Raw genomic sequence first — 72089 nt, 5'->3', positions numbered from 1 at the left:
AAGTCCCGCTATTAGTTATTGATCGGAGAAGAGTCTCGATCATGTCCGCATAGTTCTCGAACCGTAGGGTGACACACTTAGGGTTTGATGTCGTTTTAAGTAGATATGGAATATGGAATGGAGTTCGAACGTTGTTCGGAGTCTCGGATGGGATCCAGGATATCACGAGGAGTTCCGGAATGGTCTAAAGAATAAGATTCATACATAGGAAGTCACTTTCCAAGTTTGGAAATAATCTGGTGCATTTATGGAAGACGCCAGAATATTCTAGAAGCTTCTGGAATAAATCACTATGGAAGGTGGAGTCCCGGATGGATTCCACCAACCCTAGCCGGCCAACCAAGAGGGAAGGTGGAGTCCATGGTGAACTCCACCACCTTGGCCGGCCAAAGGAGAAGGAAGGGGAGCAATCCCACTCCACCTAGGTTTCCCCCTTATGGCAGTTTTCGAAGTTGGACTTCAAACTGGTTTTGGGGCAACCCTAGGGGTTCCACCTATATAAAGAGAGGGAGAGAGGGGCTGGCTAGCCACCGCAGCAGCCGCACCACCCAAGGGCACCATGGCCGGCGCCCCAAGTACCCCCTCTCCCAAACCCTAGCTACTCCCTCCTCCTTCTTCTCCTGCGGTGCTTACAGCGAAGCGCTGCCGGGGATCTCCACCACCACCGTCACCACCCTGTCGTGTTGGCGGGATTCCGAGGAGGATCTACTATACCCGCTGCCCGCTGGAACGGGGATAAGGACGCCGTCATCAACACCGTACGTGTGATCGAGTGCGGATGTGCTGCCCGATTGTGGCACCGTCAAGATCTTCTACACGCTTTTGCAAGCGGCAAGTGATCGACTACATCAACCACGAGATCTATCTCGTTAACGCTTAGAGATCTTCAAGGGTATGATGATCTTCACCTCGTTGCTACCAACTACTAGATTAAATCTTGGCTCGTTATTCAATCTTGCGGTAGGATTTTTTTATTTTCTATGCTACGAATCCCTACAGTAGAGCCCAGTTATTGGAATCTTGGCACAAAATTCTAACGAAAGTTAAATTGACCGAACACTAATATAAATCTTAGCTAGCCAAAAATTGGCAAAACCGATCTAGTTTTATTATTGAAGATAGCATAACTTTGCTTCGAAGATAGCATAAATCACTTATAGCCAAAACCCATAACTTGACAAGCAAACATAAAACAAAGGTCAATAATAAAACAAAGTTAGGGGGAGCAACCACCAACATGGGCACCCCCTACAAAGCCCTGTCAGGTTCAATGGAACTACTGGCTCCACCATTCATGGCCGCCGTCGCTAGCTCCCACGCCTCCAGCTTGGAGACCTTCACGGCACATGTCCCTTTGTTGAACACGTACAGTCGGCTGCTACTCGTCGCCACGTGCTCCGGGTACACGCGGGCCGTCATGCAAGTCCTCCCGCCATCGCCGAAACTCTCCACCACCGTGTGATCGATCTGCATTTGATCGTACATGCCGTGTTAATCATCTCAGCTCATTTGGTACCGTTCAATGTACGAAACATGTTTTGTTTGCCTTGGTATTTTTCTACCCCCTCCGTCCCAATAGAGGTGGTGCACTTGTTTCGCGTATCTAAACTTTGACCGCTATTTGATAAGTTAAATATTTCTCAGTTGTTGCAAAAAATTATACCATTTGAAATTTTATTCAAATAAAAATTCAATGGTCTAACATGCATATAACATATAGTTAATATTGGTTGATCAAATCAATAGTGTGCGCCGTTTAAATTGGGACAGATGGAGTAGGGGTTCAACTCACCAGTGTTCTGAGCGACAAGAACTTGTCCTTCTCCACGTCCACCTCCAGAAATGCTCCGTAGGATGTCTTGTGTACCCCTTCTTTCGTAGATGACCTGTGCATTTTTCAGGTTTGCAAAAAAAATGTTCAGCGATCGTGACATTTCTTTACCTAGATGTCTGCAAAAACTAGCATCTGTAACAGTGTAATATCTCTTCTTCAAAGAAAAGGTTCAATGATGCTTACTTTGTGAGGTCGGTGCACATGAGGACCTTGTACGTGTCAAGGTGCCTGAACACCCTGAAGAACACAGCCGTGTGCTCCTCTAGGTCGGCGGAGGCCATGACGAGCAGCCCGAACGGGCCGACTCCACCGTGCACGGACGCGCCCTTCTCCAACGAAATCTAGCAGCCATTTCGGGTCCAACGACTCGGCCTCCTCGAGGTTTGGGATCTGACGCGAACACACGCGTGACGCGTGTGGGGTAGAAGGCGGGCGGAGCTGAGGAATTGACCTGCCATCGCGCGGAGCACAAGTTACGCGCGCGCGCGACTCGGCGGGCGTTGCAAACTTGCACACCGAACGCGAACGCATTGGAAATTAATTAATCCGCCTCCCATACGCCTCCCATACGCGCCTCCCATACGCGTGTGCGCGTTAGCTGGAACACACGCACGCACAAGGAGCATGTACGGAATTAATTAATCCCAAATCCCATGCTACTACTGCCAGTTGCCAGCAGGCAGCGAATTAATCCCATCGATGATCGAAAACAATGCATTACCCGCTCGTGCGCGTCCGTCGAGTCCAGTGGGAGGGCTGCATTTGCTATGTCAACCACGGCAATCCAAAAAAAAAAAACAAATTCCTTTTGGCCCGAAAGCCTTTTTCTTTCGCTACGACCATCCAATAATTTCAATCCTGCTATGCTTTCTCGCGCGCACTACGTACAACCCTAGCTGCTCTCAATAGTTACAAAACAAATCATCACCAATCACACATCTAGATTTTTGTGTCTACATACATCTAGATTTTCGCAAAGTTAATACATGTTCCGTGACAAGGAGGGAGTACATGTCCAATCCCACTCACTGGGCATTCACACACACACAGAAACTCATCAACAATTTTTCAAAAGAAATGCTCACACCACAACCTCTGCAGACATTTAACCATATACTACACTTCAACTAAAGATTACAAATGAAGCAATTTTTACATCACCTCCTACAATCTCTGAATTTCCACTCAGCATTACAATACTTGAAACAGTATTTACATAAACACATCACCAGCAGCAACGCCACCGGCAGCACGTCCACGACGGAACCAAGCCTGCCTGTGCTCGTGGACGACTTTGACGCCAAGCAGCCAAAACCCTCGCCGCGTGCACCAGAAATTACCACAAACCTGCAGTCACAGCCAACAAAAAAAAAAAAATACTACATCAGCGCCCCGCCCTTACTTGGTTCTATCCTCATACTGTGTGCTAAATAACTACCATATCATCCTTGGCTCAATGGCCCTGGCCACGGAATAACCATACAGATCGAGCCATGGTTTCACATGCATGACACAAATACCTCACAAGGGAAGAAGCACAAGCTCACCTAAACCATGGAAACGAACAAGAGACCACCGCTGCCACTGGCAGAGAATCATAGCCAAGACTATCTAGGCAGTAAAGTCAGACTAAAAGTAGGCGATCAAATGGTAAACCAAACAGAGCAACACCAACGGGTACATACTAAGCATAATCTGGCAAGTTAAAGGACCAAGAGTTTAACCTTGCTCAGGATCAGATCAAGAATACCAGAGGTGGAGTCTGCTCTGTAACAGTGGCAAGTAACAAATGGCAATTCAACTCCACTAACTCACGGTGATAAGCAAGCACATGCAGTGTTCACATATAACAATTGGCAATTCACCTCCATCAACAACATGCGAATCAAGCTAAGACTACCAAACTACATAAACGGATGTAACATGATAGAATTAACTTTCTACTACTGCAATTGGTTGCAACAATTTAAAGTCCTACTAGCTCTACTATGTTATGACAGAAAAAAAAAAAAAAACGCATTCAAACCTTCCAGTGTTAATTTTCTGAACACCAGACTTGTGTCAAGGTGCTAAATACAATCGCTGTTAAGTTCAAAGACAGAGAATGGAGATAGATACAACTCCCTTTCCTGCCGCGCGGACCGGGGCGCTTCCCAGCTCCAGCCACTACACGCTCCCTCTCCTTGCTCTGAACGGCGGCGCGGACTCGGAACCAAAGCTCGATGAGCACCCTGCACATGGCATCTTGCGTCAACGGAGCAATGGATGTAATTGCTAACTGTTGGTCATGAGCAGCGCACAGATTAGGGTACCTTATGGTCTCGGAGCAGACCTTCCAGGTTGTGTCAGCGTCGGAGACAAGGCCTATCTCTTTCACCGGCGCTGCGTCGTCGCGGCCACTGCCATGTAGACGCGAGCGGCACCCTTGACAAAGATGAACAACTGCAAGTTAACATAACAAGGCTCAGTAGCAGAAAGATAATTGACAGGAGCAGCAAAGTAATCAAATGACACCATGAACCATTCAAGATTGAAATCATGGAAAGAAAAAAAGGGTAATCTGGAGGGCTGGTGGACATCAGCATGTTTGGATCAATATGTGTAGAGAGAGAACTGAATTTCATACTGTACTAGGAGTTGCCTAGAGTACTAGCATCGCATCCATATGAGTAGCCGTTCCTCCTGCACACATCATTGCTAGCAATGCTACTAGTTCATATGAAACAAACAAAAATCCCTATTCTTTATCTTGCTAGCTGTTTGCACGCAACATTGTACGTATTCTTCCATTCGCTCTGTTATATGGCTAGTTCGTACGGGTACAGCTAGTGAAAAAGTTCAGAATTTTACAAATACGAGGTTGGTTCTGGAACTGAAAATGCCTCTACCGGCTGAACCACCCACGATCTGAAGATGAGGGATGTGAGGCCTCACCGGCAGCACGGCGGCGGCGGGTGCGGGCGTGTTCCTGGTGACAGCGTCGGTGGGGACGGAGCACAGGAGCTTCGCCGGCCTGCTGCTGCTGTGCGGCCTCATGGAGGATCTCGCGGCTACAAGCGCTAGGAACTTGGTGGCGTGGTGGACAACGTCCTGAATAGTCCTCCGTGCCTGCCGTCTGCTGGTGGCCGGGGCGGCCTCGCAGGCGTGCGGCGCCGTCCAAGCGCACGACGCCGTCCGGCGAGCTCGAAGGAGCGCGGTGCATCGTGGTGACGATGCACGAGCGTGCCGGCGAGCAAGCTCGCCCGGACGCCGCCATATGGTTCTCGTCGGGAGCAGAAGGAGCGGGGAGGGGAAACTCCCAGCGCACCAGGAATGACGGCTAGGGTTTCTCTTCGGCATGGGTCAATGGAAACTCCCAGCACATAATGGGCCGTCGGGCTCGGGCTGTAAGTTAGCACTATTTTTTCATGGGTAGAATAGGAACGTGGCTGCGGCCCGTCAAGTCAGCCTATGGTATCTTGGCGGCCACAAAGAACGCACGTTTTTCTATGGCACCTGACAAAACACTCGCTGCCTAGCTACAGGGGACGTGCGCATCCACAGGAACATGCCACTACTGCACCTTCTTCGATCTACGGGGAGGCGGATTCATGGCGACATTCAATGATCGAATGTAACATGGCGCGTTGTGTTTGGGGTTTGACGGATGAAGACATCAGGCTCTTCTCTACGTTTGAGTCGATAAAACAGGAGGATTTGACTAAAATGCTCGTCACCCTATGGGCGATCTGGCATGCGTGGCGAAAAGCGATCCATGAAGATGTTTTTCAAAGCCCCATAGAGATGGTGCAGTTTGTCAATCACTTTTTGCAGGACCTATCGGCGAGTAAAGGACAACAGCCGATGTTGGCGCGGCGTGGTACTGGGGGACAACCGAACCCGTGTCACTGGATCCCACCACCTGATGGGTGAATGAAGGTGAATACTGATGCAGCGGTGGCCAAATCCTCCGCGAAAGGTGCAGTGGGGGTTGTGTGTAGATCCCCAGATGGTACTTACCTCGGAGCTTCGGCCATGGTGTTTGAAGGCATCACCCATCCGGGCTGCTTGGAGGCAATGGCATGCCGAGAGGGTCACAATTTGGCAGCTGACCTCCAATTAGACCGAGTGTACATGGGTATTTTCGGTCTTTCTCTCCTGAAGGAAGAGAGTGTAACAAAGAAGCTTATGTGCTGGCAAGGTTTGCATCAACCTTGCTAGCAGGCTGTCATGTTTGGTTCCTTGCCCCTCCAGAGGGTTAAAACTTGCTTGTAAACGTTTGTAGTACTTAAATAAAGGGCAGGAACTAGTCTAAAAAAAACCCGTGAAACTATTTGTTCACATCTCCACCGTGTGTCCTAATATTTTCCACTAATGCATATAACATCCACATATATACATATAGTCAATGCACTCATTGCTTTTTTCATCTCTCTTTCCTTTTTTCCATGGTGCTATTATATGAACAAGTACTTTGACTCCACCGTGTGTCCTGATAATTTCGACTAATGCATATAACATATAGTCAATGCGCTCATTGCTTTTTCCTCTCTATTTCCTTTCTTTTTCACGGTGCTATTATATGAACTAGTAGTTTGACTTGTTGCAGTATGAAATCAACTAACCGACAGTCAAATGCGAGTAGATATGCTGCGGTGTGACCAACGATGCTCTCTATTGACACACACACACACAAGCATGCACGCACGTATGTGATATGCCAAGGCCTTCATGGAATACACTATCTAGCTTTTTAGTTTAGCAATCGTTAGTCCGACTAGCCTTGTGGGAACTTTGGTGTGCTCAGTTTTGGCAGGCCCAACAAGATGTTCAAACAGTTCAAGTCATCTCCTTCACCTCCGGAAAACCACAACTCCCACTCCATGATTCATCTCTGGTGCCTAGTAACCAGTGGTTGAGCCATCTCCCGGCTACCCTGGGTAGCTGCATGTGCTCAACAAGCAAATCTACGCAATAGCGAAATGGTGAGGCTTGGAGTTATAAACGAAATTTGTTTGGGCTTAAATCCACTAATGCAGATGTGTTCCTGTTGCCTAGACTTCAATGAGTGGCTAGCTCCGCCACTGGCAATAACCACTACCACCCCCACGAACTTGCATCGGATATCCTCCCGTCTCCTCTTTTTTGAACAAGGAGATTATCATAAACAAGATTTTAGACAAAGCTGATTTTAAAGTGTGTGGTTCACTTTTATATACTCCATCCGATTCATAATAAGTTAGTGGTTTTAGTTCAATTTAGTCTAAATTGAAGTAAAGCCCCAACACTTTATATGAATCGGAGGGAGTACCATTTATTTATTTCAATATGCGGCCTGTTTTGAAAACATCTATACATGTTATGGAAACATCTACAGTATTTCTTCCTATGGAAAAAATATAGTTAAATGTATGATGATAAATAGCCACGTGCGTGAAGCAAAGTAAATGTTGATAGATATTGCATGCATGGGTTAGCTAGCTAGTAGCTACACGTGAATTTGAGACGTGCCCACAAAAGCTAAATTCATGGGTATATGTTGCTTTGGTTGGACTTGGACATGAACTAGCTTATCTACGTACGTGTTCTGCTAGATGGACAAGGTACGTAAAACTAGTTGTACAAGTTAAAGGCCGACGGAAAACAAATATGGAGGCTCGTTGGGATAATCAAAACCATTGAGCCGATTCTCTCCACGTGATTGATGACCAACGGTTCATTACCAAAAATATGACGAAAACCAATACGAAACTAACACCGGCTTAGATTCGCCACCTAGGAAGTTTGGCTGACCGTCTACCAATAAATATGTGTTAGATACATCTATTGTTTATTTTTATTTTATTGGTGTTCTAGGTTAGACTATAATACATATATGTCTTTGTTTTCATATATATGCTTCATCCTATTGGAAATATTAATGAAAATTCACAAACCTCTGTTTCTGGATATAAGGTGTATATATAGTTTTTCAAGAAAAAAATCTAAAATATAGGGTATATTGCTTTGCACCACTTGTGTGGACAACTTTGTTAGGATTTGATTATATTTTCTTATCTTATGCAAACTCCTCTATTTTCTCAAATCAATTTTCCAGGGGTAATTTTTCCTTCATATGCGTTTATTTAATTTTCGTGTCAAAAACTATATGGATCATATCTATAAACGGAGAGAGTATGTGGGAAAAAGAGACGGATTCAGAGTTTCCTATATGTTACGCTTTCGGTCAAACCCCTTCGAAATTTTGGTCGATACATGTCTAAAACCTTAATGGAGAGTGGATTTGGTGATCAGGGGGATACGTGAGCACCCGATTATCACCGTTGGATTTGATCCACCACCGTTGGATTCTGCTGCTCACTAACGGACACTAATGGCCACTCACTAACGGCCACCTCGCCGGCCTCCACCTCCACCTCGCCGGCCTCCACCTCGTGCATCTGAGGTTGCACCAGTGTCTCCCCGGCCAAGCGCATCGCCGTGCACCTTCCCTGCGTCTCTCCGCCCTTCGACTCGACGCGCTGGACCGCGTCGATGCGTGTACAGTGCTAACGTCGTTAGACACGTGTCGAGCAGAGAAGGGGTGATCACGTATCCCCCTAATCACCAGGCTTCATCCGAACCTTAATGATATATACAAAGGATTTTGTACAACTCGGAGATTCTATCTTACATGCTCCAGCCACACACCAACCAGAATCCTGTAATATAGCTATTGCATGCTCTCGGAATGCCTTTATGAGTATCACCGGACAGGTCCTAATGAGACTTTGAATTCAAGCATAGTTTGAAATCGTGCGAGGAAGGGCAGAAAACCTCAATATTATGAATTGAGTCATAATATTGGTATATATGTTTGGTCGATCATTTCCCGGTTCAGAGAGATGACAAGGTAAAGTCCCTTTACATCAGATTTGCACTCCTCCTACTGTATCTTGCTCTCGTATTCTCCCGCTGGAGATATATGCAGGAATCCAAGTTCCTGGGTACCACCAAAGGAAGGAACTATAAAGATAAATGTTGATGCAGCCTTCTGTCCAAATTTCGGGGCTTCAGAAATTGGAGTTGTAGCACGGAACAATCAAGGTATCGTCATTGCCGCGATCAGTCCACCCATCGAAACATGCCAGGATGTGGTGGACGCTGAAGCTGCATCCATTCTTCCGGGTCTTAGACATGGATTAGAGCTGCATGTAGAGAGTCTGGTCTTGGAATCTGATTCTCAGGTGGCTGTTGAAGCAGCTAGGAACAAGACTCCAAACAAGTCACGACAGTGGAGCATTTTCAAGGATATTGAGGAAGCCAAGTGTGGTATTCCTATTTGTCTTCTGTCTTTCACTAGGAGGAAGCTCAATGGTCTGGCTCATGGCTTAGCCCAACTAGCTAGTCGGTCTGGTAATCACTGGGTTGGTGTAGTGCCTGATCTTATTGTTGAACTTGCTAAGTTGCTATGCAAGATGTTGTAAACACTGTTATTGAGTAATGAGGAGCTTTCCCCCCTCAAAAAAATAAAATAAAAATATTAGTATATATGAGTGGTGGAAAGAGGAAAACCAATACACAACTTTGACCGTGACACTTACTTCACAGACAAGACTCCCCATGGGAAGATTCTAGACTTATGCTACAAAACATGGCCTCCTTTTAGGTTGGTCATGTCATGATAACATAGTGTAACATAAAGAAAGATGAAACTCAAATGGAATCGACAATATCAATGAAAATCTAGGGGACGTTTGTGATGAAGGGCGAAAAATCCTTCCCCTTTTGCGTCCGGTCCTAAATATGGGTATCTCTGACGATGATGGGAACACCCTGCCATTGTTGGCACCAAGGAGGTAGTGCATGGTGGGAGTCTCCACCATGAGCAACCACATTGTGATGTCCTCATCAGAGAATTAGACCATGCATGGTGCCACCACATATGCGATCTTAGGATGGAACCACGTGATGATCGTGTCGGCCTACAACTGGCTCTGTCTCGTTGATGAGCCACATATCCATCAGTGTTAGATCGTTGATGAGCCACATGGCAACTGACTGCAGTTGAAGATGAATGGATGACTAAGATTTAATTTGGCTCCTAGCTAGTATGCACCAATTTCTCGCTTGCAAATACTAGTTTGTATGACACCATGATCGGTGGAGATGCACCAACATTCTGGCAACACTAAAATTTCAAAATATTTGGCTAATGTCAGCAACCCACTCTCGTCGTGTTCTAACAAACGGGGAAACATATATTCCCTTTGTCCAACAAATACAAAGGATATTGTAACTTTATCTAAATTTAAATGTATCTATTTACATATACATCTAAATTTAGACAAAGTTGAGAAATCTTTTGTTGGATGGAGGGAGTACAAAAGATTTTATGTAAAAGAAAAATTATGATACATGGGCACACCCTATAAGAATCTTACTCTCATGGGCGGGGCCCCACGTCGATGCATGCATGCACTCTACGCTGAGATGAGTTAGCTCATCTTGGGGTGAAGTATATGATCTGCTCCGGTGCCTACGTACAAATATCGACCGATATTGTGCCGTTTGGCTGTTGCTGGTTCGCCGCCGTCGCGTCTCTTTGCAATGGTGCCGACCACCCGATATTAGCGTCATCGTGGGTAGACTCGTGACGCCACCTCCATGAAATACGGTAGTACGTCCACGGTTTGTCCTCGATAGCTAGGAGGTCCTACCATAACACATACGCGCATTTTTTCGATAAAGAGAATATATTAATTCAAAGATACCAATACCCTAATGATAGTATGGATGTACGCAGCCAAAAAAAAGAAAAAAAAAACTAAGAAAAAAAAGTCGCTACGGTAATCCAGCCCTAGCAGCAACATTACAACCACCACCAATGCAAAACCTAAATTTCAGGCTCCCCAAAAGCGACACATCTAAGAAGGGAACGGTGCACAAACGCCATCATCGCCCGATATCTTAGGTCACCCTGAAATAGTCTTCGCTCTCAAAACAATGCTTCCAACAAAAGCCATTGCCAGACACAACCAATTAAGACCAGACCTTGGATTTTCACCATGAAAAGTAAGACTCTGAACTTCGTCCATGTTGTCGCCTCCACTTGCATAATGTAGATGCGAAACCCGGAAACATGAAGCAAGCAAGCTCCTCAACAGTGCAGAGACTGGAATCACCATTGCTAGTCCTCCAATCCAACCATCATGATATTCTCTGCTTCTGACTTCAGCATGGACTAAAATGTCATCTGATTGAAACACATAGCAGAGCTTCGCGCCGCTCCCTCCAAACCCAAACGATCGGAATAAAATCATGAGTGCGCACGACCGGATACCTCTCAGTCCAGTAAACTCCAGGCATAAGGTGCACTGTTACATTCGCCGGCGGAGCCTTCCGAAACTCAATACTCTAGCCAGATCAAGAAGGACATGCCTCAGGCAGATCTTCATCTTCGCACAAGAGAAACCCTAGGACAACCACCTTTATTCAAAAGTCGCGCCAACAGCCCCCGCGCCATCGGCCGACAGCAGAGGAGCAAATGAAGTGTCGCGACCGAGGAATGGGCAACCTGCTCGGCTAAACAGGCAGCCAAATCAGCCCCAATCGGCCCAAATGGCCCAGATCGGGCCCAGATCCCACCACCGCCGCCGTCGGCCACTGCCAGCCACCACATCCATCTGCGCCGCCCAACGCATCCCTCCGCTGCAGATCGTCGAAGCCCGTCGACACCTCGCCCCACCGCCTTGATGCGAAGCCGTGCGCGCCCTCCCCTGCCCTCCACCTTTGGCGAGAATGGTGCCGTCACTGCCGCCGGCGAGGGCAATGACAGCGGCCAGGCTGGGCCAGAGAGGGATTGCCTAGAGACGGCGGCGCGGATCCTCTAGGATCACCCGGACGGGGGCGACCCAAGAGGTTGGGAGGTTAGGTTAGGGGAACCACCACGTCATGCATACAGGAGGAGGCGAAAATCCAACATGTACGCGCATGCTAGCTTCACGTCGAGAACTAAAAGATACTTTTCGCCGGAACTGACGTACTAGATAGCTCGGTGGGAGGCACGCCAGCTTCTGCCCAGCCAGATCATATTCAGACTCGTCACACACTAACATAATTGTTTGTGTTTGCTGATGTTTTAGATTACACAAGTAGCCATCATTGTTAAGTTAATTGACTTGTGATTCCATCGTCTGATCCCACGCTCGTGCAAACCACCTCCCTCTCCTGATCCCTTTTGCACCGCCTTCATCGCCGTCTGGCTCTAGTGACTCCTTGCATCGCATACCACCACTTCGACCCGACCTTGGCTCAGTTTGAAACTTCTTTGCTTTAGCTGGACGCAACCGGTGAGATTCAGTGTTACCAATACGTTTCATTGGCCATGCGTTCTCTAGTCCACGCCAACCGCCATCACGACATGGCCATGCCTTGGCCGTTTGGTATATAGCCATACCTCGATCACCAATCAAATTGATCTACCCCGCCTTCTCTAATTTGTAGTTCAGCCATTGTTCACGACGTCCAAACCCATTGACGCCCTTGACCATGCTCGAATCCTTGACTATCTCAATGTGTTTTTCGAAAAATAAAATGCACGGACATATATTGTATATCCTACAAGAGAGAAAGAGAAACAAGAGAGGGTTATATACTATGTGGTTTGCTTTTACCATGTAAACAGTAAAAAATCAGAGCATCTCTAGCATATATTGCCCGATCCGCAAATTATTTGCGGGTTTGGGCCAAAAAATGACTTGAACATATGCGCCATACCAGCCCACATCGAAAAACTTTATGCGGGAACCTTAAATGCACCCCGCGAAACGCTATATATGTCGTGTTGGATGGTGTGAATATTGTATTCCACATCGCTTTCTCTACCGCCACCGACGCTTGATTGTTCGATTCTGGTCGATTTTGGCCGCCATTCTTAAATCACCGCCACCACTCTCTCCTCTCCGCATGCTCCACCCTCCCACCATGGCGCCACCAAGTTAGTTGCGTGGATCACGGATTTTGTTGCCGCGCGGCTCGGTGTTGGCGAGGCGCGCACTGGAGACCTCGCCCGAGCGGCAGATGCGCATCTACGACCAAGCGCGCCGCCGTGGAGCTTTGTCACCTGGAACGACATCCTCCCTCGCCCACATGATGGCGAGGCGGGGCCTTCACGGGTGCTTGTCCCGGTGGCGCACAAGTCTCCTTCGCTTCCACGCATCGAGCTCGACAACAACACTGAGTAGGACGAGGACGACACGGCGCGGGAGCAGCGGACCTCCCCATAACCCGGCGCAACACCCTCATGATGGTTGTCACCGGCGTTTGGGAGAAGGCTAAGCGCCTCCGCGAAGCGGCGGAAGAGGAGGAGCGACAGTGTGCAGGCCCCCGGAGGCGTCCATTTGATTAGAGATGGCGAGGCACGGCTAGATCATCGTCAACGACTCCGTGTGAAGCTCTACCGCCACCACCGCTGCCCCAAGTCTCAATGAAGTTAGTTAGTACCCGGGCTAGCTTAATCTAGTGTGTAGGAACTAGTTTATAGTTAGTTCCTATTTTGGATCTTTTGAGATAGTTTGTAAATTAAAGTGAAATGGAAGAACAAGCTTGTATATATGACGCGAACTACTTCCAGCTCGAATTTGCAATTCATGTTTGACGTATCTGTTCGCGACCATTTTGGAGATACAAAGGTATGATACGGGATACTGGTTCGCTCGAGTTTGCGGTATGTGCTAGAGATGCTCTAAGCTTGTATGTGTATAGTATATGTCAATACGGGGCCTAAAGACATGTTAATAGTAGTAGTACGTATATATGCATGGCCGTATAGAAAAAAATAGGGCAATGAGACTGTTGGTTCTACATTCCGCTATTAGAGCACGCGCGCTGCAAAAAAACGCCTGGTATGCAGCGCGCGGGAGGAAAATAGGCGCTCCAGCAGGCGCGGTAAATGGCGCGGCGCTGCAAATTTTTTTGGACGCGCGGTGTTTTGCGCAATCCGGAGCGCCATATGTGACGCGTCGGCTACAGCGCGCGGCAACGCTCTGCGCACGCGCGAAAAGCCAACGCCAGGAAATCCCCCCCCCCCCCCCCCCCCCCGCCCGCGCCCTCATTTCCCCACCGACCGCCGCCGCGAAATCCAGCCGCCGCCGATCGATTCCGCCGCCGGCCCCGCTACTGCGCGCCGCCGCGGCGTAGATCCGCCTCGCCCGCGCCCCCTCCCGGCAGCGGCGGCCGCTCTGCCGCGCTGTGACGCCCGCGCCGTCGGCGACGGGCAGTAGTCGGCACTCCTCCTCCGCCTCCTCCTTCCCGGCGCCGTCGCGTTCTCCTCCGCGCCGCCGTCGCCATGTCGTCGTCGTCTTCGAGCTTGCTAACAACATGGCGCGACCATGGTGCTCACCGATTTGCTCGCAAGGTATGCACCTCCACCGGCCGGCCTCTATTAGCATATGTTTTTTACTCGCCAATTAGCTACAATAGTTAGTTGTAGTTAAGTAAGAGGTAAGAAGCAAACCCAATTCCACGATGCACAAGCGGCGGCTAGAAAAGATGTAGAGAGAGCATTTGGGATTTTGGGATTTCGCAAGCCCAATTTGCCATTGTTAGAGGACCGGCTAGATTTTGGGACCATGAATGTCTTTGGTATATCATGACCGCGTGTGTCATCATGGATAACATGATTATAGAGGATGATCGCGGGAAAGATGTCGATCATACCCACTACGACTTGATGGGGGTTCCCGTGCAAGTGAGGAGGTCCGCACATAGGATTGCTCGGTTCATTGCCTCATACCATGTCATTCGGTGCAACGACACACATGATGAGCTTCAAAAAGATCTCATGGAAGAATGGTGGAATTGGAATGGACAACAGTAGTTGCATACTTATTGTATTTGTTTGAAAACTATGTGTTGTATTGTCTCAAAACTATGTTGTATTGTTGTATGTTGGACGTGTTGTATTTGATTTGAACAATGTATTGTATTTGGATGGTACATTTTATTCGTGAATTTTATATGGTTGTTTGATCTTGTTCGATGCATAGTTGTGTTTGTTTGCCGTTTGCGTCGCGCCGCGCGCTGCAAAATAGAGCCTCCGGCGGAGGTGCTTTTTTGCGCGCCAACGCGCGCTGCAAAATGGAGCATCCGGCGGGGAAAAAATCGCTCCATCGCGCGCCAACGATTTACAGCGCGGCGGCAGCGTCGTATAGCGCGCCGAATTATAGCACGCCTTTTGGAGATGCTCTTTGGTTTCGGAACCATATATAGCGCGGGAAAACGAAATCTCGGAACATAGCACGCCACGCATATTTGATTTTGGATTTTGGCCGAACCTACAATTTAGGCCCAAAACCGGGAGCGAAATATTTTAGCCAGTCCTAGCTCCTCCCTATTTTCCCTATAGCCCAAGCGGGAATTTTGCGTTAATTCGGTTTTTGCAACCCTAGTCCCAGCGCCGCCTAGCTACATCTCCTGATCTCCTTTGCTGCCGCCTCGGTCGTGGGACGATTCCGGCCACCGCTCACCACCACCCCGGCTCCCCCTCCTCCCACTCTCTCGATTCCATTGCGTGGAACCACCGAATCGCCATCCCAACACAAACCCTAGCCATAAGATCCCTGCTATATGGAGGAACATGAGGATAAAGCTCCGATCTTGGCGTCCGCGGCGGTGCGGCGGCGGGTGGTAGTGATGTGACACGGCGATTCATGCGACCGGCTGTTCGCCCCGGCGACTAAGGTATTGATTATACTAACCCAAATCCAAAATTACCTATACCCATGCATCTGGTTTCGTATTTACCCATACCTAGAATAATTGTGTATGGTCCAATGGATATGGGCAAATCCTTGGATAAGATCGAGGAAGCGGCGGAGGTTGAAGAAGTACGCAAAAGGAAAAAAAAAAAAAGGATTGATTTGGTGGCTGTCGCAGGCTCTCAGCTGCTGGTACGATGCTGCCCGCTGCTGGATCTCTGGCCGGCGGTCGGTACGCCCTGCTTCCACCCGGCTGCGGGTGGCGGCTTCCTTTGGCGCCCCTATTCCCTTGCCGAGCGCCGCTCGTGGCTGGTGTCTGGTTGGGACGAGCGAGTCCTACTTTAGATAAGAGAGAGATAGAGGATTTTAGGGAGTTATTTTTCTTCCCTTCTGTTTCCTAACGGGTGAGAGATTGAATGAAGTGGACAACCTGGGTATTACCCTCTCCATACCCAAATAGAAATTAGTAATTATATTGTCACCTGTACCCTACCCAAACCATCTGTGTATGGATTTGTATATGCGCATTGGGTAAACAACGCGTTACCTCACAGCGGCCAGATGGCCGTCCTCTTCCTCTGCGTACTTGACCAGCGTTGGCGCGGATACATAGCTGGACTGATTTTTTTCATTGGTAATGTACGTGGCTTGTTGTCTCTGAAATAAATAAAAACATTTTCTCCTTGATGCGAATTTGTTGGGTGTCTAGTAGCAATTGGTCGGTTTCTATAAAGTATTTATAATTACTTGGGTTTTGAGGATTCAAGAACTGCAGAAATAATAATGCTGAATTGATGATGTTGACTAACATATTAGCTAATATGCTTTCTCTGAATAAGCTAATTAGTACTTGTTATGGCTAATATGGTGTCAACCTTCAGTGGAGATTCTTGCCAACTGATCAAATTTAATTTCCTTATGGAATGTTTTCATAAAAATACAAGTTGATGAAAGTAATGCACACCCTGATGTACTCTATGCACATGGGGTTGTTACTGTGGCTCTTTGTTTCATGAACGTACTCTATGCGCAATAGTCTCTATGAAAGTGGCGTTGTACTTGCGGTAGATCAGGCTTTCTTAGAAAATTCTATATCATGATTAATTTCATTAGACTTTTACCCTTTTGTTTCTCTTTGCTTATGTGCAATAAAAATATGGGTTTGGTATCCAGGAAGTGATGCTACGCCCATGATTGAGTAACGGCTTTAGACCCTACAAGAATAAGAACGGTTTAAGAAAGTGCAGGTAATTAATCAATTGATTGTAGTCCCATTACAAGAAGTGCACAGCTCTGAGTGAATACATGATGACCAAATATGAGGCCATTGTAGTGGAGAGTGAAGATCAGTTATTGGGAGTCCCATGCGTCTATGCATGGTTGTACCTCAACTTTTATTTGTTCAGTGTTGTACGTGAGCACTTCTTTCCTTCAGCTACCGTACAAATTATGTCCCTTTTATCTAAATGTTTGTCCGGTTTTCTTCAATGTTTAGTAGCGCACATTGTTTTGTTTAGAAAAATGATAGTAATAAAGGTTCTAGTTTACTAGTGTGTTTTGTTGTTTTCTATTTTAAATTCAGTTAAATTGTGTATGCAAGCAGTATCTGTTCAGCTCATAAAGATCTTGTCTCTTTGCAGGATCCCACCAATTCAAGGATCAGCAATCATGACCAGGAGATAGAGCAAGCATACATTGATCTTCTGGATTTGTCGAACCAAACTCTTTGGTTCATGTTAGAGCTGCAGTAGGTTCCGTTCATTTCTCTCTATTTTTGCGGCAATGCTACTATGTAGTAGTCCATAATGTATGTTCCAGGTTTTCTTACTTTATGCATAACTTCCTGTAGGCTTTACTGGAGTGAAATCAGGCTGCAATGGATGCAAATGTTACTACTACTGTCCAATCTTTCTCACTCAAATGAAGAGATTGATAAGTGGTTGGTAGTTGAGAAAGTGCAGACAAGTAGCCATTTGCAACGTCAGAAACGGTGATGATAGTACCTAGGATATTATGCATGCTACAGTGTCTAGTATAGCAGCACATCTGAGCATTATTCTATCATGCACTTGTATGCTTATCATATCATGGAAGTTCAATTTGTTGTGCTTTTGTTCGATCATCTAAGCTGCAGTATACTAATTTCCTAAATGTCCTTGAGCTATTGAATTATTTGTTCATTTGTTCATATTTTTATTGGGTTTCATCTTCACAAGGCCCCTATTTTTTTTCCTTTCCTGATTTTCTACTTACTCTTGATTTTTGGTCATGAAACACGTACTCCATATCATATTCTGATGTTGATTACAATTTCTTTTTATATTGAATTGTTTGGTCACAGACTTGGGCGACAAGGAATTGTCATGCAGGAAATATGTTTCTCTTTATTTTTTCACACTTGGTTAGTAGAACTATTTCACCTTGAAGCTACTGAAATTGAAATTTTAGACTAGCAAGTAGTAGGCACTTGGCAATGTTGTTATGTTTGATTGAGTCAGGATTTGAGATATCATTAGTAGACTTTTTTGTAGTTACTTTGTTTTTGTTCATTACATCATAGGTCGTTTAAGTCATCCTGCTGAAAAATAATTAAAGTACTAGTTTGCAATGCATCTTGGTAGGTAGCTCGATGTTTGATTAGCCTTGGTAATTTGCACTTAGTTTATTAAAGAGGTTGTATTTACATTGTTTCACATGTCCTCCAGCATGTACATCTCCCCATCTTGATTATTAAGGATTGTGATACTTATCTTATTTCACTTCCAGTTAGGGCTGTCAACGAGCCAAACTCAAGCGAATATAGGTCAGCTCGGCTTGAGCTCGCTTTACATCACGAGCTAATTTTTTCAGTTGAGCTTGCTCGCGAGCTAAAAGGTCATTTCGAGCTCGATTAGTCAAAGGCTCGATGAGCTCTCAATGCTCGTTAACAATTTGTTTTTATCTCAATTAAAAACTCACATGTGCATTTGATGGCTTGCCAAATGCTACACGTTGATGCTATATAGACCTCATTTTATAGCCCGGGGGCGCGACCCCTGCTTGTTGTCGGTGAGCGAGGTGGTACTAAACGATACACCCGTGTTTGGTGTGGGCTTCGGCTGGGAGGGACATACTGCGACAATGGACTGTACCAGGCTGCTAAAGCCCAAAAATTTCTCTCGTCTCAAGAGGACATGCTTGCTAGTAATCTATTTTTCTAGAAAAGAAGGATTGGCTCGTGAGCTACCATATAATGGAACGATTGATTCTTGCCATGGACTGAAGCTCACTGGGCTCACATAAACAAGGACGGCAGGCCTAAGATAGAATAACACAATAATTTCCTTCAACCATCATGTCAAAGTTTACCTATATATCGTGTCCCTACCGAGCTATACCGAACGTTCGAGCTTGAGCTCATGAAGCTCGCGAGCCTCAGGACATGCTTGAGTTTGGCTTGTTTAGCTTTCGAGCCGATCTGGAGTCAAGCTGATAGCGAATCGAACTCAAACGGTTTGTCGAGCTCGAACTTTTTTGACAACCCTACTTACAGTTATCAGATATTTTTATATGAACACTCAAATTATCGTTTTCTTAATGAACATGCTCTGTGCCCGTGTAATGCTTAGAGTAGCGTGTATGTGTGTTTACTGTGTTGAGCAATAGTTTCTTGTGCCATGGAGGATTATCTTTCTTGGCTTATTGTTGTGCAGGTCATGGACGGGGCGAGCTTGTTCAAACAGTGGGTGTTGATTCTGCAGCTCTGGCCCTGATTACAGAGACCGTGTGAGCCGGTGGTTGGCGCGGATGGCTGGTACATCACGATGGTGGTAGGGAAGAATACATGGTCATACCCATGGGCTTGAAAAAAGGTGCATTTTTTAACATTCCAACAAAATGACTGGATGTTTATAACATGAAGATTACGAGGAATAAAAAAATGACATAAATGTTTGTTCTTTCTATTTTTGTTTATACTGTGATGACTTTGTAAGATGCTACAACGAAGTACAACATAGTATTTTCTGTTGCTTGTTTTTCGGCTGATTTCGTGCAGATGATCTGCTTATTTTGGCTTAGGATAAGTTGATTAAATTGTATGCCTAGGCCATCTGGCTGGCTCACTGGTATGCTTACTCCATATTGCTGCGGTCATTGGCACTGTATTTAGTGCTTATTAGGTAAGCTACTAGCTTTAGTGGTTCTGGATATTCTGCCAAGGTTGTGTTACCTTATTGACCTTCTCTAGTTGAGTCTAGGTGCTAGGTTTCGTGATCTGTGCTTACTTGGTATTTGGTTGGAACACTCTTGAACCAAACTAACAGGCCATGACATCAAACATGAAAGTACTTCCTAGAGTGCGATTAGAAGTAGTTTGGTTTTGTCGCTAGATACTGAGGTTCAAATTTGGTGGTGTGGATCAGCAGGGAAGTGTAGTCAGTTGTGCATATATGTTAGTGTCTTGGTTGGGCTTTGGGCTGGGTGGCGGTTTGAGGTTTTGTGGATTGAATGTTGTAGAAAGATGTGTTTTTCTAGTAAACCTGATCTTTTATTTAATGTGGGCTTAAGCGAGGCGCTTTTGTTCTTATTCGAAGATGGGTTTTGGCACATTGTTGTTTTGTGAGTGATTGAACACACAGTAAGAATCTTCCTACGTAATATGAATTCCGTTTGCCTTATTGATACTTGTGATCCTGCTTTTTATATTGAAAAGACAGATTTAAGCTATTGTTGAATTGGTACCCGACTTGGAGATAGTTTGTAGCTACTTTGAATATGAATTTTGGAACCATACCAGTTCCTTCAACTCAAGTTCTAAATAAATGAATTTGCACCGCCTATGCAATTAGGTGATGCAAATATTCTGACAACCTTTTCTTAATTTTGTAATTCAGGTAGATTCTTATTTGTTTGGTACGTTAGGTCTGACGGAGAGGGGAGTGTGACGCATGTGGCTTCATGTACTACAATTTTGGTTACTTGTAATAATATTCGGTAGTCGATGACATTGTTGGGATACTCCAAAGAGGCTAGAGGACCGTAAGAGTGTTGCAATTGTTTGGTTTTCATTTCTGATCGAGTTGCATAATTGAATATCCCATGAGTTTATTTCATATTATTGTTCATTATTGTCTATTGTGATCTTAATGTCCAAATAAGCAGGCTCGTCATGCCGAATTTTCCTTGCTAAATAGCTCACATTGCTATTGTGATCTTAATTGATTGATTAAGCAGCATTGCTAGTACAACTATGTATGTTAACCTCAATTGTTAAACATTTTTCCTAATCATTTTCATTTTGTATTTAATTATCTATTGTGGTATAACTATGTAAGTTGAATATATGCCATTTTCAAAAGCATGTTTTTTGTACTCTATTTCTGTCGTATTGTCTCTTACAAGTTAAATTGACAATGTTATTTGTGTGTAGACCAATGGCTATGGGATATTCGGTCTGGCGTGACCTGGTCCAGCTCTGGTCGTGAGGAGGAAGACGATCTGGACATCATGGATCCTAACCACCATGACACCCCGCAAAAGGTATCTCTCCTGCTTCCAACCACCACTCCAAGATGGTGTTTTTCCTATTCTGGTGTGCTGCTCTAGTCCAGCTTCTCATGATAGTAATTGTTCTTCGACCTAGTCCTTATGTTTTTCAGATCCAAGTGAAACTAAATTGGTCAAAAATGTGGTGGTTTTCTTTGGCATCTGGGAGATCCTTGGGTCGAGTACTTGATAGAGGAGAGCCACGATGCATCCCAGGAAGTAAAGGGCCTAGCCATGGAAGCCATGTCTCTAAAGGTAATATTTTCCCTCCTTTGCACTATCTAACTAGTTTGGACCAGATCCATTTTGTTTTCTAATCTGCCGGTGTTGCTTGGCAGGGATGGCCAAGGCGTTCATGATGAACCTCAACAACCATGTATGGTACTAGAGGTATGATACGAAGGCAGATCAAACAACAAATGTGTTCCTTATTCTGTTGTACAAAGAGAGCACAACCTTCTGTACCGCCCACAACAACTAACTAAGCTGATATTAACATTCTTGTTTTTTATATGAGCAATTGTGTTGGTTAAAATGAAGAAATATGTTGATGCCATCCGTTATGATGCCAATGCTGATCTTGAGGTGATGCCTTTGGTTCCCTATTACCTCCCGTTTTTTCTCTCTAGCTCAAGTTCATGCACGGCGCATGCATGATGAAGGTGTCCAGAGGCAGAGATTTTGATGTAGAATTGGTAAGTTTGATCATTTCACCTCTAGCTATGGAAACCTTTTATCCTTGTTTAGTGCAACATTATTATTTCAGTAAGATCGTACCTTATATGTATCCCTTTTAATTCCATGTGTATTCACATCATCTGGTTCAATACCTGCTATATGGATCAATATTGCACGTAGACTTTTTTTTTCTGCTACGACCAAACTGAGTTGTCTATGGTTGTTTCAAGTTCTTCTGCGGCCTTCTCCGAGGGATCATGAAAACTGAGAAGAATGCAACACCTTCTATATTGGTTCATTTTGCTTCTATGCTTCCCTTTGTTGTCCTAGGAGTATGGATTGGAATTGCATTGACGGAAGATTATTCCCATGTTAACATAGGGGAATATATGATTTCAAGCATGCAGTATCTTATTGTCTATGATTAATGCATTTATCAGTTTTTTATGCATAATGGTAAATTAAAGAAATACTAGTCTTCCATTGTATGAGAAAATTTACGTGTGCCAATTTTCTTCATAATGGTCATCATATTATGTAGAATTGTTATTCTGTATATCAGTTTCCTCTTTTTGTTGATTTCTTTTGAATCGATATGTTAGTTGTTACTTCTGTGCTTATAAACCGCATCCCTCAGCTGTCCATGTTGTGTTCATGTCTTATTTAAGTCATATGTATTAAATAAGGAAAATTGACTTTTCTTTTGTCATGTTTTCCAAGATATCATGATTTGTGTGTTCTTACCTGTAGACATCATGCTCTCTTTTGTCTCTAATACCTTACCACACATTTAAATGTGTATTTGAGAAAAACTTGAAGATACCGACCCTGAAATCTAGAACTCGTGAGTTTCAATAGAAGATCAACATGTCTATAATTGTTCCAATCCTCTATTTCATATATACTGCCTTAGTGGTTTATGTACTTGGTATGTCAATGTTTAATATGCATTACATGATTAAGTTCGGATCGCTTGATACTGTTAGCAATATTGTTCGGCTATTTTGTGTGAAAGTATTCTCAAGCCTGAGTGACTCTTGTTTTGTTCATTAGTCGTATGACAATAGGAAAAATGCCCGAGCTTCCTGGGGAAAAGGTTGGTATGTCGTGTGGTCGATTTTATTATTGCAATTCATTTGGTGAACCAAGTGGTAATTCATCGCAAATCCAACTGACATTGTTTTTGTTTCATTAATATTTCTTGTTGAAAGTTCATGATCATTCCTTAACATTGTTTTGTTTTCATACTAGCACTAGTCTTGTCAAGCACAGGTGTAGTTATCATGGAAATGATTTACTCTACTCAGGTGTGTGGGAACCACCCGTCTAGCCTTTCCGGTTTCTTGCAAGCTTATCGTTACCCCCATTTTTTCATTTCAGTCCGTCCTCTAGTGTCATACTCCCTTTGTTCTAAATTACTATGCACACTACTTTTTACCGATTTTTCCATATTACTCTATGCGATGGTGTCCTGGAGCCACAGTTTGTGAAATTACCCGTCCACTTCTGTTGGTCGTTTCACCTCCTTCCTAGTTATACTCATGGGTTCTCATTGTCTCCCCATATTCTTTCCGATCCAATCTGCAACTGTCTGCCTTCTCTTAATTTGTTTGTGGCCGGCTGTGGGAAGAGAGGCATCAGTCTTAAGGGGAAGCGGAGTGGAAAGAGGTTGGAGCGGAGTGTGTGGCTAGACAAGGCGATGGGGAGCGTGCGGCTGGATGTGGGATGGATTGGTGCGCAGCCGGCCACGGTGAGGAGGAGCGTGATGGTTTGCACCATGGATCATTGAGTGTCCATCCTCGCCGACACGAAGCACGACAGCATATGAGATTGATATGAGGTGCTCGTGGGCTGCGCCATGTATCAGTCTGTGGCAAGCCTCGCCGACGAGGAGTGTGACGGCTGTGCCAGGAATCAATACACGGCCAGCCAAAGTGACGAGTAGCGTGAACTTGCTTCCACGGCGCAGCATGCGGTGGAGCTGATGAAAGGTGCATGGCGCGACAACGAACTGGTTGTGGGCATCGGAATGCAACTCGACCACAATGGAAAGATGGTCATGAGCGTCGTCAAGCAGTTGGACCAATACGGCAAGCCAGGCATAAGTGTGCGGCCAACCATAGCGTTAGCAGGAAGGAGTGCTGCTAGTTGTGCACGCAGTAGTACTAGTTGTGCATGAAAATTGTTCAATGCCATGACACTTAGCTTAGGGAGAAACTGGTACACCAACTGCGTGAAGGTTCTCTCTGGTTGCTCTCCTTGTATTCCCGCTTTGGCTTAGACGCATGCTAAACTGGAATAGAGGGATTATATCTTCATGGTTTTGTTTGTTTCGTTCCTTTTCTGCTTGCTGATATTATGTTTTCTACTCCCTCCGTTCCTAAAAAAACTTCTCAACTTTGTCTAGATACGGATGTACCTATAAGAACGGAGGGAGTATTAACTGTTAATTTATCCAGGTGATTTGTTGTATTTAAGCGATGATAATGAAAATATATTTTGCATTAGTTAATTGTCCAAGTCATTTGTTGTATTTAATCGATGATAAAAAAAATATAGTTTGCATTAGTTAGATGAGATGTTCTAGTTTATAGAAGATAGAGATCCTGAACTTTTATGTTGGAATAGGTTGTAATAATTTCTTGATAAATATATTACAACATATTTTAAAAAACCAATGTGATAGCATGAGGTAATTAATAGTTAAAACTTTGGATTAGTTAGATGTATATCAAGGTCTGGAGCATTTGATATTATTATTTTTATTGGTCGATATCTTGACCTGTGATGCATCCCATGGATCTAACTGTCTCAAGCATGGTCATCTGAAATATCATGTTAGGGTTGTTAGGTTGTTACAACTATATATGTAACATGATATGCCTATCAAGTACTTCCTATGGTCCAAATATGTTGATGTAGATTTCTCTAGATACACATCTATCTAGACTGTTAGTGTGTAGATACATGTGAATCTAGACAAATCTGCGGCAACTAATTTAGAATGGAGGGAGTATGTAGTATGACAGATGCGTTTGTAACGAAGTATGATGTAATAACAAGAAATAGTGTACATTAGAGTAGTCCTGCTGACTTGTACTAATTGTTCATAAATAATCACATTTTAATTTTGATGTAGATCGACATACATAGAACTTTTAACTTTTGTGTGCTAAATTTCTCTCCTTTCGATGAGCTGGCATGTATTTGGACTTGTACAATGGCATTTCCCCATTGTCTTCACAAGAGATCACACATCGTCTTAATTTTGTGCTTTATGGTGCAGCTTGTCCGTTAGCGATGCTTTAGTGCAACTTGGTCAGAACACAACACTACATGATATAGTAAATATTTTGTAGGTGTTAGCAAGTGTATGCAATGATACTTGTTTAATTTGGTAGCTAGCCTTCATCTTTGGTGCTATGCTGGCCATTTTGACTTGTAGCTAGCCTACATCTTTGGTGCTCATTCAAGGTATACAAGCAGGTCTATATCTGGTTGCTGCTGCAACTGTTAGTAATGATAATAGATCAAGGTTATTCCTTGAGCAACTAGACAAGAAAACTATGAGGTATGTTACTATGATGCCACATTTTCATCTCACATAGTCAGTTTTAGTTTTGTAATGTATATCGAGTTGTTGCTATGACCTACTACCTGGCCACAGCATAACTATGCCACTATTGTGCTTGGTGCTTCTTCCGCTTATTCATGTATACATACTCTCTTTGGATCGACCATTAATTAGATTCACTAGATGGTTGGAACTATTCAGCATATCGTGTAACACACATCGAACAATATATATTTCTTGCATCTGGGCCATGTGGTGAAGCACATATTCACATTTCCACATCAACATTTTTCTATGGTTTAATATCTTGCATCTGGCCACGTGGTGAAGAACATTTTCTCATTTCATATTTTATATATAGTATACTGGATGGTTATGCAGTCTCTCTTGGAATTTACTGACCTGATGGTTGTCATCATGACAAAGTTGTATCCTTCTGTTTGCAAATGTTAACATTACCACTGTGGTTCACTGGTATTTATCTCCTAGCAGGCTTTCAAACAGAAGTTTTATTGTGGTATATTAAGAGTAGAACTCTATTTTTTAAATGCCATCATGTACTCATCCAACTTCCTAACCCCTGGAACCTGTTGTGGACCATCTACATTCTATGCCATAACAACTCTAGTCTGGATTAAAAATGTTCTTGTAACACTTCGAGACCTCATTTAATGAGTACTCTATTATATTTATTCATTCATATGTGATGAATGATCAGTGAATTTCCCGGATTTTTTTGCTTGCACTTGTACTTGTCCTGAGTATGGAGGGCGCCTTAGAGCTTAAAAGGGGCCATTGAAAGAGCCATACATAATGAAGGTATGGCTAATGGGAACCCGCTAATCATATATATTTCCTTCATTATTGCCCCTTCATCATCTGGAGCTTACTAGCTTACTATGTAACTTCCCCAAAATCTCCGACAATTTATTTTTTATTTGTATTCCACTTGTCTTGCATACCTCAGCAATGAGGACCTGCCCCTAGGACATCAGTGATGCTAAGGATGCCCTAGCTCCATTTCTTGTTGGTGAAACATCTCTAGAGCTACTGCATGGAAGTATATAAAAATGAGGGGGCGACCACTCGCAGTAATCATTTACTTCGTGTGCTTGATTTTATATCTATACTTGGCTAAAGAATATACTTTTGCAATCATCTCTTGAGTTTGTATATTTAGGAGAGAGCTAAGTAGATGATATAGAAAATCTTTTTTCTTTATCTTGGTAGTAGTAGCACAACAAGTTTAGTATGGATTACTTCTACTGGGCCTGGAGTTGGTCAAGGTAGAACTTTTTAATATCCACTGAACAAGAAGCTACATGGGGTTAGTATATCTCTAGTTAAATTTCTTAGCCATACTGATTTTTCATTTTTGGGTATGCCAATCTGAATAATGTTTCTCTAGCATGCAACATATATGATAGGTACTTTTCTTGTATCCTTAGATTTGTTAAATACTAAGTTCCTTCATACTACTTGATTCAGTTGGATTGAATACCTCAACTGAAAGTTGAGTTTATACCTGAAATGTGTTGTTACTAGCATCTAGAGCCTTTGTCTAGTCACCCTAGAACATGGCCAATTATGATTAGGAAATATGTTTATTTGATTTATTCAAATGTATGAATGTTAATTCTATATACCCAGAAGTTGCTATGCATTGTTCGCTGTAGCAGAGTGGAATGGATCATTTGTAGTTCATTATGTTGAACCAAAACTATGCTTGTATACGAAAATTAGGTCGTTGCCTTGTCGTGCATATCATGAATGCCTATATTATACTTGCTTTGAACCTCTGATCCTGGTATTGATCCCGGCTCTGATAGGTTGGAAAAACACCTATGGATGATGCATGACTGGTTGTCGATGACCAAAATTGCTGGCGGGTACTGTTTCCTCATTCTTCTTTCTCTTGGCTGGTTGTTCTCTGCTTCATGGCCTATGTTTTTGTGACTCTATTTTCCAGTCATGATTTTCTGCTTGTGTCACCCTTGGAAGGTTATGTTATTGGATTCATTAGGTGCTTCTCCTACATGAGGTGACTCAGTGGTTGATGATGCCATGATGGATCCATACCATGGATGAGAAGATAGTGATCATCGTGTAACCTGATGGTGTCAATGCATGCTTGCTGTGCAAGAATCGTGCTGGCTATCTTTATGTATTTACATTGATAACATCGTCTTCTTCTGACAAGTGTAAAGAACATGTAATTATTATCCATGGTGTTGTCATATGTGCATTATTTTTAGAATGATCTCCGATGTACCATTTTATTACAGAATTTAGTGCGTTGTATCAGTACAAGTTTCATATGGTTAATCCAATAAAAAAGTTTCATGTAGTTGAATGGATTGACCCATTGAGATCATGGTTTCCGTCTGCTTTCAGGAGAATGCACGTACTAGAAATCCAGTCGTAATTTCTGGCTCCATTTACATTTTTTTGCTAACTAAAGGCAACAAACAAGAAATGCACTGGTCAGCAACGACCAATTTTTTTTTGCTGATTGAGGCGATCTTGTCAATTCAGTTGATTGATCTAGAAAAGAAACAAAAGAAGAGAGGATAAATCATGTGGGAGCTGCATGTATTTCACGGCGAGGACGTAACGTATGCACATTGAGCTCAGCCGCTCAGCCTGACGTAGTCGTGACGGTGAGGCAAATGCATGAATGCAACACATAGTTTTTCCATGGTTGCGTTGAATCATTCATGGCACATATCTTTGGCGCTGTGCATGCGTCAACATTAATTGCAACCGATTCGGTAGTTTCCACAGAATTCCATAGATTAGGGGATTTGATTACAATTAGTAATTCATGGCACCGATTTTTGGCGCTTTGGCATGCGTTAACATTGCAACTGATTCAGTAGTTTCCATAGAATTCCATAAATTACGGGATTTGATTACAATTAGTAATTAATGCGAGAGAAAAAATTGCAGGAGTTTCATTTTCACCTACCCATCCATGTCACCGATCCACGTCAACGGCGCATCACGGCCGTGCATCCTCTCCCATGCTCCCCTCATCCCCTTCCTGACTTCTCGTGATACAATTCCTCCTCTCAGAATCCAAAAAAATGCGGGAAGGATGAAATTGGCGCCAAGTTTTAGAGATTTGAACGAAAACTCGACCTCAAGTTTTTGCCTATAAATATAACGGATGGTGCGGCGCACAACCCAAGGGCACCCAAGGCCGGCGCCCCAAGTACCCCCTCTCCCAAACCCTAGCTACTCCCTCCTCCTTCTCTTGCGGTGCTTACGGCGAAGCGCTGCCGGAGATCTCCACCACCACCGTCACCACGCTGTCGTGTTGGCGGGATTCCGAGGAGGATCTACTATATCTGCTGCCCGCTGGAACGGGGAGAAGGACACCGTCATCAACACCGTACGTGTGATCGAGTGTGGATGTGTTGCCCGATTGTGGCACCGTCAAGATCTTCTACACGCTTTTGCAAGAGGCAAGTGATCGACTACATCAACCACGAGATCTATCTCGTTAACGCTTAGAGATCTTCAAGGGTATGATGATCTTCACCTCGTTGCTACCAACTACTAGATTAAATCTTGACTTGTTATTCATTCTTGCGGTAGGAATTTTTTTATTTTCTATGCTACGAATCCCTACAGTAGAGCCCAGTTATTGGAATCTTGGCACAAAATTCTAACGAAAGTTAAATTGACCGAACACTAATCTAAATCTTAGCTAGCCAAAAATTGGCAAAACCGATCTAGTTTTATTATTGAAGATAGCATAACTTTGCTTCGAAGATAGCATAAATCACTTATAGCCAAAACCCATAACTTGACAAGCAAACATAAAACAAAGGTCAATGATAAAACAAAGTTAGGGGGAGCAAGCACCAACATGGGCACCCCCTACAAAGCCTTGGTGTCCGGTTCAATGGAACCACTGGCTCCACCATTCATGGCCGCCGTCGCTAGCTCCCACGCCTCCAGCTTGGAGACCTTCACGGCACATGTCCCTTTGTTGAACACGTACAGTCGGCTGCTACTCGTTGCCACGTGCTCCGGGTACACACGGGCCGTCATGCAAGTCCTCCCACCGTCGCCGAAGCTCTCCACCACCGTGTGATCGATCTGCATTTGACCGTACATGCCGTGTTAATCATCTCAGCTCATTTGGTACCGTGTCAATGTACGAAACATGTTTTGTTTGCCTTGGTATTTTTCCTACCCCCTCCGTCCCAATAGAGGTGATGCACTTGTTTTGCGTATCCAAACTTTGACCAGTAATTTGATAAGTAAAATATTTGTCAGTTGTTACAAAAAATATACCATTAGAAGTTTCATTCAAATACAATTCAATGGTCTAACATGCATAACATATAATTAATATTTAGTTGACCAAATCAATAGTGTGCGCCTTTTAAATTGGGATAGATTGGAGTAGGGGTTCAACTCACCAGTGTTCTGAGCGACAAGAACTTGTCCTTCTCCACGTCCACGTCCAGAAATGCTCCGTAGGATGTCTTGTGTACCCCTTCTTTCGTAGATGACCTGTGCATTTTTCAGGTTTGCAAAAAAATGTTCAGCGATCGTGACATTTCTTTACCTAGATGTTTGCAAAAACTAGCACGTGTAACACTGTAATATCTCTTCATCAAAGAAAAGGTTCAATGATGCTTACTTTGTGAGGTCGGTGCACATGAGGACCTTGTACGTGTCAAGGTGCCTGAACACCCTGAAGAACACAGCCGTGTGCTCCTCCAGGTCGGCGGAGGCCATGACGAGCAGCCCGAACGGGCCGACTCCACCGTGCACGGACGCACCCTTCTCCGCGCAGAGCCCCCGCGGATCCAGCAGCCATTTCGGGTCCAATGTCTCGGCATCCTCGAGGTTTGGGATCTCAAAGACGACCTCCACGTCAGCCTGGGAGCTGACGATGCCGGCGATCTCCTTCGTGCCGCCGGCCTCCACCTCCGTCGCCCACTGCAGGCCGACCCGCTTCCTCCGAAGCGTTTCTATCTCCTCCACTGGCCACTGCACAAGCCGCTTCCCGTCGGAGTCCAACCACATCGCCCTTGGGAATGCCTGGAGGCCGGCCCAGCCTCTGGCAACGCCACCGCCGTCCGTCTCGTCGACCCACGCCCACAACACGCGCCGCTTCTTGCGTGCGTCGTAGAAGGACTTGGAGGCATAGAGGTGGCCGTGGTCGAACCGGCGCCAGTGCCTGCAGTCGACGCCAAGCTCGGGCTCCGCCGCCACGAAGGTGTCCGCCTCGTCGTCGTACCGCCCCACCATGTAGTGGTCCTCCCTACCCAGGTCACTGAGCTTGAGCACGTGTGTCACCCCCGGGCCGCTCGGCGTCGACACGTCGAGCCCGTCGGTGCCTCGCTCCGCCACGGGGAACAGGTCGGGGCACTCGAGCTCAGGGATGTCCGGCGAGCTGACGTGCAGCGGCACAGCATTGCGCTCCCAGCGAAGGAAGTCGGTGCTCCGGAAGACGAGTATCGAGCCGAGGCCGCCGACCTCTGCTCCGACGCCGACTCGCCACAGGCCGTCGCGGCCACGCCACGCCTCCGTCGGGTCGCGGAAGTTGTTGCGGGTGACGTCGGCGGGGATCGGGATGACCGGGTTGCAGCTGGGCTTCTCCCACTCGCGGAGGAGCGGGTCGGAGGGGTCCTTTGCGAAGGCCACGTTCTGGACCTGCGCCCTGTTGGTGTCGAGGCCGGTGTAGAGGATGGCTGGCCGGCCGTCAGGGAGGACGGTGGCGGAGCCTGAGTAGCAACCGTTGACGTCGAACGGTGCTGTGGGATTGATTGCATTCTCGAGGGCGGCCCAGTTCACGAGGTCACCGGAGACGGAGTGGCCCCACGAAAGCTTGCCGTTGCCCCATGTGGCGTCGCGGGGATTGTACTGGTAGAAGAAGTGGTAGATGCCATTGTGGTACATTGGCCCTGCCGTTAATAACCAAGATACTAGCTTATTAGCTGATTAATATAAAAAGAATTTTTTCACATAAAACTAGTCACAATGCATAGTATTATATATAAATGCATAGTATCATATATAAAGATTTTGTTTTTGCATAATGCATGGTATCATGTACTAGTATGATAGTACTATATATTACTATTTGCATAATGCATGGTATCATGTACTACTATTATTTATGTTTTTATATTAATCGATTTGTAAAAAAATTAATGTAAATCTATGCACGACATGTGTTTGACATTAAAATTTCACTTTCTAGTACTACGTGCTATTAAAAGTATTTTCCTATAATTTTACTATCATCTCTCTTATATTTAATTGCACTGTAACGTTACTTTTTTTATATCCATAAAATACATGATACTATCTATGATACTTTTATTATGAGTAGTCTAACATCATCTACTTAAGTGCTGCTGTAAAACAATTGATAGTGTAAACGGAGAAAAGGGCCGGAGAAGAAAGAGAGAACAAACGTACCATTGGGATCATTTTGCCAATTCTTCGCGGGTTGGAAGTGGTAGGCGGTTCGGCCATTGCGCGGGTGCTCGATTCCATTCATGGCGCGAATCAGAGAGGAAAACGAAGCTATTGTTGGATGGATTGCAAATTGCACAGTACTCAGCGCAAGTTATAGCCGCTCACTTCTCCAAGCTTAATGCAAGTCAATGAGACTTGCATCCATCCATATGGACAATAATTTAGTTCTTAAATTTGATTTGAAGATTCGCAGAAGATACCAAACATAAAGTACTTGCTATCGAAGTACACGACTTTGCATCCATATAGCTTAAGATATTAGTTTAGCGATCGCTGAAAAGATCAAGCAATGTGCTCGCTGTCTTGGCGTCAAAAATATAAATTCAAGTCAACAAGACGTGCGCCTTCGAAAATCTTTTTTTATATTTCTGCTAGACGCGCTTACCACTGGCTGACTAGGACGAGTGCTAATCAGATAAGATGCTTAGTTAAGAAGTTGTTCACTTAGATGCCACACAACAACCTACCATCCGAACTTTGCCATCGGAAGATTTCTCTCCACCTGTTTAGATACAATCTCTTACGCTAGTACCATCCAAACTTAGGTATAATCTCTCCACCTGTTTAGAATCATCTCCTCTATGGTTGTCGTCCTTTTTTTTTGTTTTTCGATGTGTTGTCTGTGAGGGTGAGCATGGCTTTGTTGTGTTGGTGGGCATGTCCCTTTTTGTATCGTTTTTTGACCCAGTTTCCCATTAATTAGCTAGACACCTTATGCATAATTAATGGATAAACTAAAGCTTTTGCCTTGGTTTCAAAAAAATTGAAATCTTCTGGCGAGGTTGAGAGGCATAGAAAACCTGAGACAAAATCTAGATAAACACGGATCGATATGCGCAGGTTTAGGGCTCAACGATATTGAGGATGAAAAGCACTAGTCTTGGTCTTCATCTATATTGATATGGTGGAAACAAGTACAATGATTTTACAATGGAGGACTCGCCGGGTTTTACACACAACTGGACAAGCTTGATCCTGATGTAGAATAGACTAGGCAACTATCCCCTTGTTGATTCTCGAACGTGTAGGTCTTCTGGTGCTCATGAATATGTCCCCTCTCTCGTCGCCGATCGTCTCCTTTTGTAGTCTTCGTCTAGGTGTCCTTCCCTGATGCAAACCGATTGTCACCATTCTCCTTATTATAGTGGGTTGTGTCGTGTCCTTCCTTCCGAGTTGGTCTTGTAATTCTTCTTTGATCCAAACCAACCAAATTATGCTAATTATTATGAGTGGTTGTTTCTCGGTCAACTTAGAACTAGGTATTTATCCGAGCATATTCATATATATGCCCAATAAAGATGTTCCTGTGCCTTTGTAAGTTGCAATATGAGATGAGCGGGAAGCATGAGAAGATAGGGGTGAGTGTACATGCATATTTGTGAGGCAAGCGTGTGCGTTGAATTGTTTACTTCAAAAAAAAAAAGACGATGAAGATAAGTAAATAGGAGAGATGGGCATGGAAACGTAGAACATATGTACTTTCTATATTTCTTTTGCACAGAATAAACACGACGCGGACTGTTGGCTGACATGTGTTAATCAGCAAACACTCTTGGACTACTCTTCTTTCTTATGGGCTTTCTTATACTACTTACACTATCCTGACAAGTACTTACAATCCTGACATACACAACTAAAGAAATTCCCAAAAATACACCCCCAAAAGACCATAATTTGGCCACGAAAATCCAATCGGCCGCATAATTGGCCATCCACCGAAGGAACTACTAATCACAATTTCCTCCTAATATGCTTGGCGTAGGTGCATGGAGGAGGCAGCGGTGATGAGCCCGTCGCCCGGGAGGTTCACTTTGGCCGGCGCCAGCTCCCACGCGTCCAGCTTGGACACCTTGACGGCGCCGGTGCCGTTGTTGAACATGAAGAGGCGGCTGTTGGCCGTCGCCACGTGCTCCGGGTAGGCCCGCGCCGTGATGACCGTCCGGCCGCCGCCGCCGTAGCTCTCCACCACCGAGTGGTCAACCTGTTGCAAGGATAGAACACATATTAGCACTCCATTTTCCAGTGCAAATAAGCATCGGAATAATCTACTGTATGAAACGAGGAGCTCACCAGTGTCCTGAGTGATATGCTCCTCTCCTTCTCGATGTCAATGTCCACGAACCCTCCATACGGCGGCTTGTACACGTCGGCTCTCGTGGTCGATCTGCACAAGTTAATTCACAGGATGATTGTTAGTGTGAGTATGATTTTTCTGTCGCTGCAAATGCTTAGGTTCAGAAGTGAGAGAGCTCTGTTTTGGCTGTACCTTCTGAGGTCGGTGCACATGAGAACCTTGTACTTGCCATCGTGCCTGAACACTCTGAAGAAGACGGAGGTGTGCTCCTGCAGGTCGCCGGACGCCAGGACGATCAGCCCGAACGGGCCGACGCCGCCGAGCACCGACGCGCCCTTCTCACCGCACAGCATCTGCGGGTCAAGCAGCTGGTTGGGGTCGAGGTTTTCGGCGCCCTCTAGGGATGGGACCTCGAAGACCACCTCCACATCGGCCTGCATGCCGGCGACGCCGATGATCTCGTTCATGCCACCGGCGTTCATCTCTGCTCCAAGCAACCCGACCCGCGTCTTCCTCAGCGTCTCGATCTCCTCGATCGGCCACTGCAGCAGCTGCTTCCCGTCGTCGGAGAGCCAGATCCTCCTCGGGACGGTCTGCACGCCGGCCCAGCCCCTGGCGAGGTAGTCGGCCTCGGGGTCAGACTCGTTGGCCCAGCTCCAGAGCACGCGCCGGTTCTTGCTCGCGTCATAGAAGGACTTGGACGCGTAGACGTGGCCGTAGTCAAAGCGGTGCCATGTCCGGCAGTCATTGTCCGCCCCCACCGGCGAGAAGGTGTCGGCGGCGTCGTCGTACCGCCCCAGCACGTAGTAGTCGCTGAGCGTGACCATCACGCTCTGCTTCAGCACATAACTCGCCGCCGCACCGTTCGAGGGGGTGTAGTCGAGCCCGTTCTGATCGCCGGGCCCTGCCACGGGGAAAAGGTCCGGGCACTCCACCATGCCAGCGTCGCCTGACGAGTATAGCGGCTCGGCGTTGCGCTCCCATTGCCGGAAGTCCTTGCTGCGGTAGACGAGCGTGGACCCCGTGCCGTCCTTGAGCCCCGCGGAGACGGCGACGCGCCAGAGGCCGTCACGGCCAATCCACGCCGTGGAGGGGTCTCGGAAGTTGTCATGTACGACGTCGTCGGGGAGCGCGATGACGGGGTTGTAGCTGGGCTTGACCCACTCGCGGAGGAGCGGGTCGGAGGCATTCTTGGGGAAAGCAACGTTCTGGACCTGGTTGTTGTTGGCGTCGATGCCAGTGTAGAGGAAGACCGGGGTGCCGTCGGCGAGGAAGGTGGCGGAGCCGGACCAGCAGCCGTTGATGTCGAAGGAGGAGTCCGGGTCCATGGCGTTCTCGAGGGCGGACCAGTTTATGAGGTCGACGGAGACGGAGTGACCCCAGGAGAGGTTGCCGTTGCCCCAGGTGGCCAGGTACGGGTTGTGCTGGTAGAAGAAGTGGTAGACACCCTTGTAATACATCGGCCCTGTACATTATTCAAAGGAAAAAAAAATTAAAGAATGTGAGTTGAGTTCCTCTCGCTGTCGATGTCCGTACGGCGGATTGTGCCCAAAAATTGAATGAGCACGGATACGCCGGGAAGGAAGGCCCGCTTCTCCGCGTGTGCGCGCGATGTTGCGATTCGACTAGGCGATGTTCGCAGTTGACTAGGCGCTTTGGTCAAGGAACGAGATTGTTTTTTTTTGTTTTTTTTTGGAAAACACTTGCTTTCCCCCGCGGGATGAGAACCCCCACCGCCCGCCTCCGCCAAATTCCACCGCTGCGCCCTCGCCACGCCGTTCCTCTCCCTCTGCAACTATGCCGCCCCGCCCCTGGGGTTCCTCCGCCACGCCGTTCAAAGGAGAAAAAAAAAAGTGCGCCAGTTGAGCTGAGCACGGGTACGACGGATCTCCGGGAATCGCGGAAAAGAAGAGCGCTACTCGCTACCAGCTGGCGCCGGACGGAACGAAGCCTAATCTGCCCAGACATGCGCGAGGTCAAGGAACGAGACTCTGGCACGACAAGGAGGGCCCCACATTCTTAACAGCGCTTGGACGAGTTGAGCGCACACTGACAGCGACAACTCCCCGCCGCCCCAACCCCTAATTCTAACCCACGGCGTGCAGCGCCGCGCCGTATCCAGGCCTCCATGCGCTTACTTTCCAGCGCCGCCGCGGAAATCGCCGCCGTCCCCGCTTCTCCTGCATCGGAAGCTCCAAGCTGGCGCGGCCATGGATCCTCGAACTGCATCCACCCGGAACTACGGGGCCAGGGGGGCGAGGGACAGGAGAGACCTCCGTCGGGGACTTCCATTGATACGAGAGTCAATCGCCCAAAAGCCCAAAAGCCCTAAATGGGAATACAAGATTTGCCCGTGTCAACCAATTAATCCAAAAAGCCCATCATTACCCTCCGCCTTAACCCAACCAAAAAAAACAATTTCACTCCATTTTTTCCTTTTCTTTTCTTTCCGGCCCACGCCCATTTCCTTTAGCTACCAACATCATCAAATTTCAAACGTATTACTAGAAAAACAACTCAAGCTCGGTAAAAGAACAAAAGATTTACTCGCTCCCCTCCTCCTACGTTCCATAACATGGATGTCTCACCGTTGTCAAAAAAATAAAAATGCGTGTACCCAGACATGCTTTACTGCGTACTTTCTGGACATTCACATCACACAAACAGCAATAAAAGTCCTCACACCACAGCAGCCTCCGCAGACATTTCATTTCAGCATACACATTTCGACGCACAATGCAACTCAAGATTACTAATCAAGCAAAGTGTTACAGCACTGTACTACAAGCTCTGACTTTCCGCTCACCACATTACAAGACTTGAAACACTAGTTTACATCAACACAGCACCAGCCTGCCGCCAACGGCCGGTCCACGACGGAACCAAGCGGACCTGTCGCCGTGGACGACTTTGACACAAAGCCGCCGCTGAAACCCTCGCCTGCATCAGACATTACCACAAACCTGCAGTCACATATTAAAAAAAACAAATACATCATTTGTGTCTATGCACGACTCAAACTGCACCAGACACTTGCTTTTCAAGTTTACAGCTATTCTAATCAAAAGTATCTCAACATAGATATATATAAGTAACCTATTTATTCAATTCTGCATTTTCAACTGCAGCTCACCCACGCCTACAATCAACATACATGCAAAACTAGCGTGCTTCTCACTTCACAACACCAATGGGTATGCAGTGAATATTGCGTCTACTCATCATGTAAAGACAACATCAAGGAAATACTAAGCACAGTCAGGCAAGTCAAAGGACAAAGAGTTTAACCTTGTTGACGATCAGATCAAGGATACCAGAGGTGGAGTCTGCTCTATACAGTGGTGCTGTCCTGCATATAATCAAGCAATAGGTCAGACGAAAAACCACTTGTTTTTGCTTAGTTTGTCATTACACAGCTTTTGAAACTGTACCGAGACAATTTGCAAGCACATGCAGTGTTCACACATATCAATTGGCAATTCAGCTCCAGCAAGAACATACCAATCAAGCTAAAACCAACAAAGGGCATAAACGAATGTAACATGAAATAATTAACTTGCTACTAAAGCAAACTTTGAAAATAAATTCACCAACATCAAGCAACCGGGTCAGGAAACTACTATTCCATTTAGTTACCTGATCAAGTGAAAGATAAGAATAGTTTGCAAAGGCCAAAAATTTCACGATTAATATGCTCATCTGAAGCATACCATTGCAACTCAAATTCATTTATAAGCCAGATTACCCAATTCCATTGAACCCCAGTTAAATTGATGATCAACTTGGTTAAAAAATCATGCATTGATAAACAACTTGGTTAAAAAATCATGCATTGATAAACAACTTTGATCCCTAGTTGCTTTAGAATAACTTAATCAACCCCTTTGAGGCTCCGGAACTGCTAACACTAATTCCATTGAACCCCAGTTAAATTGATGATCATGTATTAGGGTTAGTCCAATACCTTTAACATGTCATATCATTATTCTTGTATGCGCATTGCATCGATGCCATGTGTTGATTGTTATTCTACATTTCTGGTGTTTGCTTCTTCGCGATCGATAGAGCAAGTGCCCGAGACAATGAAGTCTGACAATGACGTAGAACAATAATTGTCCATCGATGAACAAGTCAAGCATGGGATCTCCGAAGATCCATATTGGTTTGTCAGGGACAAAGGCAAGCTCTAACCTGGTTCATATATGGTTTCAAAATGCTTTACTTCTGGGTTCCTACATATTGCATATGATTCCAATATGTTTTATCGGCAGATATAGTTATTCTATGTGTGTTGCATTTACCATCCTTGTAGCCTAAATACTATGATCCACTGCTCCCAGCAAGACTAGGTTTGAGCTCGTGTGCATCGCTAGAGCCGTTGTATCGAATATGCTTAGCCATGCTTAGTTGACTAATTCTGATCCATCCGGTTGATGAATCAAAGCTGCGATTGAACTTAGTATGGCAGGATGACGTGGTAAAATCAGTGATGATAATTAAACTTTCTTAAAGGTTTGGATGGGCCGCCACATGGGGATGTGGTGGTTTGACTCGTTCGCGCCGATACTAGGACCCGAGTTCTCGCCTCCAGAACAATAGACTGAGCGTACAACCACACGGGGCCATGGGAACCCCTTGGCCCAAACTTGCTAGCTTACCCATGAGTCAATTTGTTTGCGAGTTCAATTTCCCATACGCATGGGGAAAAGGTGGAAAAGGTTTTCAAAGTGCATCATACAGGGCGTAGCTAGGGTGAAGGATGTTGGAGGCATTGAACTGGATCTCCTGCGCACAATGACCGGGACCACCTTGGAGAATGGCTACCTACGATGACGGAGTTCCCTAGTTAGTTTGGCTCATGGAATAGGCGAAGCAAGGGAAAGGTTTTGGTCGGCCACCCTATGCCGGCACACCAAGGAAGTGTGTTAATCATGTGGCGTTAAGAGTCGGTTGGCGCGTATGGGTAAAGTTGTACACCCCTGCAGGGTTAAATCTTTTCAAAAAGCCGTGTCCACGGTTACGGACGACTTGGGAAAGGACGTGTTGATCTAGACAACTTTAACCTAATCGTAAAACTTGGAAACAATGTGTGATAAGGATCCCTTCTCAGGGTATCGAGGGAGTGATCCTAGTTGATAGGTTTAGCGAATGATGAAGATTCGGTGGATTCAATATGATGATCAGTAGAGCTAGAATATCGCTCTCTTATCATCTTTTAAAAATAATCTAAGTAGACGAGCTTCTGCTCCCTCTTGTTTTACAAAGGAAAACTGGCTTTCTGCATAATAAGCTCCACATAAAGCCTCGCATACCAGCTTTGCTAAAAGGTTGTAATAAGTCTTGCTGAGTCCTTGTACTCAGCTTTGCATGCTTTGTTTCAGACGAAGTCGCTCCAACAAATGGTGGTTTCTAGGTCGACATCAACGAGTAGCTTGGGATTTCCAGGTGGCAGCCTGTAATCTATGGGCTGGGACGTCCCGTTATGCTCCTGGCCTCTTAGGCCTTTTGCTATCTTGCTATTTAGAATAGCATAAGTTCACTTCCGTTGATTGGTGAAATGTCAGGTCAGTGACCTCTAACCTCTGCTTGTAATGCTTTGGTTTTTTTTGTGTTTAGTTATGAGCTTGTATTACTCTTTGAGTTCTTCCTGTAGGCCCTAAAGATCTAGGTTAGGTTTATGCCAGATGAAGATCTGGGTTTGTCTAGCCCCGACCTCCGGGTTCCCGACAAAAAAAGACAATGAAGATATGTAAATAGGAGAGATGGGCATGGAAACGTAGAACATATGTACTTTCTATATTTCTTTTCACAGAATAAACACGACCCGGACTGTTCGCTGACATGTGTTAATCAGCGAACTCTCTTCGACTACTCTTCTTTCTTATGGGCTTTCTTATACTACTTACACTATCCTGACAGATACTTACTATCCTGACATACACAACTAAAGAATTCCCCAAAATACACCCCCAAAAGACCATAATTTGGCCACGGAAATCCAATCGGCCGCATAATAAGGCCACCCGCCGAACCGAACGAACTACTAATCACACTCTCCTCCTAATACGCTTGGCGTAGGTGCATGGAGGAGGCAGCGGTGATGAACCCGTCGCCGGGGAGGTTCACTTTGGCCGGCGCCAGCTCCCACGCGTCGAGCTTGGACACCTTGACGGCACCGGTGCCGTTGTTGAACATGAAGAGGCGGCTGTTGGCCGTCGCCACGTGCTCCGGGTAGGCCCGCGCCGTGATGACCGTCCGGCCACCGCCGCCGTAGCTCTCCACCACCGAGTGGTCAACCTGTTGCAAGGATAGAACACATATTGGCACTCCATTTTCCAGTGCAAATAAGCATCGGAATAATCTACTGTATGGAGCGAGGAGCTCACCAATGTTCTGAGCGATATGCTCCTCTCCTTCTCGATGTCGATGTCCACAAACCCTCCGTACGGCGGCTTGTACACGTCGGCTCTCGTAGTCGATCTGCCAAAGTTAATTTGCAGGATGATTGTTAGTGTGAGTATGATTTTGATGTCACTACGCATGCCTATGTTCGGAACTGAGAGAGCTCTGTTTTTATGTACCTTCTGAGGTCGGTGCACATGAGAACCTTGTACTTGCCCTCGTGCCTGAACACTCTGAAGAAGACGGAGGTGTGCTCCTGCAGGTCGCCGGACGCCAGGACGATCAGCCCGAACGGGCCGACGCCGCCGAGCACCGACGCGCCCTTCTCACCGCACAGCATCTGCGGGTCAAGCAGCTGGTTGGGGTCGAGGTTTTCGGCGCCCTCTAGGGATGGGACCTCGAAGACCACCTCCACATCCGCCTGCATGCCGGCGACGCCGATGATCTCGTTCATGCCACCAGCATTCATCTCTGCTCCAAGCAACCCGACCCGCGTCTTCCTCAGCGTCTCGATCTCCTCGATCGGCCACTGCAGCAGCTGCTTCCCGTCGTCGGAGAGCCAGATCCTCCTCGGGACGGTCTGCACGCCGGCCCAGCCCCTGGCGAGGTAGTCGGCCTCGGGGTCCGACTCGTTGGCCCAGCTCCAGAGCACGCGTCGGTTCTTTCCAGCGTCGTAGAAGGACTTGGACGCGTAGACGTGGCCGTAGTCGAAGCGGTGCCATGTCCGGCAGTCGTTGTCCGCCCCCACCGGCGAGAAGGTGTCGGCGGCGTCGTCGTACCGCCCCAGCACGTAGTAGTCGCTGAGCGTGACCATCACGCTCTGCTTCAGCACGTAACTCGCCGCCGCACCGTTGGAGGGGGTGTAGTCGAGCCCGTTCTGGTCGCCGGGCCCCGCCACGGGGAAGAGGTCCGGGCACTCCACCATGCCGGCGTCGCCAGACGAGTATAGCGGCTCGGCGTTGCGCTCCCATTGCCGGAAGTCCTTGCTGCGGTACACCAGCGTGGACCCCGTGCCATCCTTGAGCCCCGCGGAGACGGCGACGCGCCAGAGGCCGTCACGGCCAATCCACGCCGTGGAGGGGTCTCGGAAGTTGTCATGTACGACGTCGTCGGGGAGTGCGATGACGGGGTTGTAGCTGGGCTTGACCCACTCGCGGAGGAGCGGGTCGGAGGCGTTCTTGGGGTAGGCCACGTTCTGGACCTGGTTGTTGTTGGCGTCGATGCCGGTGTAGAGGAAGACCGGGGTGCCGTCGGCGAGGAAGGTGGCGGAGCCGGACCAGCAGCCGTTGATGTCGAAGGAGGAGTCCGGGTCCATGGCGTTGTCGAGGGCGGACCAGTTTATGAGGTCGACGGAGACGGAGTGACCCCAGGAGAGGTTGCCGTTGCCCCAGGTGGCCAGGTACGGGTTGTGCTGGTAGAAGAAGTGGTAGACACCCTTGTAATACATCGGCCCTGTACATCCAAAGGAAAAAAAAAAATGACTGTCAGTTGAGTTCCTCTCGTTGTCGATGTCCGTACGGCGGATTGTGCCCAAAAATTGAATGAGCACGGATACGCAGGGACGGAAGGCGAAGGAAGACGCGATTCGACTAGGCGATGTTCGCATTGACGGAAAAGAAGTGCCGTACGTGGCTGCGCGCTTTGGTCAAGGAACCAGACTCTGACGCGCCCATGAGTGAATCGAGACTGCTTTTTTTCTTTTCTTTTTGGTCGCGTCCTTTTTTTCTTCTCCCATTTTCTCTTCGATTCCCCACCGCCCGGCTGATGGTCGCTGCTTCTTCCGCCAAATTCCACCGCCCCGCCCCGCCCCGCCCCTGGGGTCCCTCCGCCACGCCCTTCAAAGGAGGAAAAAAAAGTGCGCCAGTTGAGCTGAGCACGGGTACGACGGATCTCCGGGAATCGCGGAAAAGAAGAGCGCTACTCGCTACCAGCTGGCGCCGGACGGAACGAAGCCTAATCTGCCCAGACATTCTTAACAGCGCTTGGACGAGTTGAGCGCACACTGACAGCGACAACTCCCCGCCGCCCCAACCCCTAATTCTAACCCACGGCGTGCAGCGCCGCCCCGTATCCAGGCCTCCATGCGCTTCCTTTCCAGCGCCGCCGCGGAAATCGCCGCCGTCCCCGCTTCTCCTGCATCGGAAGCTCCAAGCTGGCGCGGCGGTTCCAGAGGACATGGATCCTCGAACTGCATCCACCCGGAACTACGGGGCCAGGGGGGCGAGGGACAGGAGAGACCTCCGTCGGGGACTTCCATTGATACGACAGTCAATCGCCCAAAAGCCCAAAAGCCCTAAATGGGAATACATGATTTGCCCGTGTCAACCAATTAATCCAAAAAGCCCATCATTACCCTCCGCCTTAACCCAAACAAAAAAACAATTTCACTCGATTTTTTCCTTTTCTTTTCTTTCCGGCCCACGCCATTTCCTTTAGCTACCAAGATCAAATTTCAAACGTACTACAAAAACAACTCAAGCTCAGTAAAAGAACAAGAGTTACTCACTCCTCCTACGTTCCATAACATGGATGTCTCACCGTTGTTAAAAAAAATAAAAATGCATATACCCAGACATGCTTTACTGTGTATACTTTCTGGACATTCACATCACACAAACAGCAATAAAAGTCCTCACACCACAGCAGCCTCCGCAGACATTTCATTTCAGCATACACATTTCGACGCACAATGCAACTCAAGATTACTAATCAAGCAAAGTGTTACAGCACTGTACTACAAGCTCTGACTTTCCGCTCAGCACATTACAAGACTTGAAACACTAGTTTACATCAACACAGCACCAGCCTGCCGCCAACCACCGGAACCAAGCGGACCTGTCGCCGTGGACGACTTTGACACAAAGCCACCGAAATCCTAAGGATACACAGAACCATTATCCCTGCAAGGGAAATATATATGTGCCGTGAATATTGCGTCCACAATGGGTAAACCAAACAGAGCAACACCAATGGGTATGCAGTGAATATTGCGTCAACTCATCATGTAAAGACAACATCAAGGAAATACTAAGCACAGTCAGGCAAGTGAAAGGACAAAGAGTTTAACCTTGTTGACGATCAGATCAAGGATGCCAGAGGTGGAGTCTGCTCTATACAGTGGTGCTGTCCTGCATATATTCAAGCAATAGGTCAGAGCAAAAAGCACTTGTTTTGCTTAGTTTGTCATTACACACCTTTTGAAACTGTACCGAGACAATACGCAAGCACATGCAGTGTTCACACATATCAATTGGCAATTCAGCTCCAGCAACAACATACGAATCAAGCTAAAACCAACAAAGGGCATAAACGGATGTAACATGAAATAATTAACTTGCTACTAAAGCAAACTTTGAAAATAAATTCACCAACATCAAGCAACCGGGTCAGGAAACTACTATTCCATTTAGTTACCTGATCAAGTGAAAGATAAGAATAGTTTTGCAAAGACCAAAATTTTCACGATTAATATGCTCATCTGAAGCATACCATTGCAACTCAAATTCCTTTATAAGCCAGATTACCCAATTAAAAGGAATTGGCCACAAATCAAATCAGATTGCTTGCTTCAGGTATATGCTTCGACTGAATTGGTTGCAACAAGTTAAATTCCCAGTAGTTCTACTATGTTATCAGAGTGAAGAAAACGCATTCAAACCTTCCAGTGTTAATTTTCTGAACACCAGATTTGTGTCGAGATGCCAAATACAATCTCTGTTAATACAACTCCCTTTCCTGCCTCGGACCAGCGGCGCTGCCCAGCTCCAGCCACTACACGCTCTGGAAGACACCCTCTCCTCGGACTCGGAACCAGAGCTTGATGAGCTCCCTGCACATCGCATTTTGCGTCGACAAAGTAATGGATGTAATTGCTAACCAATGGCCATGAGCAGCGCACAGATCAGGGTACCTTATGGTCTGGGAGCAAACCTTCCAGGTTCTGTCAGCATCGGAGACAAGGTCTATCTCTTTCACCGGCGCTGCGTCGTCGCAGCCGCGGCCATGTAGAACACGAGCGGCACCCTTGTCAGAGATGAACAACTGCAAGTTAACATAACAAGGCTCAGAAGCAGCAGAATAATTTACATGAGCAGCAAAGTAATCAAATGGCACCATGAACCATTCAAGATTCAACGCAGAGAAAAAAAACGGTAATCTGGAGGGTTGGTGGACATCAGCATGTTTGGATCAATATGTGTACAGGTAGAACTGAATTTCATACTGTACTAGGAGTTGTCTAGAGTACTAGCATCGCATCCATATCAGTAGCTGTTCCTCTTGCTTGCACACATCATTGATAGCTATGCTACTAGTTCATATATGAAACAAGCAAAAATCCATATTCTTCCTGTTGCTAGCCTGCTACTAGTTCATATGAAACAAACAAAAATCCCTATTCGTCCTCTTGCTAGCTGTTTGCACGCAACACCGTACGTATTCTTCCATTAACTCTGTTATATGGCTAGATCATACGGGTACAGCTAGTGAAAAAGTTCAGGAGGGCTGGTGGACATCAGCACGTTTGGATCAATATGTGTAGAGAGAGAACTGAATTTCATACTGTACTAGGAGTTGCCTAGAGTACTAGCATCGCATCCATATGAGTAGCCGTTCCTCCTGCACACATCATTGCTAGCTCTGCTACTAGTTCATATGAAACAAACAAAAATCCCTATTCTTTATCTTGCTAGCTGTTTGCACGCAACATTGTACGTATTCTTCCATTCGCTCTGTTATATGGCTAGTTCGTACGGGTACAGCTAGTGAAAAAGTTCAGAATTTTACAAATACGAGGTTGGTTCTGGAACTGAAAATGCCTCTACCGGCTGAACCACCCACGATCTGAAGATGAGGGATGTGAGGCCTCACCGGTAGCACGGCGGCGGCGGGTGCGGGCGTGCGGCCTTGTTCCTGGTGACAGCGTCGGTGGGGACGGAGCACAGGAGCTGCGCCGGCCTGCTGCTGCTGTGCGGCCTCATGGAGGATCTCGCGGCTACAAGCGCTAGGAACTTGGTGGCGTGGTGGACAACGTCCTGAATGACTCTCCGTGCCTGCCGTCTGCTGGTGGCCGGGGCGGCCTTGCAGGCGTGCGGCGCCGTCCAAGCGCACGACGCCGTCCGGCGAGCTCGAAGGAGCGCGGTGCATCGTGGTGACGATGCACGAGCGTGCCGGCGAGCAAGCTGGCCGGGACGCCGCCATATGGTTCTCGTCGGGAGCAGAAGGAGCGGGGAGGGGAAACTCCCAGCGCACCAGGAATGACGGCTAGGGTTTCTCTTCGGCATGGTTGAATGGAAACTCCCAGCGCACCAGGCACATAATGGGCCGTCGGGCTCGGGCTGCAAGTTAGCACTGTTTTTTCATGGGTAGAATAGGAACGTGGCTGCGGCCCGTCAAGTCAGCCTATGGTATCTTGGCGGCCACAAAGAACACACGTGAGGACTGGCTGGACGGCCAAGCGGCAACTTCGAGCTCGACCAGTGAAGGCAAGGCATGGAAGAAACTGCGGAAGATACATGTCCCATCGAAGATGCACGTTTTTCTATGGCACCTGACAAAACACTCGCTGCCTAGCTACAGGGGACGTGCGCATCCACATGAACATGCCACTACTCCAGCTTCTTCGATCTACGGGGAGGCGGATTCATGGCGACATTCAATGATCGAATGTAACATGGCGCGTTGTGTTTGGGGTTTGACAGATGAAGACATCAGGCTCTTCTCTATGTTTGAGTCGATAAAACAGGAGGATTTGACTAAAATGCTCGTCACCCTATGGGCGATCTGGCATGCGTGGCGAAAATCGATCCATGAAGATGATTTTCAAAGCCCCATAGAGATGGTGCAGTTTGTCAATCACTTTTTGCAGGACCTATCGGCCGATGTTGGCGCGGTGTGGTACTGGGGGACAACCGAAACCGTGTCACTGGATCCCATCACCTGATGGGTGAATGAAGGTGAATACTGATGCAGCGGTGGCCAAATCCTCCGCGAAAGGTGCAGTGGGGGTTGTGTGTAGATCCCCAGATGGTACTTACCTCGGAGCTTCGGCCATGGTGTTTGAAGGCGTCCCCCATCCGGGCTGCTTGGAGGCAATGGCATGCCGAGAGGGTCACGATTTGGCAGCTAACCTCCAATTAGACCGAGTGTACATGGGTATTTTCGGTCTTTCTCTCATGAAGGAAGAGAGTGTAACAAAGAAGCTCATGTGCTGGCAAGGTTTGCATCAACCTTGCTAGCAGGCTGTCATTGCCCCTCCAGAGGGTTAAAACTTGCTTGTAAACGTTTGTAGTACTTAAATAAAGGGCAGGAACTAGTATAAAAAAACCCGTGAAACTATTTGTTCACATCTCCACCGTGTGTCCTAATATTTTCCACTAATGCATATAACATCCACATATATACATATAGTCAATGCACTCATTGCTTTTTTCATCTCTCTTTCCCTTTTTCCATGGTGCTATTATATGAACAAGTACTTTGACTCCACCGTGTGTCCTGATAATTTCCACTAATGCATATAACATATAGTCAATGCGCTCATTGCTTTTTCCTCTCTATTTCCTTTTTTTTCACGGTGCTATTATATGAATAAGTAGTTTGACTTGTTGCAGTATGAAATCAACTAACCGACAGTCAAATGCGAGTAGATATGCTGCGGTGTGACCAACGATGCTCTCTATTGACACACACACACACACAAGCATGCACGCACGTATGTGATATGCCAAGGCCTTCATGGAATACACTAGCTAGCTTTTTAGTTTAGCAATCGTTAGTCCGACTAGCCTTGTGGGAACTTTGGTGTGCTCAGTTTCGGCAGGCCCAACAAGATGTTCAAACAGTTTAAGTCATCTCCTTCACTTCCGGAAAACCACAACTCCCACTCCATGATTCGTCTCTGGTGCCTAGTAGCCAGTGGTTGAGCCATCTCCCGGCTACCCTGGGTAGCTGCATGTGCTCAACAAGCAAATCTACACAGTAGCGAAATGGTGATGGCTTGGAGTTATAAACGAAATTTGTTTGGGCTTAAATCCACTAATGCAGATGTGTTCATGTTGCCTAGACTTCAATGAGTGGCTAGCTCCGCCACTGGCAATAACCACTACCACCCCCACGAACTTGCATCGGATATCCTCCCGTCTCCTCTTTTTTGAGCAAGGAGATTATCATAAACAAGATTTTAGACGAAGCTGATTTTAAAGTGTGTGGTTCACTTTTATATACTCCATCCGATTCATAATAAGTTAGTGGTTTTAGTTCAATTTAGTCTAAATTTGAACTAAAGCCCCAACACTTTATATGAATCGGAGGGAGTACCATTTATTTATTTTAATATGCAGCCTGTTTTGAAAACATCTATACATGTTATGGAAACATCTACAATATTTCTTACTATGGAAAAAATATAGTTAAATGTATGATGATAAATAGCCACGTGCGTGAAGCAAAGTAAATGTTGATAGATATTGCATACATGGGTTAGCTAGCTAGTAGCTACACGTGAATTTGAGACGTGCCCACAAAAGCTAAATTCATGGGTCGATATGTTGCTTTGGTTGGACTTGGTCACTTGGACATGAACTAGCTTATCTACGTACGTGTTCTGCTAGATGGACAAGGTACGTAAAAACTAGTTGTACAAGTTAAAGGCCGACGGAAAACAAATATGGAGGCTCGTTGGGATAATCAAAACCATTGAGCCGATTCTCTCCACGTGATTGATGACCAACGGTTCATTGACCAAAAATATGACGAAAACCAATACGAAACTAACACCGGCTTAGATTCGCCACCTAGGAAGTTTGGCTGACCGTCTACCAATAAATATGTGTTAGATACATCTATTGTTTATTTTTATTTTATTGGTGTTCTAGGTTAGACTATAATACATATATGTCTTTGTTTTCATATATATGCTTCATCCTATTGGAAATATTAATGAAAATTCACAAACCTCCGTTTCTGGATATAAGGTGTATATATAGTTTTTCGAGAAAAAATATAAAATATAGGGTATATTGCTTTGCACCACTTGTGTGGACAACTTTGTTAGGATTTGATTATATTTTCTTATCTTATGCAAACTCCTCTATTTTCTCAAATCAATTTTTCAGGGGTAATTTTTTTCCTTCATATGCGTTTCTTTAATTTTCGTGTCAAAAACTATATGGATCATATCTATAAAATGGAGGGAGTATGTGGGAAAAAGAGACGGATTCAGAGTTTCCTATATGTTACGCTTTCGGTCAAACCCCTTCGAAATTTTGGTCGATACATGTCTAAAACCTTAATGGAGAGTGGATTTGGTGATCAGGGGGATACGTGAGCACCCGATTATCACCATTGGATTCTGCTGCTCACTAACGGCCACTAATGGCCACTCACTAACGGCCACCTCGCCGGCCTCCACCTCCACCTCGCCGGCCTCCACCTCGTGCATCTGAGGTCGCGCCAGTGTCTCCCCGGCCAAGCGCGTCGCCGTGCACCTTCCCCGCGTCTCTCCGCCCTTCGACTCGACGCGCTGGACCGCGTCGATGCGTGTACAGTGCTAACGTCGTTAGACACGTGTCGAGCAGAGAAGGGGTGATCACGTATCCCCCTAATCACCAGGCTTCATCCGAACCTTAATGATATATACAAAGGATTTTGTACAACTCGGAGATTCTATCTTAGATGCTCCAGCCACACACCAACCAGAATCCTGCAATATAGCTATTGCATGCTCTCGGAATGCCTTTATGAGTATCACCCGACAGGTCCTAATGAGACTTTGAATTCAAGCATAGTTTAAAATCGTGCGAGGAAGGGCAGAAAACCTCAATATTATGAATTGAGTCATAATATTGGTATATATGTTTGGTCGATCATTTCCCGGTTCAGAGAGATGACAAGGTAAAGCCCCTTTACATCAGATTTGCACTCCTCCTACTGTATCTTGCTCGTATTCTCCCGCTGGAGATATATGCAGGAATCCAAGTTCCTGGGTACCACCGAAGGAAGGAACTATAAAGATAAATGTTGATGCAGCCTTCTGTCCAAATTTCGGGGCTTCAGAAATTGGAGTTGTAGCACGGAACAATCAAGGTATCGTCATTGCCGCTATCAGTCCACCCATCGAAACATGCCAGGATGTGGTGGACGCTGAAGCTGCATCCATTCTTGCGGGTCTTAGACTTGGATTAGAGCTGCATGTAGAGAGTCTGGTCCTGGAATCTGATTCTCATGTGGCTGTTGAAGCAGCTAGGAACAAGACTCCAAACAAGTCACGATAGTGGAGCATTTTCAAGGATATTGAGGAAGCCAAGTGTGGTATTCCTATTTGTCTTCTGTCTTTCACTAGGAGGAAGCTCAATGGTCTGGCTCATGGCTTAGCCCAACTAGCTAGTCGGTCTGGTATTGGTATTCCTATTTGTCTTCTGTCTTTCACTAGGAGGAAGCTCAACGGTCTGGCTCATGGCTTAGCCCAACTAGCTAGTCGGTCTGGTATTTGTAATCACTGGGTTGGTGTAGTGCCTGATCTTATTGTTGAACTTGCTATGCAAGATGTTGTAAACACAGTTATTGAGTAATGAGGAGCTTTCCCCCCTCAAAAAAATAAAATAAAAATATTAGTATATATGAGTGGTGTAAAGAGGAAAACCAATACACAACTTTGACTGTGACACTTACTTCACAGACAAGACTCCCCATGGGAAGATTCTAGACTTATGCTACAAAACATGGCCTCCTTTTAGGTTGGTCATGTCATGATAACATAGTATAACATAAAGAAAGATGAAACTCAAATGGAATCGACAATATCAATGAAAATCTAGGGGACGTTTGTGATGAAGGGCGAAAAATCCTTCCCCTTTTGCGTCCGGTCCTAAATATGGGTATCTCGGACGATGATGGGAACACCCTGCCATTGTTGGCGCCAAGGAGGTAGTGCATGGTGGGAGTCTCCACCATGAGCAACCACATTGTGATGTCCTCATCAGAGAATTAGACCATGCATGGTGCCACCACATATGCGATCTCAGGATGGAACCACGTGATGATGTGTCGGCCTACAACTGGCTCTGTCTCGGTTAATCCATCAGTGTTAGATCGTTGATGAGCCACATGGCAACTGACTGCAGTTGAAGATGAATGGATGACTAAGATTTAATTTGGCTCCTAGCTAGTATGCACCAATTTCTCGCTTGCAAATACTAGTTTGTATGACACCATGATCGGTGGAGGTGCACCAACATTCTGGCAATACTAAAATTTCAAAATATTTGGCTAATGTCAGCAACCCACTCTCGTCGTGTTCTAATAAACAGGGAAACATATATTCCCTTTGTCCAACAAATACAAAGGATATTGTAAGTTTATCTAAATTTAGATATATCTATTTACATATACATCTAAATTTAGACAAAGTTGAGAAATCTTTTGTTGGATGGAGGGAGTACAAAAGATTTTATGTAAAAGAAAAATTATGATACATGGGCGCACCCTATAAGAATCTTACTCTCATGGGCGGGGCCCCACGTTGATGCATGCATGCACTCTACGCTCAGATGAGTTAGCTCATCTTGGGGTGAAGTGTATATGATCTGCTCCGGTGCCTACGTACAAATATCGATCGATATTGTGCCGTTTGGCTTTGCTGGTTTGCCGACGTCGCGTCTCTTTGCAATGGTGCCGACCACCCGATATTAGCGTCATCGTGGGTAGACTCGTCACGCCACCTCCATGAAATACGGTAGTACGTCCACGGTTTGTCCTCGATAGCTAGGAGGTCCTACCATAACACATACGCGCATTTTTTCGATAAAGAGAATATATTAATTCAAAGATACCAATACCCTAATGATAGTATGGATGTACGCAGCCAAAAAAAAGAAAAAAAAACTAAGAAAAAAAGTCTCGCTGCGGTAATCCAGCCCTAGCAGCAACAGTACAACCACCACCAATGCAAAACCTAAATTTCAGGCTCCCAAAAGCGACAATCTAAGAAGGAAACGGTGCACAAACGCCATCATCGCCCGATATCTTAGGTCACCCTGAAATAGTCTTCTCTCTCAAAACAATGCTTCCAACAAAAGCCATTGCCAGACACAACCAATTAAGATCAGACCTTGGATTTTCACCATGAAAAGTAAGACTCTGAACTTCATCCATGTTGTCGCCTCCACTTGCATATTGTAGCTGTGAAACCCGGAAACATGAAGCAAGCAAGCTCCTCAACAGTGCAGAGACTGGAATCACCATTGCTAGTCCTCCAATCCAACCATCATGATATTCTCTGCTTCTGACTTCAGCATGGACTAAAATGTCATCTGATTGAAACACATAGCAGAGCTTCGCGCCGCTCCCTCCAAACCCAAACGGTCGGAATAAAATCATGAGTGCGCACGACCGGATACCTCCCGACCCGAGAAACTCCGTGCATAAGGTGCATCGTTACATCTCACCGGCGGAGCCTTCCGAAACTCAACACTCTGGCCAGATCAAGAAGGACATGCCTCAGGCAAATCTTCATCTTCGCACAAGAGAAACCCTAGGACAACCACCTTTATTCAAAAGTCACGCCAACAGCTCCCGCGCCATCGGCCGACAACAGAGGAGCAAATGAAGTGTCGCGACCGAGGAATGGGCAACCTGCTCGGCTAAACAGGCAGCCAAATCGGCCCCGATCGGCCCAAACGGCCCAGATCGGGCCCAGATCCCACCGTCGCCGCCGTCGGCCACTGCCAGCCACCACATCCATCCGCGCCGCCCAACGCATCCCTCCGTTGCAGATCGCCGAAGCCCATCGACACCTCGCCCCACCGCCTTGATGCAAAGCCGTGCGCGCCCTCCCCTGCCCTCCACCTTTGGCGAGAATGGTGCCGCCACTGCCGCCGGCGAGGGCAATGACAACGGCCAGGCTGGGCCGGAGAGGGATTGGGTGGGGCGACCCAAGAGGTTATGGGGAGGTTAGGTTAGGGGAACCACCACGTCATGCATACAGGAGGAGGCGAAAATCCAACATGTACGCGCATGCTAGCTTCACGTCGAGAACTAAAACATACTTTTCACCGGAACTGACGTACTAGATAGCTCGGTGGGAGGCACGCCAGCTTCTGCCCAGCCAGATCATATTCAGACTCGTCACACACTAACATAATTGTTTGTTTTTGCTGATGTTTTAGATTACACAAGTAGCCATCATTGTTAAGTTAATTGACTTGTGATTCCATCGTCGTCTTCTGCGGTCTTGTTGAAAAAAAGACAAAGTTAACCAATTTGTCTGTTTTTTAGAACTAATTATTCTGTATTTCTGATTGGATATGCATAACAATAGTTATATTTTGGACCATGTAATTAATCAATTGAGTATTTGCCACGTGTGCATTTCATATCGTTAGAGCAAGTTCAATAGTGTAGACAGTTGCTGGCTATAAGCTAAGTGCCATGTCATCTATAGCCAACTTAGAACCATTGTGTACAATAGTGAGCTACAAACATATGCTACTTTATCAATATGTGGCCCACTTTTCACTCTCATAAGGTGCATAGGAGCACGTGCTAGAGCTAGCTCTTGGCCATAGTGGGTAGTATCATATAGTAGTATCATATAGTAGTATCATGTGTATATGATACTTTTCTATGATACAAGATCCATAATGCATGCTATCATAGACTAATATCATAGTTTTGCTATATTAATTGATTTGTAGAATCCTAATACAAATTTGTGTACAAGATATATTTGATACTAACTTTTCTCGTGATGTGCGCTATGATACAGTATCTACCTATGATAATCTAATCTCCTCTCCCATCCATAATTACCTGCCACATCAGCATTTTTGGTGGGGCTATGATGCATGATACTAGCTATGATACTAGCACTATGGCTAGCCTAAGAGCCCACTCTTCTTCTCTCTCTTACTCTCTCTCTTTCAACTAGACAAGAAAATATTAGTTTCGCCTTTATAGCTAGCTGACTAGAACTTATTGTACTTGTTCTTAGGGTCGCTATCAATCAGTCGTTGTGCTTGCGCCTATTCATAGTAAACTAGGTGGGTAACAAACTTATCCAAATATTTGTATACAAAAAGGATATAAATACAAAATACCAGATCAATATTAGCCGTAATGTTCACGGTTTCGCCTCCGAACGAGGCGCCGAGTATCTGCCATCGAACCAAGTAGGGCCCTCCATTTCAATCAGTAGGGCTTGGCTGTGGCCCACGAGACACTAGCTGGACAAACCGCAACACTACTTCACCACCGGCATGCTAGCTAGGACGCACACATGCTGGACACTCGGGTCATATCATCAAATATTCACAAAACATGCAAGCACGGAATGTTCACAAAATAAACTATGGTATGCTTATAAACTTATGATAGGACTATAACTCATGTGTTGCAAATCGCCGGATCCATTTGAAGACGTAGAGACATTGTTTGGGCTTAGTTTTCCGACCAAAACCCCACGCTCGTGCAAACCACCTCCCTCTCCTGATCCCCTTTGCACCGCCTTCATCGCCGTCTGGCTCTAGTGACTCCTTTGCATCGCATACCACCACTTCGACCCGACCTTGGCTCAGTTTGAAACTTCTTTGATTTAGCTGGACGCAACCGGTGAGATTCAGTGTTACCAATACGTTTCATTGGCCATGCGTTCTCTAATCCATGCCAACCGCCATCACGACATGGCCATGCCTTGGCCGTTTGGTATATAGCCATACCCCGATCACCAATCAAATTGATCGACCCCGCCTTCTCTAATTTGTAGTTCGGCCATTGTTCACGACGTCCAAACCCGATGACGACCTCGACCATGCTCGAATCCTTGACTATCTGAAGGTGTTTTTCGAAAAATAAAATGCACGGACATATATTGTATATCCTACAAGAGAGAAAGAGAAACAAGAGAGGGTTATATACTATGTGGTTTGCTTTTACCATGTAAACAGTAAAAAATCAGAGCATCTCTAGCATATATTGCCCGACCCGCAAATTATTTGCGGGTTTGGGCAAAAAAATGACTTGAACATATGCGCCATACCAGCCCACATCGAAAAACTTTATGCGGTTACCCTAAATCCACCCCGCGAAACGCTATATATGTCGTGTTGGATGGTGTGAATATTGTATTCCACATCGCTTTCTCTACCGCCACCGACGCTTGATTGTTCGATTCTGGTCGATTTTGGCCGCCATTCTTAAATCACCGCCACCACTCTCTCCTCTCCGCATGCTCTACCCTCCCACCATGGCGCCACCAAGTTAGTTGCGTGGATCACATATTTTGTTGCCGCGCAGCTCGGTGTTGGCGAGGCGCGCACTGGAGACCTCGCCCGAGCGGCAGATGCGCATCTACGACCAAGCACGCCGCCGTGGAGCTTTGTCACCTAGAACGACATCCTCCCGTGCCCACATGATGGCGAGGCGGGGCCGTCACGGGTGCTTGTTCCGGTGGCGCACAAGTCTCCTTCGCTTCCACCCATCGAGCTCGACAACAACACTAAGTAGGACGAGGACGACACTGCGCGGGAGCAGCGGACCTCCCCATAACCCGGCGCAACACCCTCATGATGGTTGTCACCGGCGTTTGGGAGAAGGCTAAGCGCTTCCGCGAAGCGGCGGAAGAGGAGCGACAGGTGTGCAGGCCCCCGGAGGCGTCCATTTGATTAGAGATGGTGAGGCACGGCTAGATCATCGTCAACGACTCCGTGTGAAGCTCTACCGCCATCACCGCTGCCCCAAGTCTCAATGAAGTTAGTTAGTACCCGGGCTAGCTTGATCTAGTGTGTAGGAACTAGTTTATAGTTAGTTCCTATTTTGGATCTTTTGAGATAGTTTGTAAATTAAAGTGAAATGGAAGAACAAGCTTGTATATATGACGTGAACTACTTCCAGCTCGAATTTGTAATTCATGTTTGACGTATCTGTTCGCAACCATTTTGGAGATATAAAGGTATGATACGGGGTACTGGTTCGCTCGAGTTTGCGGTATGTGCTAGAGATGCTCTAAGCATGCATGTGTATAGTATATGTCAATACGTGTCTAAAGACATGTCAATAGTAGTAGTACGTATATATGCATGGCCGTATAGAAAAAAAAAACCGCAATGAGACTGTTGGTTCTACATTCCGCTATTAAACGAGTTGGTTTCGGAACATATATAGCACGGGAAAACGAAATCTTGGAACATAGCACGTCAATTTAGGCCCAAAACCGCGAGCGAAATATTTTAGCCAGTCCTAGCTCCTCCCTATTTTTCCCTATAGCCCAAGCGGGAATTTTGCGTTAATTCGGTTTTTGCAACCCTAGTCCCAGCGCCGCCTAGCTACATCTCCTGATCTCCTTTGCTGCCGCCTCAGTCGTGGGACGATTCCGGCCACCGCTCACCACCACCCCGGCTCCCCCTCCTCCCACTCTCTCGATTCCACTGCGTGGAACCACCGAATCGCCATCCCAACACAAACCCTAGCCATAAGATCCCTGCTATACGGAGGAACATGAGGATAAAGCTCCGATCTTGGCGTCCGCGGCGGCGCAGCGGCGGGTGGTGGTGATGTGACACGGCGATTCAGGCGACCGGCTGTTCGCCCCGGCGACTAAGGTATTGATTATACTAACCCAAACCCAAAATTACCTATACCCATGCATCTGGTTTCGTATTTACCCATACCTAGAATAATTGTGTATGGTCCAATGGATATGGGCAAATCCTTGGATAAGATCGAGGAAGCGGCGGAGGTTGAAGAAGTACGCAAAAGGAAAAAAAAGGATTGATTTGGTGGCTGTCGCAGGCTCTCAGCTACTGGTGCGATGCTGCCCGCTGCTGGATCTCTGGCCGGCGGTCAGTACGCCCTGCGTCCACCCGGCTGCGGGTGGCGGCTTCCTTTGGCGCCCCTATTCCCTTGCCGAGCGGCCCTCGTGGCTGGTGTCTGGTTGGGACGAGCGAGTCCTACTTTAGATAAGAGAGAGAGAGGATTTTAGGGAGTTGTTTTTCTTCCCTTCTGTTTCCTAACGGGTGAGAGATTGAATGAAGTGGACAACTTGGGTATTACCCTTTCCATACCCAACTAGAAATGAGTAATTATATTGTCACCCGCACCCTACCCAAACCATCTGTGTATGGATTTGTATATGCGCATTGGGTAAACAACGCGTTACCTCACAGCGGCCAGATGGCTGTCCTCTTCCTCTGCGGTACTTGACCAGATTTGGCGCGGATACATAGCTGGACTGATTTTTTTCATTGGTAATGTACCTGAGGCTTGTTGTCTCTAAAATAAATAAAAACATTTTCTCCTTGATGCGAATTTGTTGGGTGTCTAGTAGCAATTGGCCGGTTTCTATAAAGTATTTATAACTACTTGGGTTTTGAGGATTCAAGAACTGCAGAAATAATAATGCTGAATTGATGATGTTGATTAACATATTAGCTAATATGCTTTCTCTGAATCAGCTAATTAGTACTTGTTATGGCTAATATGGTGTCAACCTTCAGTGGAGATTCTTGCCAACTGATCAAATTTAATTTCCTTATGGAATGTTTTCATAAAAATACAAGTTGATGAAAGTAATACACACCCTGATGTACTCTATGCACATGGGGTTGTTAGTGGCTCTTTGTTTCATGAAAGTACTCTATGCGCAATAGTCTCTATGAAAGTGACGTTGTACTTGCGGTAGATCAGGCTTTCTTAGAAAATTCTATATTATGATTAATTTCATTAGACTTTTACCCTTTTGTTTCTCTTTTCTTATGTGCAATAAAAAATATGGGTTTGGTATCCAGGAAGTGATGCTACGCCCATGATTGAGTAATGGTTCTAGACCCTGCAAGAATAAGAACGGTTTAAGAAAGTGCAGGTAATTAATCAATTGACTATAGTCCCATTACAAGAAGTTCACAGCTATGAGTGAATACATGATGACCACATATGAGGCCATTGTAGTGGAGAGTGAAGATCAGTTATTGGGAGTCCCATGCCTCTATGTATGGTTGTACCTCAACTTTTATTTGTTCAGTGTTGTACGTGAGCACTTTTTTCCTTCAGCTACCGTCCAAATTATTTCCCTTTTATCTAAATGTGTGTCCGGTTTTCTTTAGTGTTTAGTAGCGCACATTGTTTTGTTTAGAAAAATGATACTAATAAAGGTTCTTGTTTACTAGTGTGTTTTGTTGTTTTCTAATTTAAATTCAGTTAAATTTTGTATGCAAGCAGTATCTGTTCGGCTCATAAAGATCTTCTCTATTTGCAGGATCCCACCAAGTCAAGGATCAATAGTCACGACCAGGAGATAGAGCAAGCATACATTGATATTCTGGATTTGACGAACCAAACTCTTTGGTTCATGTTAGAGATGCAGTAGGTTCTGTTGATTGCTCTCCATTTTTGCGGAAATGCTACAATGTAGCAGTCAATAATGTATGTTCCAAGTTTTCTTACTTTATGCAGAACTTCCTGTAGGCGTTACTGGAGCGAAATCAAATCAGGCTGCAATGGACACAAATGGTACTACTACTGTCCAGTCTTTCTCACTCAAATGGAGAGATTGATAAGTGGCTGGTAATCGAGAAAGTGCAGACAAGTAGCCATTTGCAATGACAGAAACGGTGATGGAGTACCTAGGATATATGCATGTTATAGTGTCTAGCATAGCAGCAGATCTCTGCATTATTCTCTCATGCACTTGTAAGCGTATCATATCATGGAAGTTCAATTTGTTGTGCTTTTGTTCGATCACTGTAGTATACTAGTTTCTTAAATGTCCTTGAGCTATTGAATTATTTGTTCACTTCATTAATATTTTTTATTGGGTTTCATCTTCACAAGACCACTGTTTTTTCCTTTCCTGATTTTCTACTTACTCCTGATTTTTGGTGTGTATGAAACACGTACTCCATATCATATTCTGATGTTGATATACAATCTATTTTTATATTGAATTGTTTGGTTACAGACTTGGTGTGTATGAAACACATACTCCATATCATATTCTGATATGTTTCTTTTTATTTTTTCACACTTGGTTAGTAGAACACCGTGAAGCTACCGAAACTTAAATTTTAGACTAGCAAGTAGTAGGCACTTGGCAATGTTGTTTTGTTTGATTGAGTTAGGATTTTAGCTATCATTAGCAAACTATTTTTAATTCCTTTGTTTTTTTATTAAATCATAGGCGTTTAAGGCCTCCTGCTGAGAAATAAAAAAAGTAGTAGTATGCAATGCATCTTGTTATGTAGCTCGATGTTTGATTAGCCTTGGTAATTTGCACTTAGTTCATTCAAGAGGTTGTTTTTACATTGTTTCACATGTCCTACATCATATACATCTCCCCATATAGATTATTAAGGATTGTGATCCTTATCTTATTTCACTTCCAGTTATCACATATTTTTATATGAAGACTCAAATTATTGTTTGCTTAATAACATGCTCTGTGCCCGTGTTACGCCTAGCGTAGCTTGTATGTGTGTTTCCTGTGTTGAGCAATAGTTCTTGTGCCATGGAGGTTTATCTTTCTTGGCTTATTTCTGTGCAGGTCATGGACGAGGCGAGCTTGTTCAAACAGTGGGCGTTGATTCTGTAGCAGCAGGGCTCTGGCCCTGATTATAGAGACCGTGTGAGCCGCTGGCAGGCTGGACGGCGGGTACATGACGATTGTGGTAGGGAAGAATACGTAGGTCATACCCTTGCGCCTGAAAAAAAGGTACCTTTTTTAACATTCCAATAAAATGAGTGGATGTTTATAACATGAAGATTATGAGGAATCAAAAAATTAACATAAATGTTTGTTCTTTTCTATTTTTGTTTCTACTGTGATGACTTTGTAAGATGCTACAATAATTTTCTTGTAGGAGATACTCTTGTTGCAGTAGGCAAGAAAATAATTAATACCGAAGTACAACATAATATTTTTTGTTGCTTGTTTTTCGGCTGATTTCGAGCCAATGATCGACTTATTTTGGCTTAGGATAAGTTGATTAAATGGTATGCCTAGGCTTCCTGGCTAGCTCACTGGTATGCTAACTCCAGATTAATTGTTGTGGTCATTTGCACTATATTTAGTGCTTATTAGGTAAGCTACTAGCTTTAGCGGTTGTGGATATTCTGCCTAGGTTGTGTTACCTTATTGACCTTCTCTAGTTGAGTCTATGTGCTAGGTTTCATGATCTGTGCTTACTTGGTATTGGTTGGAACACTCTTGAACCAAACTAACATGCCATGACTTCATCCATTCAAGTACTTCCTAGTGTGCAATTACAAGTACTTTGGTTTTGTCGCTAGATACCCAGGTTCAAATTTGGTGGTGTTGATCAGCAGGAAAGTGTAGTCAGTTGTGCATATATGTTAGTGTCTTGGTTGGGCTTTCGGCTGGATGGTGGTTTGAGGTTTTTTGGGTTGAATGTTGAGAAAGATGTGTGTTTATAGTAAACCTGATCTTTTATTTAATGTAGGCTTAAGAGAGGGGCTTTTGTTCTTATTCGAAGATGGGTTTTGGCATATTGTTGTTTTGTGATTGATTGAGCACATAGAAAGCAGCTTCCTACGTAATATGAATTCTGTTTGCCTTATTGATGCTTGTGATCCTGCTTTTCTATATTGAAAATACAGATTTAAACTGTCGTTGAATTGGTGCCCGCCATGGATATAGTTTGTAGCTACTTTGAATATGAATTGTGGAACCATACCAGTTCCTTCAACTTAAGTTCTAAATAAATGAATTTGCACCGCCTACGCTATTAGGTGATGCAAACATTCTGAGCACCTTTTCATAATTTTGTAATTCAGGTAAAGAAAAAAAGAAACCCAAGAAGAACCTCGAAGAATAAGGTAGATTCTTATTTTGTTTGGTACGTTTGGTCTGATGGAGAGGGGAGTGCGACGCATGTGGCTTCATGTACTACAATTTTGGTTACTTGTAATACTATTCGATAGTCGATGACATTATTGTTGGGATACTCCAAAGAGGCTAGCGGACCGTAAGAGTGTTGTAATTGTTTGCTTTGCATTTCTGATCTGATCGAGTTGCATAGTTGAATATCCCATGAGTTTATTTCATATTATTGTTCATTATTTTCTATTGTGATCTTAATGTCCAATTAAGCAGCCTCGTCATGCCGAATTTTTCCTGATAAATAGCTATTAATTGATTAATTAAGCAGCTTTGCTAGTACACCAATGTAAGTTATCCTCAATTGTTAAACATTTTCGTAATCAATTCATTTTGTATTTAACTATCTGTTGTGGTATAACTATGTAAGTTGAATATATGTCATTTTTTAGAAGCATGTTTTTTGTACTTTATCTCTGTCGTATTGTCTCTTATAAGTTAAATCGACAATTTGCTTATGTATTTGTGTGTAGATCAATGGCTATGGGCCATTTGGTCTGGTGTGACCTGGTTTGGCTCTCGTCGTGAGAAGGAAGATGATATGGACATCATGGGTCCCGACCACCACGACACCCCGCAAAAGGTACCTCACTTGCTTCCAACCACCACTCCAAGATGGTGTTTTTCATATTCTGGTGTGCTCTAGTCCAGCTTCTCATGATAGTCTAGTCATAAATTAGCTTGCCTCTCGTCTAGTCCGAAATTGTTCTTTGACCTACCCCTTATGTTCTTCAGATCCAAGTGAAACTAAATTGGTCAAAAAAGTGGTGGTTTTCTTTGGCAGATGGGATATCCTTGGGTCAAGTACTTGATAGAGGAGAGCCGCGACACATCCTAGGAAATAAGGGCCTTGCCATGGAAGCCATGTCTCTCAAGGTAATCTTTGTTCCCCTCTGCACTATCTAACTAGTTCGGACCAGATCCATTTTGTTTTCTAATCTTCCGGTGTTGCTTGGCAGGGATGGCCAAGGCGGACATGATGAACCTCAACAACCATGTACGGTACTAGAGGTACGATACGTAGGCGGCTCGCACAACAAATGCGTTCCTTATTCTCGCTATACAAAGAGAGCACAACCGTGTGTACCCCCACAACAACTAACTCAACTTGATATTAACATTCTTGTTTTTTATATGAGCAACTCGTGTTGGTTAAAATGAAGAAACATGTTGCTGCCATTCTTAATGATTGCAATGCTGATCTTGAGGTGATGCCTTTGGTTCCCTATTACCTCCTGCTTTTCTCTCTAGCTCAAGTTCATGCACGGCACATGCATGATCCAGAGGCAGATATTTTGAAGTAGAATTGGTCAGTTTGATCATTTCTCTCTAGCTATGGCAGCTTTTTATCCTTGTTCAGTGCAACATTAGTATTTTAGTAAGGTCATACCTGATATATATCCCTTTTAATTCTAGGTGTATTCACATCATCCGGTTCAATACCTGCTATATGGATCAATTTTGCACGTAGACTTCTTTTTTCTGCGACGACCAAACTGAGTTGTCTAAGGTTGTTTCATGTTCTTCTGCGGCCTTCTCCCAGGGATCATGAATGGTGAGAAGAACGCAACACCTTCTATATTGGTTCATTTTGCTTCTATGCTTCCCGTTGTTGTCCTAGGACGGAGTATGGATTGGAATTGCATTGACGGAAGATTGTTCCCATGGTAGCATAGGAAATATATGATTTTAAACATGCAGTGTCTTATTGTCTATGGTTAATGTATTTATCATTTCTTTTTATGCATTATGGTAAATTAAAGAAATACTAGTCTTTCATTTTGTTAGAAAAATTACGTGTGCCAATTTTCTCCATAATGGTCATCATATTATGTAGAATTGTTATTTTGTATATATGTTTCCTATTTTTGATGATTCTTTTAAATTGATATGTTAGGTATTACTTCTATCATCATGCATCGGATCCATTTAGTTTTCCATGTTCTATTCATGTCTTATTTAACTCAGATCTATTAAATACTTAAAATTGACTTTTCTTTTGTCAAGTGTTTCAAAATTTCATGATTTGTGTGTTCTTACTGGTAGACATGTAACACCCCACTTTTTGCAACCTTGATTATTTGTTCTTGTTGCAAAAATTAGGAGGAACCAAAAACTTTTTCTTTAGACTAATTAAGATGAATTGCCTTGATCTGTTTGTTATGATGAATTGCCTTGATCTGTTGGTAGATGAATTGTCTTGATTTGCTTGTTGAGTTTTGTCTTGAGCTACCTCATAGAACAACACCCCTAGTGGTTAAACAAGCAACTCACCAAATAAACCACCTATGTGACTTAGGAAAAGTTGTTTTCCTTTTTTCTCCACATCAAACTTTTCTACCCATGGCAACATGAGTGTGCCTACTTAAAAATTCCTCTTTGTGTCTAAGCTAGCTCAAATCATCCTTGATTCCAAACTTACACCCTTCTCTTATACCCACTCATCCTTGTTGGTTTTGAGGCCATGTCGACCATCTGTGTTGACAGGCTTGAAATGTCCAGACTTTGGCAATTGATCTCTAAGCACCCACAACTGTTATTGTTGACTTCCATGCATGGATCTCATCTATGCAACATCCTCTTCAACCTCCACGTCCTGCATGTCTCAGTCAATCCTTGCAACTCTTATATTCAACTTGATCTTGTACCCTATTCAATGATTCAACACTAGATCACTTCCTTCAATTTTACCTCTTGTTTTTATTCAAGCTTAATCTTCACAAAACCAAGAGTGGGAATGGTGGGTACATTTTGTAGCCATCATCTACCCTTGAGAACACTTCTCCCTAAATTAGTTCTCTTTCTCAAAACCCTACTGTTTTCTTCTCTGGTTTTGACCACAAAACCACTTTTAGTTTTATTAAAGCTTCTCAAAATATTTCTTCAAAGAAAACAAGGAACTAAAATGGGTTTTGTTTTTCATCTCATTTCTACAAAGTACTGATTTCTAGAACCTTACTTTCTGTCATGCTTCCTTTTTTAACAAAAGGCTTGTTTATGGTACCTATACCATTTCTTGTTTTATTTTAAGTTTGAGAAAACTCTACTTTACTTGAGAAAGTAAGTAGAATATTTTGAACCCCTATGTTCTAACTAGTTTTATCTGAACACTTTCAAATTTCATTCCACTTGAGTTCATTCCCAATTGTCCCTAGACAATTGAGGTGTTTCAAATACCTTTCAAACAAGTTCTATTTCAAATAGCAACCTTTGCACATCTCTGATCTACCACATTGTATTTTCCCACATCCTCCAATTCTTGATCAAATGGATGATCATCTGATACTTCCAAATCAATCCCAATTGACCTCCCATTTGTAGAGCAATTTATATTATTTTCCATCATCACCTTGACCTCATGAATTCATGATTTAAGTCACCATATTCTTCATTGTGGGTATATGGTTACTTCACTCACCATCTCTCTTATTCTTGCTCTACCATTGTCTCAACCACCATCACCATTATCTTCTTGGCACAAAGCCATCATGCAACAAATACCATCATGGTATATTTTACCATCACAATCTTTCTCCATCTCTATATCTCTCACATTGTTCATTTTTATTGGTAAGGATGGAGCCGGCCAAATGGTGTATGCATGGCAAAATTCGGCCAGCCATGCCTCCTCATTTCCTTCTCCTTCAAGCCTTGCCTCCCACCTAGCCCAATCACTAAATGAGCAGCCACCCACCTCCACCAATCACAAAGGAGGCAGCCAACTCACTCTCCCTCTATAAAAGCTCCTTGGCCGGCCACCACCTCCCCTTTGGCTCATTTTTCTCACTCTCCACTCCCTCACACTCTCTCCCTGCCCTCCCCCACGAAAATGCTGCTGCCCCTTGCTCCCATGGCCGGCCATGGCCATGGAAAGCCACCAAGATGAAGCTCCCCTCCTCCCTCAAGCTTCCCCTCACCATGAGAGACTCCCTCTCCATCTTCTCCCCAACCCTAGATGGATTAATCTCCTCTTCTTCTTCCTCCATTGCTAAGATTGGATCTTGATGCAGGTGCATGTTGGTCCAAGCATGGAGAAGGTTGAGCAATCCTCAGATCTGAAGCTCTTGACCAAAGTTCGTCCAAAAACTTGCTGTAATTTTTGCTATCTTGCTGTTTCAGATTCTGGTACGATCTTGTAAAATCCACCGAATCTCGTGTGCAGATCCAAATCGAGTGATTCAAAGTTTCGCAGTTAGATACGGAAAAGATCTACAACTTGGCGTTGGTCTCACCCTCAAATTCGTTCCGGATTTTGCATGGTAAATAAAGTTCTGCAAACATGCAGAATCACTGTTTGTTAGATTTCTCCCGTTTTACAAAACCTTTTTGAGCAAACTCAACTGTGGGTGAAAGCCCTCTTCAGTACCTTCATTTTGACGGTGGTTTCACTTCGATTGACCTCCTGAAACTGAAATGGTTCACAGATGAAGATCTGGTCAGATCTGACTTTGTCGAATTAAACCAGGAGCTTGGAGACGAATTTTTGAATGAAACCAACTGGGTAAGAACCACCTATTCAATACCTTTCAGATGCAGCAGACCTCATATTTTTATGATTTGTGTATGATTTGTGATGAATGAAACTTGTTCTGTATGTTCTGCAGACATGGCTGTTAGCTTTTAATTCATCAAAAATTCATTTTTGAACCTAATTGAGTGATTCCACTTCTGTAGGATTACTGAATGTTTTCTTAATCTTCTCAAACAAGTTCCAAACCTTTATCTATTCTGTAACTCCAGAGGTGAAGCAAATGGTATAGACATGAAGTAATCTTGTCAATCCATTTGTGAGAGTTTCAGAAATAATTTGAACCCAAATCCAATTGTGTGTGAATCTCTGTTTAAATACCTTTCAAATGCCGGTGGCCTCATATTTTTAGGATTTTTCTACGATTTATGGCTTACAGATCTTGTTTTCTGTACAGTCAGATTCAAAGAAATTCCTAAAATTTTAGGTTTAATATTTTTGGGTGATTCCAATTGGGTTAGTCTTGTATTAGTACTCGGCTATATAGGAAAAATATTATTAGTCTCTGTTCATACATATTTGTTACTGTTAGTAATGTTTATGTGTGACATGCATTGTTGAAGCAAAACCTTTCGGTTTATTTAAAACCCTTGACCAACTCTTTTTGGTAGAGATGGGCAACCATTGTTTTATGCTTGCAAAGCAAAACCTCTGCAACTTAACATTAGCTCTTTTGTTTAGCTTGAGTTTTAAAATGATGTGGATTATGGTTTGCTTCCTATTTTGGTTGTAGTGTTATGGGAACAAATTATGTTAGGAAAACTGTTTTCTACTTTTCCAAAAATGTTTGAAAATGCATTGTGAATGTTTGTGATGCCAAACTAATGCTCTTGTCCTCTTTATGATGTTATCTACCAGGGGATACTTAGTTGTGCCATGGTGATACCTAGAGAGGCAATTGCTAAGTCGTGGTACTCTCATACCTTCACTAGGTAAATAAATGGGTATTCTTTTAGATGCTTTGTAGTATCTATAAGTCTCTAATATGTTAGCCGTAGAAGAGTGGTTAGCTTTTGATTGTTGATTGTTGCATACTTGTTATGATTGTTGCAATATGATTGATTGTGTTCCATTTATATTTTCCGGCGATAGATGCGAACAATTCCGGGAAGAAGAAGAAGTGGAATCGGGCGAGGATTTTATTTATGTTATTGGGATTCTTATATTGATGGAGCTCGAAGAAGTCCGGGGACAAATAAGCCAAGGCAAGCCATCTTTTGATCTCTGATTTGGTGTCTAGTTGGATGTCATTTGTTGATGTCCAAAGCACCTTGAATTCTATGTGTGTTATTCTCTCAATTTATGTCATCTATTTGTGTTTCCAAGTGGGGTACTCCCTAGTGGTGATACTCCACCTTTGTCATGTGATTAGGGGATACATGGCATCATGGCCGTGCTATTCCCCTTGGTTATCATATATGCCCAACTTGAGCATGCATCATCTCAAGAAAATAACTTACATCACACCCACCCCCTTTGTAGTATAGAGGTATCAATGTCATGATCTTGGTGTATTCTCAACTTGAGAGGAGTATGCCGTGTACCATATTGGAGAGTATGTTGGATAGTGATACTCCACTATCTAAGTTGTATATTTAGCACCACAAATCTGAAAGTATAATCCTCCTTGTGTTGCCATAATACATGCTTACCTTAAAGCAAGTATGATCCACTCCATTACCCTTTTGTTTACACCATCTATGGCGTGATGACTCTCATCTCGGCCGTAGTGCAATAGTAGTTCCACTCATGAAACTATAGGTTGGGAACCCCTCAAGGCTTACCTTGTTGTATATGTTTTATGAAAACCTTGGGTGAGTTAACCCAAGCGTATGGTTTAAGAAAGCAAAGGATCTTGGTAAAGATGTTCGGAAAAGTGGTGTATGGATGTTTGTTGAACAACCAAGGTGTTGTGGGAAAAATGGTTTTAAAAAAGGAGCACTCTGCGTATAAGTGTACACCAGCCCAACTTTTATCGCGCAACCACTCTACCTCGGTGTGGGACGGGGCTTAGCCCGTAGTTTGTTGAAGCCGGCAGAGCACCCTTCACAACTTTCTAGGGAGGGTCATGACGACCTCCGACGCCGGGTTGCGCTCCGGAGGAGGCAATACACTGTCTTAACCGATAGCCGGACGATTACCGAGGGTCTTCTGTCATGGCGCCGGAGATACGCTCAAAAGGAGGTATGCTGCCGGGGTGCCGGGAAGGGGTAAGCCCGCAGGGAAGGACTCGTGCCAGTGGAGATGGGTGAAAGGTTATGTCCAGGTATCCGTCGTGGCATATGTTGTTATGCAGGGATGATGCCCACACGATAGGTATCCGGATAGTTGTGGGGAAAGTGTGCAAACTCTGCAGAGTCAAATCTATTCGAATAGCCGCGTCCGCGGTCATGGACGGGTTGCAAAGGTCTACCTTTACCGGGGCTTGTGTTTTGTTTTGATAAATGCTTTGCAAAGAAAGTGTTGTGTTGGATGTACCGGAAGGGTACGGAAAAAGGGCGTGTGTCGACCATATGGAGATGGTCGTGGAAAAATAAGACCAAGTGGGGAACTTTTTCCTAGTGTTTCATGTAGAGGAACTCTTCTTTAACAAAGATATAGAGATGTCATAGGTATCTTTTGAAGTATCTTCTTCAATAAATATATAGGTATGTCACGAGTAATTCTCTAGCATTCCCGTCAACCGAGATGGACTTATGCTACCTCATCCTCAATAAAGGTCTAGATATGTCTTAGAACTTCCTAAGCGTTCCCATCAATTGAGATGGCGGTGTGCTATCTTTCCTCCTAGATGTTTGGTGGGATGTCCTTGAAACACCATAGTGTCCGCATCACTTGAGATGCCGGCATGCTATATCCACAAGAGAAACTGATTCTCTTTCACATACTATATCCACAAGAGAAACTAATTCTCTTTCACATGCTATATCCACAAGAGAAACTATTCTTCCTCTCTTGTCTCTTTTAGTTAGCTCTGTTAGCATCTTTCTTGATGGTTTGCGAGTACAATTCCAAATGTACTCACGGCTTTGTCCACTGGCTATTTACTTGGCCAGACTTGGAGGAACACGACGGATGAAGAAGGTGTTGGCGACGTCTATGCGAGCTAGGAACGTCTTCCCGGCCGGTTACTGTAGGGTTATGGCAGATGACTTGAGTGCTATCGCACTGCTGAAGTGATGATGCTACTCGATGTTTAGTTAGGCCCTTCGAGGCTATTATGTAAGTATTGGTCATGTGACCATGTTGTAATTTTCTTATTCCGCTTTGTAATGGATGGTGTAATTTGATATCAGTTCGGTTATGTGTTCACGACGCACTGATCATGGGATCGTGAACTGTATACATAACAGGGAATTTCGGGCTGCTAGTCCGGGGTCCCCACAGAGCTGGTATCAGAGCTATCCTGACTGTAGGAGACCTTAGTTAGCATGGACGTTAGTTAGGAAACAAGTACTTGGGCAAAACTATTTACCAAACAGATTGTTTCTTTAATCGGAAGTATAGCTTCTACTCCTCTTATTTATTCAAAGCTTCTAAATTCTTATCTCTCCGCTTTATAAAAAGGTTTGAAATTTTTTGCTCTATTTGTCTCATCCATTTCAAACCTACATATTGGACGATGTCCCCAACTCAGACCGGAGACTCTAACTCAAAGATGGATCAATCCCTCGGGAAGACTCGTGTATGTCCAACAACAGCTGTTCAAGATTGGAGGCCGACTTAGTGTGCAGATAAAAGAATAATAAGATCATGTCTTTGGTTATCACCAAAGTCTGTTAAGGAGCTGACCTTGTTCCTCCGTGGACTTGCACTTTTTGCAGTCGTCAGGGATCAAGCCCTCAGTTTCTTGACTAGTAATTTTTAGGCCAGCCACGGGAAGATCTTGACTTCGGGAGCACCTCAACAACTACCCCTCTGAAGACCTCACGTCCTCGGGATGATGAGACCATAAGATCTACACAGTTTTCGCCTCCACCTCAACATCGACGAGTCAACATCAGGCCTGCGTCACCACCAACTGTTACAAGGATCCCTATTGAAGTCGATGCCAGCAAGATGAAGACGTCGACATATGTGACCAGCCCCAAGCCAATAGGATGGATAGGATAAACTCAATCGCTTTGATTGAACTACCCCCACGTATTAGGCATCCGTGAGGTACTTAGAGTACCATGTATGGTGTGATGATTGCTTGTAGTTTCCTTGTGTGCTGCCTTGAGTGTTTGCATCTGTTTGTTGTGTGCATGTATGTCTTGCTATTTAGACGTTCCCGCCCTTTTTAATTGTTTGAAATTTGTGAAACAGAAATTAAAAATGGAAATCTGCCAGTGTACTGTTTTGCTAATAAAAATAGTTTGGTAGCTCCGATTGATATGATTCCAATTGCACTAGAACCAGTATGAAATTGTCTTTCAGACGCCACTGACCTTGTATTTTTAGGATTTTTGTGCGATTTTTAATAAATAAAACTTGATCACTGTTTCTGGTTAGTATTTTGAGTCTCAAAAATTGAAAAATAAATATTTTTGAATGATTCCAATTGTGTTGATCTTGTTTTGTTACTGTGCATCTAGGAAAAATACCAGTAGCCTCTGTTAGTGGTATTTTGTCTCTGGTTATGGTTGTGTGGGTGTCACATGTAATGATAGGATTAAAAATTTGCCTCGCTGACGTATTGCTAACTGCTAGTTAGTTGGATAGGTTAACGGAAGGCTCTAACTCTAACCCAGTTAGCAGTTGTTTTTCAACCGTCAGGAAAAACTAACCCAGACCCCTATCTACGCCGACTACTTTCAAGATCAGCTGGAGCGACTCTACCACGCCAACGAAGCAGAAGCCCCTACCTTCAAGAGTGACTGCACCTCGGCGAGAAGACATTGGCTCAGTTAACACCGCAAGTGCCTCTTGAAGTGGTGGTCTGCACGTCGCCCCTAAAGATTCTTCAAGTGAGTAAGGAAGATCGACGACTTCTTCAGAAGCCCCAGACAAGAACTACAAGGAAGAAGCTCTGAGTTTTTCCGGAAGCCCGATGAAAAATCTTAAGGGTGGAAGACTTCGTCTTCCACTAAAAGTTGGAGCTAACCGTAACATTTTAAACCTTTCTAAAACACCGTTGGAAACGTGGGATGCACCAACCCCTCTTGAAGCCATGGACTACACAACGCCCTCTGATGATGTTTCAACTCAAGACAAGAGACCGAAGACCTCTTCAAAAAGTGCCCAACAAGACTTCGTGGCCGAAGCTTAGAGTTTTCAAAACCCCCGATGAACAATTTTAAGGGTGGAAGAATTCATCTTCCACCAAAATTTTAAGCTAACTCAAAAAGGTTTTCAAGTCTTCCAATGCACAGTTGGAGTGCAATAATCCTCCCACAGCCTTGAACCCCCTCTAGGATCGCGAAGAAACTACAGATCCAACACCTGCATGGAGTAGTCAACCTCTTCATGAAGCTCGCCATCGGCCGAAATCCATCATGTCTCCCAGAAGATGAAGCAACGACCTTCTCTACAACGGCACGTCTACAGAAGAATGGAGTCTGACTTTAGTTAAACCTTATAACCCCTCTAGTTCCACGCTCAGTAATCTCGGGACGAGATTAGTTTAAGGGTGGAAGATCTGTAACACCCCACTTTTTGCAACCTTGATTATTTGTTCTTGTTGCAAAAATTAGGAGGAACCAAAAACTTTTTCTTTAGACTAATTAAGATGAATTGCCTTGATCTGTTTGTTATGATGAATTGCCTTGATCTGTTGGTAGATGAATTGTCTTGATTTGCTTGTTGAGTTTTGTCTTGAGCTACCTCATAGAACAACACCCCTAGTGGTTAAACAAGCAACTCACCAAATAAACCACCTATGTGACTTAGGAAAAGTTGTTTTCCTTTTTTCTCCACATCAAACTTTTCTACCCATGGCAACATGAGTGTGCCTACTTAAAAATTCCTCTTTGTGTCTAAGCTAGCTCAAATCATCCTTGATTCCAAACTTACACCCTTCTCTTATACCCACTCATCCTTGTTGGTTTTGAGGCCATGTCGACCATCTGTGTTGACGAGGCTTGAAATGTCCGGACTTTGGCAATTGATCTCTAAGCACCCACAACTCGTTATTGTTGACTTCCATGCATGGATCTCATCTATGCAACATCCTCTTCAACCTCCACGTCCTGCATGTCTCAGTCAATCCTTGCAACTCTTATATTCAACTTGATCTTGTACCCTATTCAATGATTCAACACTAGATCACTTCCTTCAATTTTACCTCTTGTTTTTATTCAAGCTTAATCTTCACAAAACCAAGAGTGGGAATGGTGGGTACATTTTGTAGCCATCATCTACCCTTGAGAACACTTCTCCCTAAATTAGTTCTCTTTCTCAAAACCCTACTGTTTTCTTCTCTGGTTTTGACCACAAAACCACTTTTAGTTTTATTAAAGCTTCTCAAAATATTTCTTCAAAGAAAACAAGGAACTAAAATGGGTTTTGTTTTTCATCTCATTTCTACAAAGTACTGATTTCTAGAACCTTACTTTCTGTCATGCTTCCTTTTTAACAAAAGGCTTGTTTATGGTACCTATACCATTTCTTGTTTTATTTTAAGTTTGAGAAAACTCTACTTTACTTGAGAAAGTAAGTAGAATATTTTGAACCCCTATGTTCTAACTAGTTTTATCTGAACACTTTCAAATTTCATTCCACTTGAGTTCATTCCCAATTGTCCCTAGACAATTGAGGTGTTTCAAATACCTTTCAAACAAGTTCTATTTCAAATAGCAACCTTTGCACATCTCTGATCTACCACATTGTATTTTCCCACATCCTCCAATTCTTGATCAAATGGATGATCATCTGATACTTCCAAATCAATCCCAATTGACCTCCCATTTGTAGAGCAATTTATATTATTTTCCATCATCACCTTGACCTCATGAATTCATGATTTAAGTCACCATATTCTTCATTGTGGGTATATGGTTACTTCACTCACCATCTCTCTTATTCTTGCTCTACCATTGTCTCAACCACCATCACCATTATCTTCTTGGCACAAAGCCATCATGCAACAAATACCATCATGGTATATTTTACCATCACAATCTTTCTCCATCTCTATATCTCTCACATTGTTCATTTTTATTGGTAAGGATGGAGCCGGCCAAATGGTGTATGCATGGCAAAATTCGGCCAGCCATGCCTCCTCATTTCCTTCTCCTTCAAGCCTTGCCTCCCACCTAGCCCAATCACTAAATGAGCAGCCACCCACCTCCACCAATCACAAAGGAGGCAGCCAACTCACTCTCCCTCTATAAAAGCTCCTTGGCCGGCCACCACCTCCCCTTTGGCTCATTTTTCTCACTCTCCA

General features: G+C 44.8%; 3 protein-coding genes and 1 long non-coding RNA gene across 4 annotated transcripts in view; 1 reads left to right on the top strand and 3 right to left on the bottom strand.

Annotated features, from left to right (window-relative positions):
• Nucleotides 1-1248: 1248 nt before the first annotated feature.
• On the bottom strand, nucleotides 1249-3343 carry LOC124671183 (beta-fructofuranosidase, insoluble isoenzyme 7-like). The gene is made up of 5 exons (XM_047207593.1): nucleotides 3273-3343; nucleotides 3064-3181; nucleotides 2018-2160; nucleotides 1793-1886; nucleotides 1249-1467 (listed from the first exon to the last, which is right to left on the bottom strand). Exons 1-5 carry the CDS (start codon nucleotides 3341-3343, stop codon nucleotides 1249-1251), a joined length of 645 nt encoding a protein of 214 aa, XP_047063549.1.
• Nucleotides 3344-29215: 25872 nt separating this feature from the next.
• Nucleotides 29216-31862, bottom strand: LOC124671182 (beta-fructofuranosidase, insoluble isoenzyme 7-like). The gene is made up of 4 exons (XM_047207591.1): nucleotides 31778-31862; nucleotides 29988-31257; nucleotides 29764-29857; nucleotides 29216-29437 (listed from the first exon to the last, which is right to left on the bottom strand). Exons 1-4 carry the CDS (start codon nucleotides 31857-31859, stop codon nucleotides 29216-29218), a joined length of 1668 nt encoding a protein of 555 aa, XP_047063547.1. The 5' UTR covers nucleotides 31860-31862.
• Nucleotides 31863-33296: 1434 nt separating this feature from the next.
• Nucleotides 33297-41781, bottom strand: LOC124670607 (beta-fructofuranosidase, insoluble isoenzyme 7-like). Its single transcript, XM_047207088.1, has 3 exons — nucleotides 40493-41781; nucleotides 40298-40391; nucleotides 33297-33818 (listed from the first exon to the last, which is right to left on the bottom strand). Exons 1-3 carry the CDS (start codon nucleotides 41758-41760, stop codon nucleotides 33582-33584), a joined length of 1599 nt encoding a protein of 532 aa, XP_047063044.1. The 5' UTR covers nucleotides 41761-41781; the 3' UTR covers nucleotides 33297-33581.
• A 19752-nt stretch (nucleotides 41782-61533) lies between these two features.
• The window catches only part of LOC124670609, a 15244-nt gene continuing 4688 nt past the window's right edge, over nucleotides 61534-72089 (top strand). Inside the window, exon 1 of the long non-coding RNA XR_006992581.1 lies at nucleotides 61534-61750. This is a non-coding gene — a long non-coding RNA (uncharacterized LOC124670609). The remainder of the gene's footprint in view (nucleotides 61751-72089) is intronic.

Source organism: Lolium rigidum, chromosome 7, assembly GCF_022539505.1.
Source record: "Lolium rigidum isolate FL_2022 chromosome 7, APGP_CSIRO_Lrig_0.1, whole genome shotgun sequence".
Lineage (NCBI taxonomy): Eukaryota > Viridiplantae > Streptophyta > Magnoliopsida > Poales > Poaceae > Lolium > Lolium rigidum.
Note: the sequence above shows the minus strand (reverse complement) of the source record. Positions and strands in the feature narration are given on the sequence as shown.

Coding starts and splice junctions, on each gene's coding strand:
- LOC124671182 (XM_047207591.1), bottom strand. CDS start 31,859: ATGAATGGAATCGAGCACCCGCGCAATGGCCGAACCGCCTACCACTTC. Junction 31,258..31,777: donor TTGGCAAAATGATCCCAATG/GTACGTTTGTTC, acceptor TATTAACGGCAG/GGCCAATGTACCACAATGGC. Junction 29,438..29,763: donor TCTTGTCGCTCAGAACACTG/GTGAGTTGAACC, acceptor GGTCAAATGCAG/ATCGATCACACGGTGGTGGA.
- LOC124671183 (XM_047207593.1), bottom strand. CDS start 3,343: ATGCATGTGAAACCATGGCTCGATCTGTATGGTTATTCCGTGGCCAGG. Junction 1,887..2,017: donor ATGTGCACCGACCTCACAAA/GTAAGCATCATT, acceptor AAAAATGCACAG/GTCATCTACGAAAGAAGGGG. Junction 1,468..1,792: donor TCTTGTCGCTCAGAACACTG/GTGAGTTGAACC, acceptor GATCAAATGCAG/ATCGATCACACGGTGGTGGA.
- LOC124670607 (XM_047207088.1), bottom strand. CDS start 41,760: ATGTATTACAAGGGTGTCTACCACTTCTTCTACCAGCACAACCCGTAC. Junction 40,392..40,492: donor ATGTGCACCGACCTCAGAAG/GTACATAAAAAC, acceptor TAACTTTGGCAG/ATCGACTACGAGAGCCGACG. Junction 33,819..40,297: donor GCATATCGCTCAGAACATTG/GTGAGCTCCTCG, acceptor TCCTTGCAACAG/GTTGACCACTCGGTGGTGGA.